The sequence below is a fragment of the Apus apus genome, chromosome 5 (assembly GCF_020740795.1).
Source record: "Apus apus isolate bApuApu2 chromosome 5, bApuApu2.pri.cur, whole genome shotgun sequence".
Lineage (NCBI taxonomy): Eukaryota > Metazoa > Chordata > Aves > Apodiformes > Apodidae > Apus > Apus apus.
In genome coordinates this window covers 55287047-55353152 of record NC_067286.1, presented here as the reverse complement: position 1 = coordinate 55353152, position 66106 = coordinate 55287047, and the positions used below count along the sequence as shown (strand labels likewise).

General features: G+C 45.7%; 1 protein-coding gene across 1 annotated transcript; it reads right to left on the bottom strand.

Moving 5' to 3' along the window:
* Positions 1–26115: 26115 nt before the first annotated feature.
* On the bottom strand, positions 26116–48756 carry LBHD2 (LBH domain containing 2). The gene is made up of 5 exons (XM_051621880.1): positions 48585–48756; positions 38973–39075; positions 34629–34719; positions 30671–30872; positions 26116–29369 (listed from the first exon to the last, which is right to left on the bottom strand). Exons 3-5 carry the CDS (start codon positions 34716–34718, stop codon positions 29293–29295), a joined length of 369 nt encoding a protein of 122 aa, XP_051477840.1. The 5' UTR covers position 34719; positions 38973–39075; positions 48585–48756; the 3' UTR covers positions 26116–29292.
* Between the last annotated feature and the right edge of the window lie 17350 nt (positions 48757–66106).

Genomic DNA, 66106 nt, shown 5'->3' with positions numbered 1-66106 from the left:
TGTGGTAAGACCAGCTGCAGCAGTGTGCTGTGCTGCTTTTCCAGCTCTCTTTGCTCATTTGAGTCATTTGGAATGTGATAAGCAGGCAAGCTCACCTCTCCTCCTTGCAGTTACTATGAACTCTTTGGCCCTACATCACACTCAGGCTGGACATTCCTTCTGCTTCCCTTTATATAGCAAATAGCCCACAGCCACAAAACAAAATAACAGGGCTCGTGATTGCACCAGAAAATGTAGAATAAAAAAAGGTTGGTGGTTCTGAGTAAGAAAGCAGTGACAAGGACACAAGGATCTACAACAACATGGGAGGACCACAGCGTCACACACAGGCCTTTTGTTTTCACAAGCCAGAGATGCTGATGCCAACAAGCTGTTTGAGGATGAGCACCTGACCCTGGGGCTGCTCATTGCACCACCCAGTGGGAATATGTTGTGGCATTTGAAAGATCTAGGTGAGAGCACACTGCAGGGGTAGAACCTGGGCTTGGAGCCACAGGTTGTGCAGCAGAGAGTGGGAAGGACAGGCTGCCAGGCCCTGGAGCAATATGTAGGGCTTACCTATGGCAAAAGGTGCATGGAGAGCTTCATTAACATATCCAATTAATATTTTACTGTGTTTGGTGGTGAGAAAAAAGCCCACCATGAACCAGCTGTAGAATCTGTCTATAGACAATGTCCCTAGGTTATTCGTCAGAAGGGCCAAGGTGTTAAAAAAAACTGGATAACCCATTTGTCTGAGCCTTGGCAAGGTAGGAGTTGCTAATTTACCTCCAGGATAGTGACTTCAGAAGTGCACTGGCTGCTTGCTAAGAGGGTGCAGAGCCTTTCTCCTCCAGAACTACAAAGTTTCTTCAGCCTAGTGACCATGGGCTGAATCTCCTTTCTGGCCAACACCTCACAAATGAGCTATTTTCTGAGCTCGCTGGCATGCTTGGAGCTTGTCTGCTTGGAGTAACTCAAGACTTTTTTTTCCATAGCAGCTATCTAGGTTTATGCATGATCCTTTTTATTCTAGGTTGAATGCCCTTTTCTGGTTTAGGGTTGAGATCTTTAAGAATGGGGGTTGCACTTACAATTAGCACACTACTTGAATCGGATTTGCCTTTCAAGTATAGGCATGGCCCAAAAGTCAGGGCAGGAGCTATGGAGCCAAAGGAGGTGGTTGCCCCAGAGGAAAGCCTTTGCTAGGGCAGTAATGAGTTGTGCTGACTGGGTTGATTCAGTGGTGTTTGGTGTCAGAAAGATAAATAAAGAGTTCAAATCATAGCAATGTTAAAGGAGAAGTGGTTTTGCCATTTTTTAGAAGCCAGGGGTTTTTTTGTAGGTGTGGCATGGCTTACCAAGGAGCAGATGACCTCACTGCAATGCTTCGCTGAAGCAGTTATGGGCAGAGCATGGCTCTTTGCTGCTGGTCCCAAAGCCCATCATCTGGTCCATCACCCACGTGTCCCTGGGCAGTGACAAGCAAGTGAGACAGCCACAGCTGGAGAGCTGTGCTGGTCCTGTGCCTATGAATTGGGAACAAAACTCCCCCAGCACAGACACACTCACATTTTTTGACACCTCTTGGTAAACGACTTTTCTATTTTTATCAGGAGGAGACCCTTTTTTCTTTTTCTTTTTTCCTTTAATTTTCTTTAATTTTCCTTTTTTTTTTTTTTTTTCCTTTTTTTCTTTTTTTTTTCCTGTTGGTGGTTAAACCTGTAAGTGAGAAGACTGCTGATTTTCCAGCTGTGAGAGGCAGCTCTCTCCATTCTGGTGAGCATGAGTGTGTGGCAGCAGCAGAAAACAGCAAGACACTGAGCTGTGTCATGAAGATGATGGCTGGGTAGGGGCTTAGACTGAACCTGGTCCCTTCACTTTCCCCTCCCAAACATTGGTGCCCATAGAGCAATCAGTCCTTTGTGGAGAATGATGGTCAGGAAGCATCAAAGATCAGCAGCCCTGAGAAGCCACAGGGCAAAGGAAAGGCCCATGATCAATATTAATGGAGCCCCAGGGGGTTGCTGGGTCCTAGTTAGAGAAAGCAGTGAGTGCTGATAATATTCTCATCCCTAAGTAATGTCTGATCTTTTGTTCCTCCATCAGCAACACCTCCCACCCCGTTGAGCTCCTGTCCTGGAGAAGAGTGGGCTTAAAGGTGAGGTCAAAGTAATTTCAAGAGGTGCTAAAAGAAAAACTGAGGGCAGATTGGCAGGCAGGAAAAGGAACATTGGTGCCATTGTTAGAGGAAGAAAAGAACATCAGAGGGCTTTTTAAAATGTCAAGAGTGGAGAATTGCTGTGTGCTCATTGCTTATTGAGTAGAGTTTGAGGGAGGTTTGCCTTAAATATACCTTCTGTACAAATATACAGAAACATGTTTTTTATTGAACTTTAAACATTAGCTATAATAGTCTTTGGATAAAAAGGCAGTCATTATTTCTTCGAGCACACTCTTTACTGCCGAGCAAATGTTCCAGTGTGGCAGGATGGTGCCTTTAAAAATAGCTGTTCACTCCAGAGCCTCTGAGTGTGGCTGGGAGGTAAATTAAATGTTTGACTGTGAGCAGTCACTGATGTGGTCCAAGAGCTGCAGCCGCAAGTCCTCGTTTCACTAAAATCAGTGGAAAGACAAGGCAGTGGGAACAGTCTGCAGAAAGAGAGAAGGTTTGGGAGTTTCAGGGAAGCTCCAAGCCTTTTGGGAGCTATTTTTAAGAATCATCGCTTACTGAACTGTTACAACACCCATCATAAACATCACAGGAAAGTGGGTGGAAGGGCACTGACAAGGTGTTATTTCAGGTGAAATATTTGTGCCATTTCTCAAGGAACTTGGCCAATGTCTTCTTAGATGTCCAGTGATGGAGACACATGCCTTGCATCCCAGCAGCTCCACTGTCTTGCTGCTCCCATCAACTCAAAGCTCTACTGAGTTTTGTCTGAATCTTCCCTGCTGTAACTTAGATTAATTTTGTCCTACTCACAGTAGAAATGTGGGAAAATGTATTTCTTCTTTTCTTTATGTCCCTTTAATTAATCCTCTCTTGTCCAGGCAGAACAGACCCACTTTTTCTGATCATCCTACACAAGTTGTGGTTTTGGGTCCTTGCTGACCCAGCTGTTGTCTCCTCTGAACTCCCTCCAGCCAGCTCATGACCTTCTTAAATTGCCTCCAAACTGAACGCAGTAACTCAAGCTAAAATCGTACCAGTGTTGGACAGACTGTAATTACTTCATGTGTCTTATCAGCTGCAATCCTGTTTGTATGTCACAGGACAGTGTTTGACTCTTTTGCAACAGCAATGTTGATTCGTGGTCAAGTTGTGACCCACTAAAACCTTCAGATCCTTTCCTACCCAGCTGATACAAAACTAGCTTCTTATCTCTCATAAAAATAACTGCCTGTTCCTTCCCACAGGTGGGACTTTGAATTTGTTCTCATTGGATTTCATCCTACCTTTTTTTCAGAATATGTATCTGAGTTTTTGAGGTTACTTTACCTTCACTTGTGATCCAGCACAGAGCACTCTGCTGCATGCTGAAGCTATTGGTGAATGGAATAAGCATTTTTTCTATCCCATTATTAATGTTAGGTATGAAGATACTGGAGGATGCAGGACCCTGCAGAGATGCCTTCAGGACTGTAAATACCTCCAGTCTCACCATGAGCGACTGATCACCGAGTACAGTCTTTGAGTACTGTTGTACCCCTTAATCACAGCTGCCTCGTTACTGCAGGTTGTTTCCCAGTGCGGGGGGTCTCTTGGACCTCAGCACCACTGACCTGGCAAGGGAACCTGTCAGCCCACCCAGCCCAGCTCCCTGCTGCACCCACCCCCTGCCCCGGGCACCGTGCCCCAGTGTCATTGTACTCTTCATGCTGGACAGATGTGTTTCCCAATGGGAATCTACTTTACTGTGACAAGAGGGAAGCAAGCAATGGGAAAGTTTTATTTTTGGCAAAACAGCAATTTCATGAGGAATTTCAGGAAATGTGAAAATATTGATTTTGTCTCCACTGGTCAATTTTCAAAATAAAAAAAAATATTTATTTTCTTTCCTTTCAGTTAGGTTTTTCTTTCCCACTCCCTACTCTCACCACCACCTCCCCTCAACTTTTCCTCCATCTGCTTGCCAGGGAAAGTACAATGTTCAGATAGTCTTTCCAAATCTTTCTTTTTCCACTGCCTAACCTTTTGAAACTTCCATTTGCAAAAGTTAGAAAATGGAAAAAAAAAAAAAAAAGAGCTGTGTAAACAAAAATGCTGATTTTTATAAGACTTGTGTGGAGCCCTTCTTGTGCAGGGAGACAAGGAGGAGAGTCCTAGTTAAGAAAAAGATAACGTGAATGTCACTCAGTGGCCAAGAGGAAGCAGCAGGGAGGAAGGGAAAGCAATGCAAAAGCAAAATGCATTAGAAGTGGGGAAGGGGAGGTCTGCTCCGACATGGCAGTGCATGAACACATTCACAATTTTAAAATAATTGGTATCCTCCCCTTTCTCCCCCTTTCCTTGCCCTGACCAGATTCCTCCAATGGGCTGTGTTCTGGTTCTGCTTCCCATGGATGTGCCCAGGATGGAGAGACAGGTCTCAGACATACTCTCCTTTTCTCTCTCATCTCTGTAGGACTAAATCCATCATTTTCATACCATAGCAGCACTAAATGTTTTCAGTGAGCATTCCACAATATAAAAACCAGTCTTAGGCTTTAATGTTTCACACAAAGCAGCAAGAAGTAACTGATTACAAAAGAACAAGGACTCTATTTATTTATTTATTTATTTATTTATTTTAAGCAACAGACAAACAACAGCACTATTACTTTTGGAGAGGGCACAAAACGAGACTCAGAGCAGGACTGCCAAGCACAGTTCATCCAGCCACATGTCAACCCTGAGAGCAGCAAGGCTCCTAATCTCATCCACTAGATAATCCCACACCCTGACAAAGGCAGTAGTTAGGGGCTGTGTTTTCAGCAGCCCTACAAAACTAGGCTTGTTTGACTGCAGGAACTGGACAAATTGCAGCATACATAGATAGCACCATGGCACAAATGCTGATTTTCCACATGCAGACACAGGTACCTGGAGACACTGGGGGTTTATTCTGGGAGACCTGCTGGAAATTTGGCAAGAGCTGCTCACATGCCCTGCACTGAAGGTTGCAAGTGTATGTACCACCCAGTGCCCCACAGTGGGCACTGACCATGCTGCCCAAGCTGCAGGGGTGACTGTGGGGCTGGTAGGATGTTAGAGCCCCCCTTGTCACCTTGAAACAGAGGTTAGGCTTTGCAAAGTCCCAGTTTGCACTGGTGCAGCACAGTGGGATAGGCTGTACTGTGGTAGGTCACAATTTCTGAAAACAGTGTCGGAGTATTTCTTTATGTCCCCGTGCTCTCTACCCTTCCACAGGCCCTAGTAGAGGCTATTTATGGGTTATTTTTCTTCCTTCTCCGTCCTAGCTTGCTGTTTAGAGGATATATTAACTAGAAAATGTTTCTAGTTAAAAATGTAAGATGGATGTGAAGTGAGAAGCTACATTCCTTGAAGTCTGCTCCAGTTTGGATTGAGGATTGTCTATGCTCTTATAAAAAGCAAACCAAGGAGTCCCATCCTCCTGATGCCTTCCCTATTTTCAAACCAGGAAACAACGAAGCAGCTCCTGGTGTGCAGGGGTGAGGACAGGAGAGGGAAGGAAATATCTCATGGATTTTATCCTCACTCACTTTCAACTTCTTTGAAGGCCTCATTTTCTCAGATGAGAGTGAGGAAATGCAGCAGCTTTTCTCTTTGTGCCCTACAAGTGCCACCAAGTGTGAATGGCGTTTTGCACCTGATTCAGCCCATGGCTCCAAATGTAGTCCATCATCCTTAATTTTGACCCAGTATTTCTGTGCTAGGTGCTCCCTAAGAAGATTTCAGTCATATTTCTCAACCACTGTTTCATAGAACTATAGAATAATTTTGGTTGGAAAAGACCATTAAGATCATTGAGTCCAACTGTAAACCCAGCCCTGCCAAGCCCCCGCTATACCATGTCCCTTAGCATCACATCTACTAGTCTTTTAAATATCTTTATTTAAAGATAAATTTAAAGGGCCTGACAACCCTTTCTGTGGAGAAATCTTTCCTATTATCCAATCTAAACTTCCCCTGGCACAACTTGAGGCCATTTCCTCTTGTTCTATTACTTGTAACTTAGGAGAAGACATCAACACCCACCTCACTACAACCTCCTCTCAGGTAGTTGTAGACAGCAATTGGGGCACCCCTCAGCCTCCTTTTCTCCAGATTGAATAGCCCCAGCTCCCTCAGCTCATCCTCACAAGACTTGTTCTCCAGACCCTTCACCAGCTTCGTTGCCCTTCTTTGTCCTAATGTTGGCTCATTGCACATTAACACCTTGTCTTAGACTTTAGGTCCTGTTGAACTCTTACATGGAGCTCTTCCGTGCAGTAGCAGCACAGGAGTAACTGGGTCAGAGTTACTGGCATTGCTCTGGTGGCTCTGTGCAGCAGGGGAAGGCACACCAGGTTTTATGATGTCTAAGCAAGCTGATTTTTGTAGACTGGCTACTGCATTTTCTGAGCCTATTTGTACTTTCATCTTCAGCCCCTGTTATATTTTCCATTTCTAGGTAAGAAAGAAAAAACAAGACTCCTCCTCTGTTTTCATATCTGGTATAATCAAGTTAATTACTGACATTCTTTTTGATATTCGGTAATTTCAGCCTAAAGACATGTTGAACTTGACAGCTCCAAATACACAGATATAATGGAAAGGCTGATCCATTCTCAGTTAGACTGAGGTGAAGGCATGGTGGCAAAATAAAATTTTAAATATAGTGCTTCATTTAACTATCTCAGCAACCATCTGTTTACCATGTGGAAAATAATTTGTAAAGTTTCTTGAAGGTTTGTTCATTGTTTTGGGCATGTTTCTCTTTCTTGTCTTGCTGAATGAAGATCTCATTCTCTCACCTTTCAGTCTGATGGAGCTGGAGACTCAGGATAGGTACTTGTGTAGTAATTGCACAAGACAACATTTACAGATGAACCTGAAGCACAGAGAAGTAACTGACTGCAGACATCTCTATTGCCTGCTATTAATTGGCACACCTGTTGCACAGACCTGTTGGTACAGTGGGATGTAACAGCAAAAAATGAAATCATGGTAATTGCAATCTTCCCACAAGGTATCATTTAATTTGCATTTTAATTACTTTTTATATGTCTTGTAGTTATGAAATATTGAAGCAATTAAAGGCATGAAGGAAGGAACATGACAGTGTCAATTAAGGACAATGAGTCAAAGAGGAGAGTTTGCTTCAAGACAAAGTTCGTATGAATAATAATGCTTTGTACTTTGTAGTTCTGTCTATGTGACGTTTTCTAAGATCTTTGGAAACTTGAAATGGCGAAACTGAAGCAGAGAGAGTTTGAACATCAGTTTCCTGAACTCAAGGAGAAGATCTACAGTGGAGCTGGGGATCACATCCTGAGCTGTGGAACAATCCAGGTGAGTATCTTCCTTACAAGAACACCCTTCCAGCTGGCACACAAAAAGGAATTATGAAAGACGTGTGTGCTTTTCTGAGGAGGGTGATGCCTTTGTTGCACACACCTCATAATCCAGCCTTTGGCTACCCAGCTATTTGATGTTCTTAGAAAATGGCTGTTACTAATGAGAGTGTTGCTACGTCTTGTCATTTTCATAATTTGTTGTTTTCTTAAAATCCCAGTTCCTAGATGCAGAAGCTTCACTTCTGTTTAAAAGAAAAAGAAGTTTCCAGCTGTCAGAGTTGTATGAAATACAAAGCACTGCTCCGATCACACAGAAACCAAAACATCACATTAAATGTATTTTTTAATCACACCCAGCATACCACATCTTAGTTTTTTGAAGCCATCTCCATGATTTTGAAGGACAGATTTGGGTCTTCTGGTGTTGCTGATGTTGCACATCCGAAAGGAATGAGCCTGGAGGTGCTGAGCTGCTCCCAGCAGTCGTGGTCATAACAAAAGTGCATCATCTAGAAGATGCCAAGAAGTGGCTGCCTAAGAGTAGAAGACAGCAATTATTATTTCACCTCTTTGGACTATATATTGATGTAGGTTTGAGTGACAAACCAGGAAAAGAAGGCAACTGGGTTTGCTATCATGCAAAATGCAAATGTCTGAGAATTAGGTGGTTTCCAAGCAGCAGCTAACACAGGTAGCTGAGTATGCTGGTGAGGGGCCTCAGCCACCAGCAGGTATCAGGCTAAATCTGTGCTGAAGTGCAGCAATGCTATGACAGATGATTTCTGGTGTTGCTACAGGCCGTTCTCCACTCCTGTGTTATATTCCTATAAAGCTTGTGAAGGATGACACAGAGCAGAAAGCTTTCTGTTTGCATGGTATGGGCAGGGGTGGCACACAGCCTCGCCTTGGAGGTCATGGAGAGAGAGAGCAAGCTGGTCCCCAGAAAGGGCTGGTCTCTGTGCAGGTAGACACAGCTACTGGGTTGTGAAAACCCGGGAAGGAAAACCATCTTTGCAGCTGCAGTCTGAATTACAAACACCATTTACTTTTATTATGACTAGTTTTGAGTCTTCTCTGTGCCAAAGGGTTCTTTGTTCTCTTCTGCTCACAAAACCTTTTTCTTGAATTCTGCTCTGGGAGAGAAAAAGGGCCAGGAGGGTCCTTTGATGTTTCTGCTGACTTGAGGCTGGGCTACCATGAGAGGCATTGGCACCAGTGAGGACTGGTCTGCTCCAAGTGGCCAGGAGCTCTGTGAGCACCCAAACTGCAAAGGCACTTCTGCCACTGGTGGGGATGTGATCAGGGCTTGCTTGGACACCCTGTGCACACTTGCTGGAGCACAGCATCAGTCCTTCAGGAAGGCAGGGTGTTCATGCTCTCATGGAAAGGCTTGCAGCACCATCGGTGAAGAAGCTAACCCACATTTTCTGGATTTTCTCACTGCAGTGTGCCTGCAGGGAGCATGTTTCCATCCTTCCTCACTGCTCCTCATCCAGGGCAGGCTGCAGGTTGCTTTCCCAGCATTTGCTGTCCACCTCCTCCCAGAGCCCTAGGGATGCTCTGCCTCTGCCTCTGCCTCTGCCTGACCACTGCCTGGATGGGGCTGCTCCTGCTGCTGTGGGCCTCTGGTTAGCCAGTATTTTCACACTATTAGGACCAGAGAGATGTGTGAGCCTGGATCAGTCCTGGGCTGGAGAGAGGCTGTGCTTTATCTTCACAGCACCTCAGTGCAGAAAGCTGCTAAAAACAGGCAACTCCTGGCTAGCAAGGGATGGGAAAGGGCGTGAGCTTCCTGATGGGTTTCAGGTTGCGTCCCATGGCTGCAAAACAGGGTCTGTGGTGGCTCCAGTGTCTCTGCTAGCAGCTGGAGATGCATGCGTGGCACCAGCTGCTGCAGGGGAGAGCAAGGGCAACTGCAAGGAGCAGCCAGAGAGACATTTATCTTTGTCCTGGAGGGAGGAGGCTGGGTGGAAAAAAATACATGAGAGATGGGATGAAAACCAACCAGGAGAGCAAGGTCTGCGGGCCAAATCTGCCGCAGCTGCCAATGTCATCAAGGGCCGGCCTGGCGGTGGGGCGGGAGCCACCCTTTCCAAACACGGCAGAGGACGTTGGATGGTCTCCCAGAAGCTGTGCTGCAAACCCACCCAGAACGCTCCTGACACAAGCAAAGAGAAATATTATTCTCCCGTTTTAAAAATAAAAAGTCTGATAAGGTATCTAAAAAACGGTGCTGGCTTAGCCCTGCTCCTGCTCCCAGAGCAGCCAGGGTGTCACCCTGCTCTGGGGACAGGGTCACGGATGTTGTGCTGGGTATGGCAGTGCAGGTGCCCAGGGAATGAAGAGATGTTCTCTGCCAGGCAGCTGCCAGGAGAGTGAAGGCAGAGCGGGATACACAGACCCTCTTGGATCCTCCATCTGCAGAAACAGGCCAGGGCTCAGCCTCACCCAGCTCACCATCAGCCTTGAGCTGCCTGCCTCACTGCTCCAATCAACATCTGCAAGCAACTCCCCTTGCTAATGAGGCACCCTTTTTGATATTGCTCATGTCCTTCCCACATAGGCAGCCCTGGACTGCTGCTGTGAGGGCAGAAGTGAACCTCCCAAGTCAAGCTGGACACAGGGACTGAGTGGTCCCATGACTCCCCTGTCCCCCCTGGATCTTAAGCTGTGCAAAGACACATGTAGCCAGGCCCTGAGCTGCAGGTGATGTTCCCAGCCTTTCCTCTTCTGCCTCTGCTCACATGTCATCCTGCCCACTATCTTGCTGTCTGTGGAGGGATCCCCACATCTTCCAAGCTCCAGAAGCTGGGAGGGCTGACACAGAAAAGGCTCTTAGAAATGGCTTCAAGGCCTTGTTTGAAGCTGCATGTGGTCTAGCATTAAAGTCCTGGATGGGGTGAGGGTGTTGCAGGTGTCCTCAAAGCATCTCCCAGCCACTGTAAGGCACGTGTAAAACTGAGCAGCAGGAGAGTCCTAAAAGGTGAGACCAAAGCATCAGTGAAGATCAGAGCTCAGATGCCAACCAAGACTCCCCATCTGGCACTCATGGAATTCAAAATATGCTCATCAATGCTGTTGATAAAGTGCTGCTTATGGGGGAAGAAGAGAAGATCATGAAAGATGTCACTGGAGGAGGAAAGACAAATATATGGGGAAATCTAATGCAAAAGGTTGATCCTTGTGCTGGCCACAAGGTTCTGGGCTGCATGTAACAGAGCAGAGGTGAAGACTGCTAGCTGCTTTATCCTGCAGGGACTGCAGCCTGCAAAAGGTGCCTGAATCCACATCCCCTTCAACTAGTTTGTGCAAGCTGAGGAGAATTTTGAAAAGAACTCCCTTTTTTTTTCTTTCAGATTTTTCAATTCCTGTTTACCATTCTTTACCCTGAATGCTTACTCTTGTGGTAGCTATTCCTTGTTTATTTACTCCTCCTACAATCCCAGGGTAATAAGAATTACAATAGAGTTCAGGTTATTTATCCACTGCTTTCTTTAGCAGACAATGCCTTATAAATACTTTTGTAGGTAAAATATAAGGCCGCACATTTTAAGTAAGTTGGCACGTGATGCAGAACGTTTTATTCTGAAATTTAGATATGTCAAATTAAAAATGGCATCTCTCTGTCATCTGAATGAATGTATTTCCATGTAATGCCAAAGGTGATTGTGCCAGAATGGGTAGAAAGAAAATATTTCTGTGTTCTTTTCAGTTTTCTTGGAAATCCCTTAAGAACCCCAATGTCACAAGCTTTGCATGTAGTTTTATTTCTATCTTATTTGTTGAGCCTCTTAGTTTCCCTTCATTTTAAACATCTACTCAAAGATGAGTTGGATCTTCCTCTTGAAATGTCTCCTTTTCTCCATTGACTACAAAGGGAATAGCTTAGTGTGTGCAAATTGTTGAAGTTAATGCAGAGCACCTTTCTGCCTGCCTGGACACCTGCTCTCTAGGGTCCTCTACCTGCTTTCCAAGAGCTTCCTCCCTATCTTAACCATCAATTTTACCAAAGGCACTAAAGGGAGCTTGACTCTACTTTGCTTTGTGTGTGTTTTGGGGCCATCTCTCTTAGGAAATCACAGTGCTTGAATGTGCTTGGAGATAATAAGGCCTCAGACCTTCAGTAGCTTATTTCTGTCCCTCCCCAGGAAGCTGCTGAAGGCAAAATTCACCCCAGTGTGTTATGTCCAGCTTTCCAGCTGCTCATGCCTGAGCAGCAAGTCCTGTAGCAGCCTCTCCTTCCCACCACTGGTGCAGTGCATGGCCACCTGTGCATGCTGCTGGCTCCAGCTGAGCTGGTGGCTGGGTACCATTGTTCTGCCAAGGCATGTCACCATGGGTCAGGGAGTGACCAAAGAAGATGTGGAAAGAGGAAGCCCTCCCTGACTCTTTATATTCTATCCTGCCATCAGCATGATTTCATGCAGCACCTCGAAGGTCCTGTGTTATTTATTCTGATAGATAAGCTGCTCTCTGCTCCTCCAGGCAAATCCACCCAGCCTCTCCATGGGCTGGGAGAAAGGCAAGAGCTCTTCAGAGCAGAATGGTAGAAATTAAGAAGATTGTCAAAGATGGCACTTGATTAGCAACCTCCTTCATGCCCTATCCTCTTCATTTGATGTGGGCAATCAGGAGAAGGTGTTGCCAAGGCTACAGGATCTTGTCAGTCTGCCTTCCAGGTCTTCTGTGGCTTCCCTCTTCCCCCCCCAACTGTGCCCAGACTTTCTGTTTAAATACCATCTGCTTCAGCTGCAATTTGCACAAGTGTCCCAAAGGGCTTTCCTCTTGATTCTCTGATAATCTGCCCTTTTTTATGCTAACCTTCTACAAGATGGTCTTGTTACAGAAAAAAATGCACATGTCTTTGAAGAGTAATAAAATAAGGATGTAAAGCAACAAAAGGCAAGCAGGTCAAATCTGAGATTGATGCTGCCTCAGCCAAATCCTGCTGTGGATAATTCCTGAAGACAACTTGGGATCAGAGCAGTAAAGCAAGAATTTGTCATAACCACTGAAAGGGTTAATGAAAGATCCAGTCGTTAATAAAGTCTCTATCTGCTGCACATTCCTGCTCATATTCTGCAAGCAAAACACCTGCTGGTGTCAGCAGGGGTGTCAGGCGGGGAGTAACGACTTTGCCATGGTGATCCACAGCACCAGTGTGAATCAAACCAGGTTGAAACCTGGCTGAGTTCCAAAGGTCAGATCCTGATCTCTTTCTGCTTTCTCTCTCTCTTCCTCCAAGTTTTGTCTGTTATACATAAAAAGCAATTTGAGGTAGGCTAGTAGGGTTGTTGCTGGCAAGGAACCTCCCTTAAACAAGCAGTCTGAACCCAACACCACTAGAAGCTAAAAAGTAGGACTAACCCCTAGTTCCCAGCAGGGTCACAGCAAGGTACTTTTCAGTGTCTGACCAGTACCTGTGCACTTCTTTCAGTATTACAGGAGGAGTAAGTATTACCCAAATCAGTTGAATTTATTAATATTTTTCAGGTTCCTCTTTTTGCTATTTCTCTCATACTCACAGCACACCTAGGAATATTTTTGCTGACAGCAGTGTCTCCACATTCTGCCATGGGCTGTCCTGCTAATATTATCTGTTATTCAAGCTGCTTGCCTTATGCATCTGATTGTAAGTCCCCTTTTCCCTTTTTGTTTGGTTTGCAGCCTTTTCCTTCTTGAGCTGAAATACAACATTAAGAGCGTTCTGACTGAGCCAAGTAGTTTGTTATTTACTGCATATGTAAAAATGTTAACATAAAGTAGTGGTTTCTGAGAATAAAGCCTCTGTCTGTGGAGCAGGAGACAGCTAAAAGACATTTAGAGTTGTGACTAGCTCTAGGTCACCTGAAATGGTCACAGAAACAGGGAGGGTAGTAGTGTGCTCTTACCCTAGAAGACCAGTCTTCCCAGGTGGGCCTGTCATCTCCATTTCAACATGCAACTTAAGGGGACTGAAAGCAAATAGGACTGAACCCATGTTTAGTAGGACTCAAATGGAAGAGATGAGTGGAAGCTGGTTTGCTCTGCACACCCAGAGCAAAGGAATTTCTATGCTGGCAGGTTTTGCTGGGTGTGCTGAAAGGTCAGCAATGTTTCAAGTCAACCAGCCAATAGCTATTTTTGGCTCCCATTTTGCAAACACCACGTCAGAAACAAAGAGTTATTTTGGTCCATCAGGATTGCTCTGATAACTTTGCTCAGTACAATGTTAAATAACCAAACCCCACAGGAATAACAACACTGTTTTATAATCCTATACTACCAGATATATAGAGGCACATGGGGCGGGTCTGTGGCAGGGAGAGCTTAAATTGCTGAACCAGTACAAAGGAATATTTATATTATTCTTATCATCTGAGTCCACATATTGCAGTGATTTGTAGTATTGTGTAGGTGTGCAGAGAAGTGTGGGTTTTTAAACAAGGGGGCACTTGTCCCAACAGGAGAAAATAGCAATAGCTATTGTCCTCCACTGCTTTTTAGCAATGCCACTGTGCAATGTGATTGGTGTGACAAGGAGCAGCTGAGGCACCTGCAGAGCCCCACTCCTACACACACTGTCACCATGGCTTCCTCCACATCTGTGTTGTGGAAACACCTCCTTTGCACATGAAAAGCCCGGTGGAAGTGGAGTGCATTGATTTGTGAGTCACTGGTAGCACTGCTACAGCTACAACCATAGATAGTCCCAACTTCTGACTTTCTACAGTCTATGTCACACAGGACCCAAAAAGAGTTTCCATTTGCTGAGCACTGTAGGGACTCAGGAAAGACAGCCCTTGCCCAAAAATCTTGGAAATGTCTCTGGAGAAGACAGATAAAGCTAAGAGAAAGGGAGTCTTACAATGTCTAGTTTATGGCTGAAGAGGTTAAACACAGAGACCTCACGGACCATCTGCTCTTCACCTATATACCAGTATATTTTTTTAAAATTGCTATTAAGGTGTCAGAGAAACACCTCCATTTTCAAGCATGATCTTCGTGGCAGGTGATCGTCACATGGAAAAAGTCTGGTCCAAAGCATCCAGATGGTAGCAGTGAGACACTGACCTCCTCTAGGAACACAGAGGAGCTGTTCATGTGAGAGCTGAACACTCTGGAGCTACGTTTCTCTGATCACCTGCTGATGGTATCATAGAGGCTGGTGTTGGAGTGAGTCACTAAGCCAAGATGTCCTGAACACCAGGCCTAGGTCAACAGTTCATCTTTTTATTAAGTCCACCTTTCCAGTCCTCAGAAGGCTAAAGGGAAATCTTCCTTCCATCTTGTCCTGTCACCAGTGGGAAGTTATGGAGAAGAGGCAAACTATTCTCAGATGTGCACAGGGAAAGGGCAGAAGGTGACAGTTGCATATTGTAGAAAGGGATAGGACATAAGGCAAAAAACTTCTCGAGAGGGTGGTCAAACAAAAGAGCAGAAGTCCAGAGGGGATGTGGTGATTCCATCCTTGAAGGTGTTCAAGATTCCATGGGACATAGCCATGAGCAGCTTGGTCTACCACCAAAGATAGCTGTGCTTGAGTAGGGTTTGGACCAAATAAAGCTTATAGATCTCTCTCAGTCTAAATTATTCTGCAATTTTTCTGAGTTGAAAAAGGTTCCTGGCATGCTCCCCATCCTAGCTGAGCGGCTTAGTGTTTTCCCCAGGAAGCAGCATCAGGATGAAGCCATCACTTTCAGACCGGAGGGCTCAGCTGTCTGGTGCACACAGTGGGATGTGAGGAAGCCTCAGGAGTTTTCACATCTGCCTGGGGGATTTGACCACATTTCCTGCCTCAGAGGTGGTTGCTCTGTAAAGCACTAGGGAGCTGTGAGGCTCCAGTTTATTTTCAACATCTTAAAAAGCAAAAAAAAATATGGCACTTTGCATGCAACATTGAATAGCTGCTTGTCTGAGAAGGGGCAGCCAACTGGAAGATAAGTGTGCTTTAAAAATATTTTGGAGTAAGGATTGACTAGAGCAAGAGTTGAAATCCTGGAGTCTCACTTCCCCTTGCCCCCAAATCTCCCTGGATGGCAGCCCCTGACCTGTGCTCTTTCCAGCTGACCTGGTGAAGAGAAGGCCCTGAAATGCCTTTCCATGCCAGTTTGGTTGCCCCTCTATCATGCTGGGAGGATAGGATGGCTGAGGTGGCCCCAAGAAGGCCCCTGGCTGCAGGGGTGAAAACCCCTCAACATCTGTGTGTGAGTCACGGGGACTTGAACCACCTCCTTCCAGCAGTGTAACTTGGGCTTCCCTATGCATTTGCAGCTGGCTGTAATGAGTCCCACTTCCCAGACACCACATATTCCCATGTGCATCCCGAGGAGTTTTCAGGTCTCTTTTGGTGAGTCTACTGGTTTGCGGGATGCACAGGAGTCTGGACTTGGGCTGGTGTCCTTGGGTGGGTTTAGTGCAGAGGAATAGAGTGGTTGGCCCAGCATCACCAAGTAGGCTTGAAATGGTGGGGGGATGTGGGCTTCCAGCATCACTGACTTAGGGTTAATTGCTCACTAGATCACTGTGTTCTCTCATTCTTTCTCTGAAAATCCAGCACCTGCAGTCATGAGACTATCAGAGAATTAGAGAATCTCAATTTGGGGATTTTCCAAAGGATATTCTCAGTCCTTTGTGCTGCACAGGAACAGTTGACAATGCAGTGTCTCTCCTCTTACCTTGCTGCAAAAAGCAATTAGGGAGCCCAGATCCTCTAGTTTTAAATCTTGCAACTTTAAGCCAATCATAGAACTTTCAAACACCTGGAGTTGAGAGTTCTACAGACCAGAGGTCCTCATGCCTAGACCTTTGCAGATAACTGCACAGATGCATGTGTCTTCAATTTGTAATGTATTTTGCAAAACCTGCTTCACTTTCTTGAAACAGGCACTTCATACCTTGAACATTCACATTCCTAAGCACTGGCCTCTTGTGGAGCATTAATGTGCCTTTTCTCTGTGTGATGGAGAGGTTACTGTCACTCAGTCAGAAGGAAGATGTATATGCAGTTGCATATTTGGGCTGCTCTTCTTCTGGAGTGTTGAACAGATTTCCTGAATGATGTCTCAGTCCTTTGTTCAACTTTCAAAATGAATATCCCAGAGAGGTCTGTATTTTCTGGCTCAGAAATACTTTCAAGCACAATGAATCAAAAAGGTGATGATTTTTGAAGCACTTGTGTAGGAAATTTATGGCTTTGCTTCTTCCAAGATGAAAAACCTGATGTAGGCTATAAATTTACTGAGAGCTTTACCTTTAAAAAGCAGCTTGTGACTTCTCATGGGAAGCAGAAGATGGGTAGGTATAAATCTACCTGCTCTAAATGGAATGGCTACGACTTCAGACAGAGAAAACTGGTCCAGAGGACATGTTCATTGTTGTGAAATTCAGTTGAGCTGAAACCCAGAGTTTTAATTTCACTCATCTGTGCACAGAAGACCCTCTGGCATGAGTTTGGTGGCACTTCCGTCCAGGTGAGCTGATGTGAGTAGGAATAGAGTCAGCTTGCAGAGAGAATTCAGGCTAAAAATACCTGCTTGGAGCATCCCTATGATTTTCCAGCTGTGCAAAAAAGATAGAGAGGTTTTCCCAGTATTGACAAGGGGAAAGAGCAGGAGAAGTTGGTTTGGGGCAGCACAAGAGGCTGGTTAGCCCAGGACTCACACCCAGCCTTGGCTACCCCCAGACAGTGATTGTCACCCAGCAAAGCTGGTGTGAAAGCAAATCCTGAACTGCTGGGACACAGAGAGAAAAAAAAAAAAAAAGTTAAACTGCTATGGAGGAACAATCCCATTTTTATTCTTGATTAGTTTGCATTGAGACATGGCTGCTGGCAGGTTATTTTGGTAAAAAGGCAAGAGCTCATTGTGTCCCTTATTCTGCTCCCTACTCCTCATGGGTGGAGTTTCACTGAAATTGGCTGGAGCTCTTCCACACACAGCAAAAGGCAGGATTAGCAGTGATGTTTTCCAAATACCCCTTTTACTCAAACAACCTATTAACTAAAATGCTCCACTGAACTGTGATCACTACTAGGGTTGTTTTAGTCTATAGTTTCTATGGTGAATAGTGTGTTTCTGGAAGCTGAGCTACACTGGGTTTTTTTTCCTCTGCTTGGAAAAGTTGTGTTGAAGGAGGTGGAGATTGTTGGATGTTTTAAAATGTGGTCTGAAAAAAAAAAAAATAATTAAAAAGTTCCCCTTTTGAACATTTGATAACAAACATCCATGTGCATGGTGCTGCAGGCTGTGGGCTAAATTGCATGGCAGGATAATTATTTGACAAGACACAGAGCTGCTGCAAAACTAGATGCAACTTTAGAAAACAGCCAGGCACTGCCTGGTCTCAGTTTCCAGTTCACCAGCTCTGGTGAATTGTCACAGAGCAGAGGGATGGAAAACTTGTGGCATCACACAAGGCTCTGGGCAGTGCTGGGGCTGAATGCCACACAAAGCAAATCTCAGCGTTAGAACATGGAGCTGAGAGGCAGGTCCCTTGATAGCTCTGACAAAACGTTTGCTGTCTGTCCCTCCACTCTGTTATCTGGAGCAATGGCTCAAGTCAGCCACAGGAGGGTCCCAGGGTGTCACAAGCATCTGCTGATGACTCTGGTGGTGGGTGACTACCCTTATGTCAGCCCCTTTAGCAGAAGAGGATGAAAAGAACGCAGAGCAGAAGGGTGTTAGGAACAGTGGGCTGCAAAAGGGCAATACTTGGGTGTGCAGGTGTTGGTTTGGTGGCACCTGGGGAAGGCTGAGCACTGGCACCTCTTTGGGGCGGGCAGCAAGGCTATGGCCAAGTGGAGGGCTTGGCCACCATCACTACAGTCACAGGTTTAGCTCCTCATCTCTCTCTTGGCTGTTGGAGTCCAACAGGGGCAGCTGTGTCCTGGAGAGGAGAAATGGGTGTGTAGCAACATCAGGCAACTGTTGATAGGAATGCAGAATATTTGAGCTATTTGGCTTTCTGTGTATAAAGCTCAGTATCTGCACCAGAAATGCAGCACAAAAACACATGCCAGAAAGAAGAGTTGAGAACAGAAGAGCAACAGCTTCTGGTAACTACATGCATGTTTCCAGCCATTAATTTGAAGATGTAATCCCTAAATCGTGCCAGCTTTACCAGTATGTTCTATGCAAACTGTCTCCAGGAGCTGCAAGTGAAAACACTGTTATTATACTCAAGCTCTTACATCGTGTATAATGATTCTTGTCCAATTTGCAAAGCAGCAGCATTCAGTGTCACATTGTGTGGGCATTAGAAGTATTATTTGGTAGTCTTTTTCATTTTAAGTATTTTTTAAATCCTAGGCATATAAATTGCTGCTTTTAAGTTTGGGGTGAAAAGGGAAAAAAAAATAAGAAGTGTGAGTGCTTTTAACCAGTGTATCATTTAGATGCCACGCTCGTTGCAGGCAACATTTAACAAGTGCTCAGCAACCTTCCTCCTGCCCTGAGAAGAGGCACCCAGTGTTCTGTGGGGACACTGTCTCCTGGGCCAGACCCCACTGAAGAGAAAGTTTGTGAATCCCACAGGTGTACACAACTGTGGGTGTCAGATGTAAAAGTGCAGAGCACTTAGTTGAGGAAAGGTAAGATAATCCCAGCACAGTAAAGATGAAGGAGTTGAAAAATTGGGAGCTGAGCCTATAAATCTCCTTGTGCGACTTCATCTCAGATAGATGAAGTGGCTACACTTAGGTTTGTGGTGAAACAAGAACCAGAACAGAGGTCTAGGTACTCCTACAACCCAGCAAGCAATGCTTCTTCCCCCTGGTTAATCCATCTTCTTCTGAAACATTTATGGATGTTTTGAGGCTTCTTACGAAGTTCAGAGGCATTAGGCTGGAGAAGAAAGTGTGGAGAGGCGTTGTGTGTGCCGTCAGCCCCCCGGCAGCGTGTCCATCTGCTTTCGTGCATTAACGGAGCCCTGCTGTGCTGTGCCTTTCAGGAAGCTCCAATCTTCAGGGCCTGTTGCATTAATCTTTAATATGCTCTTTCTGTGCTTGTAACGTAGGAATTCAAAGACAGAAAATAAGCTGCTTAGCAAAGATGAGGCATAGTTGCTAACTTCTAGTCCAGGCTGTGGGCCAAATCCACCAGACTCTGGTGCAGAAGAGACCAGCTTGGGTTAACATGCCCTTTTGCAAAATTTTGCCAAATAGGAGATGACAACACATCAGCACCGTGATGGATCCCATCCTGTGTTTTTAAATCCTTCCTTTGTTTGAGCTACATGATCTTTCCAAGAAGGCACATGAGGAAAATTCTCAGTGGCGGCCCAGCAAAACTGTCAAGAAATGCACATCAGATGAAAAAGGCCACAACCACTTCAAAGTAAGCTCCAAAACCAGTCCTAATGCTTAAATTCAGTGTATTGCCCCTCTAGAAGCTCCTCAGATTCCTCAATGTCAAAGGACTTACCTCTGGACACACCTGATCTCAGAGGAAAATTAAGTTGGATGTTTCTGAGCAGAACTTCATCAGACCTAGCCTAGCAGCATGGACACAATTGGAGTGGGTTTCTGCCTTTGTGATAAAGGTTGAGTATCTGCATCAGCTGGTTTCACATCAGACATCAGAGACTCCTGCTCTTTCATGTATTGTGTCCAGAGAGTTTTCTTTCGAGTTGGTAGCAAACTGTTACTCAGAGGGTAGTGGTGCTATTCTAGGTAAAAAAAATGTGTCTGCAAGGAGAAGTTCTTGTTTAGCTATGGGATAATTCAGTGTACAGAGTGTTAGGTGTTCCTGGCAGCCTGTGGAAACACTGGTATATGCAAGTTTTCTGAGTTAGTGCTGGCATATACAGTCCTGACAAAATTCAGCTTCCCAATTCCAGTCACGATCTTCAAGTTTATTAAAATGCACTGAAAAGAAAGGTGACACTAAAAGAATTAATAGCGGTACCTAGTAAAACCTGCAACATCAGTATGAGTGCAGTGCTAATCACAGTAACTTTGGAGTGGAAATGAGCTCTTCCAGTTTCTTCTGAAATCTTACTCTGGAGCAGAGCTGATGGTCATTCTAGGAATGCTTAATATTAGATGTTTGGCATCATATGCTGTGTGCTAATATGTCTCATTTGGTTTGTGTGTGTGTTTAACTTGTGCAAATTAACTACTCTGCAGTGCTACAGTGCTTATGAACCTACCTACTGCGATGCATCCCCTGTAGCACATGTTGCTACAGAAGCTCAGCTGTTCATGAACATCCCAGGTGTGATGGCCTCATGGTGACAGCTGGACTCTGCCCTGGTGTAAAGCATGAGCCTTATCCTGCCCTCTGCAGCCATGTTTCTGCTAAGAGCTCACATCCTCTGGTGTTGAAGGCACAAAAAAGTGTTGCCTGAGGAATTTTCCTTCCAAGTAAAAGTAGTTCCATGAGCGCGATGCAGCAGGATCTGGTTCTCATTTTGGAAATCAGTCATTTATCCAGTTTTCTAAGATTAAGACACAGGTGGTCAAATAACTTCAGTTCAGGCACTGAGTTGGTGGATCAGGTTAATTTACATTTCAAGATGCTCTTAGTTCTCTTCTTTTGCCAGCAGACATTATAAACTGATACAAACATAGTTTCCAGCATTAGTGTTATTGCCTCTCTCTTCTGCAACCAGTGCACACACATATATTAAGATTCAATAAGATGACATCACAATGTTTTGCCAGGTCTGTACATGTTTTCTGATTACATATGTGTGCTGGATCTCGGCAAATCCCCACTTAGTGCTGTACTCGATGGATCTAGGTCATTTGAACAATTTTTATTATAGTCTGGAATAACAAGCACAGCTCTTGCCAGAATTCTGCATGGCAGAAACACTTTATGTCTCCATACAAATACATGTGAGCTTTTCTGCATGGGGAAAAAAAATAATCGAAAAAGCTAATTTCCTACAGTTTTCCTGGGAACAGAAGAGTAACCAGGAAAGATAACAGGAGAGACTCAGAGCTGTTGCTTTTTCTCTACTTTTAGGCAAACGTGTTGGGCAGCTTTTGGACCATTTCACCTGCCTGCTTTGGTCTCAGCCCACTCTCAGTTTGGCCCCAGGTACCTGCAAGTGGGGAGCACAGCAAAAACCTGCTGGTGTTGTCCTGGCCAGAGCCAGCTCCCCACCTGGCAGGACTGTGCCCGCAGCCCCCTTCCTGGGTGGGCTGCAGAGGGAAGCAGGGCTGGGGGCAGTGGGGAGAGGGGTGATATGCCAAAATCTGCCTCAAAGCAGGGCAGACTCAGCTCGAGCCTCAAGCAGGGTGTGGACCAGGCAGCTCTGCCTGGGTACAGGCACCTCTGCCTGGGTACAGGCACCTCCTGCAGGCTTCTTCCCACCACAGGGTACCCTCCTGCTTGCAGACTGGAGCCCGCTGCCACAGGCTCTGTGCAGGCATTTCCAATACAAAGCAACCAAAAGGCTCCTGCTACCCTGAAGAGTTTAAAATTGAATCACTTGGAAGGAAAGCTTTGGCTTGGATACATGAGTGGTTATCACGACCGGAGCCAGATGCCAGGTTGTGACAAATTCGCCTATTGTGAAAACAAGGTAATGACACGTCTGGGTTATTTGTAAGCTGAGACAGTTCTTTCCTATTTGCTGAAATGAAATGTAAGCACTGAAGCCACATAGTTTGCTGCCTTGTCCAAACAGTGAAGCACCTCCAGCAGCACTGCTACCCAAACACCCTGTGACTCTGCATGGTGAGCAGGGTACACGTCACTGTTAGAAACCAGAAAAACTTTGAAGAATGCGATAAAATCTGTACTGACCTGAGAGAGCAGGTCTTGCCTGGAACAGGGGCTTAGCAAGATAAGCACCATTTGTTGCTCTGCTTGTGTCAGTGTCTTACTGAACATTTCTATAAAGCATGGGTTTAAAATAACCTCATTTTATTATTTTTTCTTTCCCTTGGTACCCTCAGCTGCAGTGGACCCAAAGCAATGCCAGAAAATTTAGAGGATTCCTATCAGTGCATCTGCAAGAAGGGTTTGTACTCACATGTCAAAACTTTGTATTATTTTAATAGCTTCTTCTTCTCAGAATGCATATGAAAATCATACAGATGATTTCTAGCAGTGCAGTGGTTCACGTTGAGCCAGCAAATGATTTTCTGGTCTTGTTTTGAATCACTCTTGGAACAAGTCTTAGCTCTGCATGTACAAGTTAGGCCAAAATTAAAAATAAGAGTAGGGTGGGGGAAAAGACACAAGGCCCTTTGTCCTCTCTGGAATTTGTTTAAAACCTCAGGGATGAATAAGGCACTTGATTTAACCCAGCCTGGCTATAAATAGGAAGTGGCACCTTAGCCTCTTTGTGAACTAGGGAATTGAGTTGTCTCCTCAGTTACCATCACACTCAAGAGGCACAGTTTCAGTCTGGATCGTGTCCTTAAGCTAAAGTGTCATTAAAGGTAACCGAGGGCACTGGATTTGGTCCAAAGAGGGACCTTGAGCTAAAAGGAAGGTGCTGGGGCCAGCAGGAGTCAAATGACTGCTTTGCCTTTGCTTGTGTTTTCTCACTGTGCTTTAAGTAGCTAGTCCTCCTGATGTTTGATGTCCCAAACCCCATCTGTTTTTTTTTTGTTTTTTTTTCGTGTTCCTTCTGGAGCAAAATTGATTTAATGATAGTGGGAGTGGCTGTTCATCCCTGTGGTACCTCCAGGGCTTCATGGTTGAAAAGGCATCAGAAGCTTCTCTTCCATCTCTGCAGAGACCCTTCACATGAGTGGGGTTAGCACCTGCTTCCCCAAGGGACATTATCCCAGCACCTCCAGGCTGCATCACCAGTTCCAGTTCAGATTGACCGAAACCAGGATGGACAGAACACTTGAGATTTAGAGAAACCTCTTCTGCAGCAAGTCCCAGCCCTCGGGCTCATGAGCAGGAGGAGGATGAGCCACCCCAGCCACCTGTGTGTCCTGCTGGAGAACAGATGGGCTGGGTATGGCCAGTCAGAATTAAGAAAACAACCATGCTGCTTCCAGAGCTAGTGCACTCCAGAGCTACAAGGAGACCATTTTTGGGTCCAATTCACTTTGTTCTGCCTCAGTTGTAAATTTTGGGGAAAACCACTAGTTGCTTCCCCCCTCAACATCCAAGCTAGGAGTCAAGGACCAGTAACAGTGAAATAGAACCTAAATTGTAGGTTTTCATCCCATGTTTAGTTTATTTTGTTCCACCCTGTGCTTTCAGCTGCAGTTCTGTACTTGCAAGACCTCACCAACCTGAAGACCTTATCCAGAAGGATCTACTAGGCTGCCAAGGGAAGACTGGGTTGATGAGATAGGTGTCTGTGCTAATCCTTCCTGCTTGAATCATCATCAGTGAATAACTGACAGCAGCAATGAATTATCCTTAGATTTACAGTGCTGTGGTATCTGGAGCTTTCCTCAGCTCTTGGGTCTGGCTGTATGTCCCAGCAGCATCCCAGTACCAGGATTTTCATGGCTTCACAACCTACTGAATAGTAAATGTGTGGGGGTAGTGTTGTCAGGGGTATGGAGGACACATGGGTATGTGACAATATCCAACTTATACTTCAGAAATTAAATGACTAATTCATAAAGAGAATTTGTCATGCTCCAGGAACCATGCTGAAGCTGAATGCTGGCTTGATTGCAAATATCCATTTAATGGATATTTCACTGCAATCACGGGCATTTTAAACAGAATTCCTTTGGTGTGTCAGCATGAATTATAAGGTGGGTTGAAAAGATCCTTGTCCTTCAAAGCATAAGGTCTGGGGTCTGAAACCTTAAGAGTGAGAGGAACAGCTCCTGCCCACTGTCCTAACTGGGCTCATGCAAGGTCTCCAAAAGGGTAGGTTGCTACAATTAGATGTGAAGGTTTTGGATTCTTCATGGCAGAAAGGCTGGAGAAAATGGAGGAAAACATGTTATCAGTGGTCTTAGAGGAAAATGGCAACTTTTTAGTGTCTCAAGTTGCGTTTTTTAAATTATTTTGTTTGTTTTTAACAGAGAAAACAAGAAACTTTAAAAAAAACCCCTAGTTTTTCAGAACTGAGTGAATTTAAAACTTGGAGAGTTACTGCCTCTGAAATGAAAGCCACAATGTGTTTTTAAAGACAAAGGGAAGAAGGGTGCCCTGCTCTAATTTGTGGTGGAAGCAATGCATATGAGTAACAGCTTTTATAATGTGAATGTGAGGGATGTGCTGCTTGTTATGGGACTCCTGGCTCCCTGTAGCTGCCAGGGATCACCTTTCTCCACAAAAGAATTCATGCAATTATTGGATTGGGGGGGGGGGGGGGGGGGATAAAGATAAAAACACAAATTAGGATTTATTTGATTTGGATTTGCCATTCTTCAGTTTAGCATTATAAAAGCCAGTTTCCATCTCTTACTAGTGGTTTAAATAAAGGCTAATACCTGAAAATTGTATCTCTTCATTTAAACAAGAGTGTCAAGCAGAACATGTCTAAAAGAACTACTAAGCAGATGTCTAATTAAAGATAAATTAAAATGTCTTATGTCAATGGAATAACATTAAACAAACGTGAGGATCCTGTGGATTTAAGTTTAAAATATAAATGTTAGGAGCAAGACAACAATGTTCCCATTCTCATCCTATATAATCAATTACATTAAAACTCCCCCTGCTTTCTGACTCAAGCAAGTAGAACAGCCAGGACTCAACACAGATCTCACAGTGACATAAAATTGGCAGTGGTTAAAATTATATCCCCTGGAGCCATCAGGTACCACCTGTTGCATCCTTATGTGGCCCACACAACATACCACACAGGAAAACCTCAAGGAGGTGACGAGGCAGTGTCAGTCCCTCTGTCATCCCATCCCTAGGGTAATATATGCCTGGAAAGGAGATTTTCCACACATGATGCATGGAAACTCCAGTACTGAGTGACATTAAGCACCAGGTTTGCAAGTGCTACAGGGCTCCTTGCCTCCAGCCTAAACATGCCACCACTGCCCAACAGAAGAAACTGGCTTTGACCCCAAGCAATGCTTTTTGCCATGCTGCTACACCCATCTCAGCAAGCAGCAGCTGCTTTTGCACCAGGAAGGTAAGAGGGAGTCTCACCCTCCACTTACCCAATTCTTTGCTTTTTGGTAATTTGACATTTTGGGAGAAAACTGATTGTTCTGTGGCAGACTATCTCTGCCTCTCATCTTCTCTGCCACATGACACTGCTCTCCTTGCATGGGGTATAGGTTTCCAGTAATGTGAGTTCCTGCTGGGTTCCACAATAGCCTTTCCAGAAAATGTTAAATATGTGCATTCCATTAGAAGGTGAATGAAGATGAGTCCGCTGGCTTGCTACTAGCACAGCAGGCAAGGCAGGCCACCACCCAGGGTGAGCGGGCTGTGCCCAGCAGGGCAGCAAGAAAATCCCAAGACAGAAGCAGTGAGCGTTGAGCTGCCTGGTCTAGGAAGGGCTCAAAGGAGAGACGGAGATAGCAACTGCCACTGATGAAAATCTGAATTTATCTGTGTAGAAACACGTAGGACAAAGGGCCAGAGCAAGTATTTGCATATCATGGGGCAAAAACAGGCTTAGAGCAGGCTTTGTTCCCATGTATTAGCTGTATCAGTGGTAGGAGAGGAGCTGTGCAGCACCACAAATAACCCTTTGCATTTTTAAACCAAGACACTCTGTGTACACCACTTCTTCCAATTGGTCCAGTATAGGCATTTAATAGGCTAAATGGTGTAATACATCTACAGGACATACATTAGTTGAGTATTATGTACAGGTGGCATTTTACAAAATTAGAAATAACTGAAATAGAGCAAAATCCAACAATGTTTTACTCCAGAAAACTTCCTTTATGCACTACATGAAATACTCTACAAGCAAGACTAGAAAAATATGACTTTTTTTTTTCCTTTTTAGTTTCTACAAAGCTTTTAATCCAGAAAAAAATACAAAACAACTATTGAGTTTATTAGAGACACAACACTTGCACAGAGACAGATTAAGTGGACATTCATAGACCTGCCAGTTGAATAAATAGAGCTTGCTCATATAAAACAATTTTCTCTCTATCTTGCTATCCTATTTTAGGGCCTCTGGCCCATGTTCAGAAAAATAAAAATGGGAGGAGGAGTTTGGCTTTGCATGGTTGTTAAAATGAGGCCACACAGCTTTAGGAGAAAGCTTTAGTTTGAAGCATCCATTTGCTTCAGGTAAAATACTTCAAGCGAGCAGTGAGAAAGAGGGGAAAGGAAAGACAAAAGTAATTTGGCTGGAAGCAGGAAATCTGGTATTTCTATATGGGCTGTAGCTTTACGTACTAGGACAAAGAAATTGTTGCTGTGTGGCGTTTTTTTCAGAGTGTATGTAGAATTTTGTTGTTTCTTTGGGAAACTTATTTAGGGAAGTGCCATTGACCTCAGGTGGAAATAGGATAAGGGCCATCCAGAGCAGGAAGGGAGGGAGCGTCTGAAAGCAGATAGAGAGCACATAAAATTGGGGGAAGTGTTTCAAACAACTGTTTTTCTTTTTATAAAGCAAAAAGCAAATTAAATGATATGTCTAACGTCATTCCTCATGGAGCTGGGCAGATGCAGATCGGAAGGAAAGCACACCGCTAAAAACATGTCGTCACCGTCGTTGTTTTTCCCCCAGAGCTTTGTAAAACATCTTGATGGTCGATGCAAAAGCAGCATTTAAAGAGCACGTCGTGTCTGCCTGGCCAGAGCTGCCTTCCTCCCACCATGACCAGCTGCAGATGCGTCTGAGCTGGGGACCTCTGCTCCCTGCTCGTGCTACCCAAAGACGTAGCTGGAGCTTGTTCCTGCTCCATTGGCTTTACCAAAAAACTGTCACCAGCAAAGGGGGTGACACAGACAGCAGCCAGATTTAGGAAGTGCTCTGAAACCTTCAGTTTCTCTGGAGAATTTTGTTGCTCTCACCAGAATCCCACTTATCCAACAAAATAATTCTGTGACAGCATAGGTAAGAGACTCTACATCAAGAAGGCAAAACAGATTATTATATAGGTTGAGAGAGCAAAATTTAACTGAAGTATCATATTATACTATACTACACTGCTTATAAAAAGGGTTCTAGATCCCAAACACCCCAAATAATGAGCTATAGTTTTGTACATAAATTAATGTTGCTTTGAAGTAAAATAGTCTCTTTCCTTTGTATTAAACATTCATTGCACAGAATTCTTTGTAAGTAAATATATTAAATTTGGTTGCTAAGAAGGTATAAACTTATCTGGCTAATACATCTGGCCAGTAAATTTTATACACCATCACACTGTTAAAAGTTGCCATTAGAGAAAATTATTACTGGAGAAAGGAAAGCGCTTGGAAGTCAACTTAGGAGTTAATGCTGGAAGAAATCCTGTTATTTCATTCCACCTACAATGAGCGGCTTCTTCCGGCTGCAACATTAATTCAAAGTACAGACCCCATCCAGGCCTGCAGAGGTGGAGAAAGCCAACTTCATAGCTTACAGGACACTAATCACTGACACAGTCAAACCCTTTTGAGTACATGCATTATCTGTCTCCACCAACACTGTCCAAAGGGCAGCAGATGGGTGCTTCTCCTCGGACAGTGGGAGGGAGTCTCTGGCACGTCTCTGTGCAGGAATGGGTTCATTCCTGTCAAAATGGCACCCACATCCCCAAGGAAAATTCAACGGGGGCCTGAGGTGTCCCAAGAAAGCTTGTTCCACCATGAGCTCTGGTCTCCAGGAGCTGGCTGTGAAACCAAAGCCTAGGGGGCTGTGCTGCTGGCAGCCCCATCTACCGTGCTCCCACTGGCAGAACCACTGTGGCAGGAGGGAGGGAGGGAGCTGTGCGACCCACACCTGAGCCCTCCTCCACCTCCTCCTGCTGCGGGTGGCTCGGGGAGGACCTGCCGCCAGGCAAAACGGCAGGCAGGCTGGGGCCGTGCTACGGACCTCCCATCACCTACCCCCAACCACCACCTGACTCGGGCCGAGGGAGGAACAGCTGGGCCTCTGCACCCATGTTATACACAAAACATACCAAAAGAAGAATTGCCACAACAAATTCTATTAACAAGGTGGGACAAATCCAGCCCTGGGGGAAGCAGGAGCCATCTTGTTGGCTTGAAGGTAGGGGAGCGTGTGCCTGAAGAGCGCACCAACAGCACGACCCACCCCACCAAGCCTACAACAGCCTCACCCCACAAACACCAGCGACTAGCTAATCCACTGCATCAGCGTACAGCAAGAGAGCGTTTCCAAAAGGTGTCAGTCAGCCTTCTTGAAAAGGCAGCTAAGAAAAGGCGGGTTCAACCGAACCTGCAGGGGTTAGCCAGAGGGAGAGAACTGCTCTGGGCTGCCCCGGGGCAGCAGCCTGGAGGCAAACCTTACACCTGCGTCTCTATACAAAAGTTACAAAATCAAATGGAGACATTATATTACATCTATTGTCCATAATATCACAGTGCTAGTTTTAAATGGCTAAAACCAAGAAATATTTTAGATTTAAGACATCCCTCCTGTAGAAATGTAACCCCTTTGCCCTGCTGTTGATACCTGAAAGCAGCTTTGCTTGGAAAAGGTAAATCCAATGAAATGTGCTAATTTACATTAGGAGCATTTTCCCTTGATAATCTCACACTTCCTAACACATCCCATTGTCTCCCAAGGGAAAATTAAACAAATAATATGAATCCCAGCCTGAAAATCAAAATGTTGAAAAGAACAGTTCTAAAGCCCAGACGCTTCTTACCAGGCACTAACTAACTAAAACTCTTGCAGATTTAAATACAGATTACTTTGACATGTCTTCAGAGTGTGTTAGCTTTCCAGCAATATTCACAATGAAGTTTCACTTCTGAGGCCATGGAGTCTCTACTCATCCTCTTCAGTTCTGCTTTCCAGAGTATCTGTACTGTCTTCCACTTCTTCAGGTGGATGCACTAAAGTATCTGCAAAGAAATAGTTTGTCAGCATTTGCTTCCCCATACAGGTCCAACAGCCTTAATCTGATGCCCTGCTCCACCAGACAGATTATCTGTCAAGGTGCTCAGACTTGGGCAATTCACTCGACTTGCAAATCGGTAGTTAAACCTAGAGTAAGGCTGCTCTGAGTGCATCACAGCCTGACTTTACAGGGGATGCCAGGCCTCAGGATGGGTAGTGAGACGAGATGATGATCCCTCTCATTAAAGCAGTACAGCCACTGTACTGGGAGGACTACCTGCTCTCTTAGTGAAATCTGCTCAAATTCTCAGGCCTGAATACATAATGAGTCCTAACATCACAGTACAAAAAACAACACAGAGGCCATAATGTGCAACCTGAAGGTGAGGCCATAGATTTGGCTCATATTTCTTCTTGAATGATCAAACCTCGTGGTTGACAGTACTCAGAAATGCCCACTGGAATAGCAGGTGATCTGACCCTTCAAGATCAGACCATTTGTCATTGTCCTTCTGAAGGGAAGGTGCATCTTGCACCCCATCCTGGCTGCTGTCTCTGGACACTTGGGTAGCAAATTGTGCACTTAAATGGAAACCATGTCACTCTTTAAGTAAAAAGGAGAGCACTGAAATCATGGAATCACAGAATTGTAAGAGTTGGCAGGGACCTCTATGGATCATCTAGTCCAACTCCCCCACTAAAGCAGGATTACTCAGGACTGCATCCAGGTTGGTCTTGAATATCTTCAGAGAAGGAGATTCCACAACCTCCCTGGGCAGCCTGTTCCAGTGCATTGTCACCCTCACCATGAGAAGATGAAAGAACCAGAAATAAACAGACCAGTTCCAAACCAGAGCATTCACTCAAAAAAAGCTCTTCAGCCTTATTTACCCCACAGTGACACTACTAGTGATATTTATGAATTTGTAAGCTCCTGCTACATTAATGCACTCCTGCTTTGAAAATGTGCAGCTGTTAAACACTGCTTCTAAGCTAGGAGACAGGGAGGTAGACATATGCTATTGAACCAGGTTCCTGCTTCCTAGGGGGAACTACAAATGTGCAGTAAACTGCCTGTTGGCCATGCGAGTGGCCAGCACTAAGCCTGACGCTGATGAAAACACGATTTGCTCAAAAGCTACAAGCAACTTTTCAGTCCACTGGACTCCCTTTCCAGTGCAGGTGTTTCTGGGCACCTTCAACCACCTACTACTGCTCTTTGGTACACTCTAAATGGCAGTGCACGGCATAGGCTAAAATTGCTATTTTGCTATGGGGAACAAGGATGAAAATTACTCATTCAGACCTTCCAGATCCATCTGCTGCTGCTGCTGCTGGACACAGACTCTTTGGTCACCATGAAGACCCTTGTCCTCTGCTGATTTCAGGTCATCAGGAGGCCAGCGCAGCTCCCCGCTCTCCACCTCCCCGGACTCGGTCGGCTCCACCACAATGGACGGCAGTCTTTTGGACAGCTTAGGGTACTTCTCACGTGAGTCTGGGAAGGCCTGGTAAGACATTTGGGGACATGTCCATCAAAGTCTTGCTCAGGGATGCATATTGGGAGCAAGCAGAGTACACGTTTCATCTTAGCATCCTTTCTAAATCTGACGTGCGCTCCCACGTCCACCAAAAAACCCTTCAAACTGGTGCAGGGCAATCAGTCCTGCACAGGGAGGACTGCAAAAGCAGCTGACTCCAGCTCCTTGACAGCCAAGCGTGGACACAGAGGTACTAACAGACCTCAACACACTCTCCCCTCCACATGCTATTCTTTGCTGAGTAAAGACCAGGATGAGGAACTCAACTTTGCTCACCAGAACATCAGGTAGGTGATTGCTGTGACTTGTGTGATCCAACATGTATAATAAAAGTGGAGATTTAGGTGACAAATTTCATTATGTTGCCAAACACCTGTGTTTCAGTTCTGGTGGGTTCTTCAGACACAAAGGTCACTGCTGTAATACTAAGCTAAATGGCTGCCACAGCTCTTTCTGCTGCTGTCCTTTTACTCTGCTCTGAAATCCATGTTCTCTTGCAGTGACAATTTATTAAGAAGCCACCCTTCAGCAGAGCTATTTTCTGTAATGTGAAACACTGTATTTTACAAGGCATTCATGCAAAACATGTAGCCCTAGAGATCATCTTTACACGGAGGATGGTGCCAGCTACTATTTTAATTTGTCACACTGAAGCTGCAGGTCAAACACTATGAAGCATTTAGAGCTTGAAGCTGAACTGTGTCTTTTTAGTGAAGGATATTGCAACACATGAAAGTGCTTTCTTGTTTTCAACATAGCTGGTTCATTTAAATATCTCAGGTTCCTTTGAATTGAGGGATTTTTTCTGGATGCTTTTTGAGTAAAAATCATTCCAGCTCCTCCAGAATGTTAACATAAGACAAAGTCTGTTGCTGTTTTGCTGAAACCTTATCTCTGGCTTCTCAAATGTCCATGTATCTGCATCAATGGGCTGTAAATTTCTCTGTGGTAGCTGAGTTTTATTTTATTTATTTTACTTGTAACAATAAAATCAAGGTGCAGACTAGGGGACTGAACTAGGGTTTGAGAGCAAGAACCACCCCAGTGTTTCTCTAGGTGCTGATACAGGTTTGCTGTGTGCTGGTGGGAACCTCCCCACACATTTGCAACACATTCCCCACTGGGTCAGGGCATCTGGTTAGAGCAAGCACTGCTGGTTATGAGGGCCAGTCTCTGCTCAGCTCCTGCTATGCACACAGGCAGAAACTCAGATATTCCCTAACCACCATAAAAGTGGGCACATCCTTCAGGACATTGCCAGGGATGTGGGGACTGTAGTTTCACAACCCACTGGAGGCATTTGCTTCATGGGTTTTGCAACCCTCTGAGCAACCTTAGAGCTGCTCTCTCTAAGACCTTAGGGCTTAGTTGTCCCATGTGGCATCAGAGCTAGCATGGGGAGGCAAGCTCTTAGGAAGGGTAATTCTCTTCCTCCATATCTGGAAGCAGCAAGCACATTTTTACCATTGCTATGATGCCTCTATCTGACTTCTGGAGATGGAGAAGGGCATAATTACCCTCATGCCCTTGTTCTCCATAGCGTTGTGGGGATTCGTTACTCTTTATAAGCCTACATGAAGGTAAAAAATGTTGTATATTAGTGTTGCAAAGTGAAACACAATTAATAAGGAATTTTCTCTCTGAGAAAGCCCCTTCAGTGCAACTAGACCCAGTGAATCACTAAAGGTAAACCTTCCTAACGTCTCCCTGAGCTGCTCTCACGTGGGCTTAACTTGTCCTGGTCAAGCAACGCTGCTCACGTTGCTATCGGAGAAGTTTCCCCCAACTTTCCATTACACAGCCTCCTCTGGAGCTGCTTACAGTTTAGAAAATGTTCATGGCAGGACATCGACTGGAAGGAATTTTTAAGAAGTTGCTAATAAGAGCCTGCTACTTCCAAATATGGCACAGGTCCAGAGACATCCTGAGCAGCAGTGCACTCATCTTCAGACCCATGTCAGAGCCCAGCTCCCTGAGCATCCCAGCTCAGCTGGCAGAAAATAGCCATAAAACTGTGGGGAAGATGCCTTATTTCCTCCCAGGGCTGCAGATGAAGGTGACAGTGACCTCTTCTCCCGCTGCTCCTCAGCCTACTAGGGTGGCAGAGGGCTGTGTGAGAGCCACCCCATCCTCAAGCCTGGTGACAACAGGTGACAACCCCTGGCAGGGGGATTCAATGCAACAAAACTACTTTTTCATCTGCTTTCTGAAGCCCTAGGAAATGACACACACGCTGATCTAAAAATGTGCTAAGTGTCGATTATTGCGGCTGCAACAAAATTTAGGAAGGGCACCTGTGCAGCCTCAGCTTGGCTATTTTTGTTTGTGTCATTCTCATACGGTCTTTTCTCACACCAATCACATAATATTTTTTTTTCCACTGGAGCCCAGCATTTACCACGTCCCTCCAGGAATGAGTCAGGACTGGCAGGAAGCAGAGCTCCCTGTCAGGTCTTGCTGTGTTTTTCTGCGGAAGCTGGAGTGTGTGATGAGTGGGCAGGAGACTGCAGGAAGAGAGGGACCAGTCTCCTGGCCAGAGTGCTTGGAAGTTGCTGGAAGAAACCTAGTTTTCCCACTGACTCATTGACTTTGTGATACCTCTCACTTCTTTTTTGCTTTTTTTTGCCTCACTTGGTCATCACTAATACATGGATGGTACCACCTTCTCCCAGAGGGGTAGGGTAAAGGAGCTGGGGAAAAAGCTCCAGAGCATATGACAGGGACACCATAGAAAAGCCATAAAGACATAGGTGGAGTTGGAGTTGGCACAGAGTTTGGACAGTGTACACTAAGCCTGGGGCTCAGAGAGAAAGAGGAGAGTATTGAAATCATGCTTTTAGAGTGAGCAGCATCTATCCTGTGCAGTCAAGGAGGCACAGTAAAGCCCAGGGTACACTCTTTAATTGCACACAACCTTTCATTACATGCACAAGTGATCTGAAAGGAATTTGCAAAAATTCAGTTCTGACTTCCCTGGCTTCCAAATGCTTGACAAGCTTCTCCTAGAGTAGCTTTCTGGGTCTGCTCGCAATACTATATCTTCTGTTGAGAAGCAACTCAGGTCCACAATGACACATTTAGGTGTTTTGCCCCAAGCAGTGACACAGAGTCACAAGCCCAACCACAGAGCACCAAATGGGGTGCAGGGGTGGTTGCAAGGGGGGCTCGAAACTTCGTGATGGCTCCTGCTGGGAACAGCACTGCAGACAGGTAGGTCAGTGGGTGTGTGAGTCTGCCTGAGGACAGAAAATGCTCTTGCACCTGCCAGGAAATGACCCTGACCAGTGCTGCTGCTAAAAAGCCTCAGCCACTTATGGGAATAACACCAAATGGTCTATTTTCAAAAAAGGGCTCTCCCTCTGAGCCTGAGGAAACACCTTATTTCAAGGGTGGCTGTATAAAAGCTGTGGTACAGTACTGCCTTCATCACACGACGGTGGCTCAGAATTGAACTCTTGGTGACAAACACCTTCTTTGCCTGCATCTCCACAGGGGCAAGGCATTGCTGCCACTGTGTCCTGGAGGCCTGGCACCCAACAAAACCCTCCTGCCAGAACTACCTTTTAAAAATATGACATAAGTAGGATGAAACATGCATTTCAGGGCTTGTTCTTCTGGCAGCTGTGCTCTGCAATTTAACGTCTACGTGTACGACAGTTACTGGTTGCATTATGTTGCTTTTGAAAAGTAGCTCAGGATCCTTTCCAGTTTTTCTGAAGTTACCTGGCTTGAAGGGCCTCCTTCTTCTTCAGGAGTCTGGCTGAGCGCAAATTCCTCCATCACCGGTTCCCGTGTGTTCATCACCTCTGTCATGCTGCAAGTATTAAAACAGAATTGGAAAACTCAGCTCTGAGCTTTTGTCTCACAATTAACTTAACAAAAGACTTTGGCTTTTCACATTTGTTAAAATAATCATGTTACAGAATGTCCTTTCTATACAGCCCCCTGAGAAGTGTTTCCTTGGCCCTCCAAGCCAACTGCTGCCACTGCACGCTGTGAAGCAGATCCAGGCACTGACCCCAACTGCCCCAACAGGACAGCAGAGAGGACCCCCATGGAGTCCTAGAGTCACCAGCAAGATAATATGAGCCCTGTTATGTTATCAGCAACCAATTCATTACTAATATATGAGCTTAGAAATTGTGTCTGTTGACCAAAAAATGTTACTCATGGAAATATCAGCCTTGAATTAAATTCTCATTCTGATTCTTCATAACATTTTCAATATTTGCTCTTCCCAGACATTTCTTCCAGTTAGTTATGAGCCAGCACTTGTTTTAAAACTGTTAATTCCAGACACAGCAGTTGCATTGCTGTCTAAGGGCCAGATTTTCCGTAGTCTTTACTTGCCTGAGTGTTCAGAGAGATGTTGAGTGGAATTTTCAAATGCATCAGGGAAGGTTTTGCACCTATTATTTAATTTAAATCAGGGACTTAGAAACCTAAGCTGCTTATGCACCCATTAAGTATCCCCCTGTGCTGTTTGGCACCCTTGCTCAAACTCCTTGTTCCACTGGGCTCTTTGGAGCAGAGGGACAAGAGCTGGCAGCAGTCCTGGATGCAGTGAGGGCAGCCCAGCCCATGGCTGGGTAGCTGCTTGTCTCTACAGTGTTAGGATTTTCCTCATATTTGAGATTTACAGATACAGCATTCTCTTGTGAGATTTGAGGATGCCTGCAAACTTCACATAGCACATTAAGTGTGTAGGAGCAAACAGAGCCTGAACCACTCTGCTCAACCTGCAGACAAGCAGCTACATTCATCTTGGATGGGAATACATCAGTCTGGATGGGTTTGGCTCTGGGCATTTTGCTCTCCCTAGCTGGCATTCCTCAGGTACAGCAGTGAGTGGCTGCTGGAGCCTCCTGCAGCATGCAGAACGTAGGCATCATCAATTACACCGCCCTGCCACCTGCCACACAAGCACCCCTTTAGGCACGACTAAACGCTGCCATTAATTCTGGTCCAGCTTCACACACAAAAGCCTTCTTTGTAAAGGCTGCTCCTACTGAGAAATGCAAACTAAAACATCTTATGGATAACTTGTTTCAGGCTTACATTACCAATTACCCCACAAAACTGAATTTTACAATATCTGCAATTACTACAAAACCCTTCACAATTACTTTAATTAGCTGTAGCACAGAGCAGCGTGATATCGCAGAGACTTTCACTCCCACTGTGGCATATTTAAAAAAGATCACAGCAGACCCAGGAGACACGAGCTCAGTTGTGGGTCAGGACCCAACCCTATGGCCACCCATCAGCTTAGAGAAAACCTTGAAGTGCCAGCCTTGGACCCACCCAACACTGAATTAAACAGAACCCCCCTTGGTGCACGTACACAGACAAGAGGTGAGTGGAACCAGCCTCCAAAACTCAGCAAGAGGCTGAACCAAGCCCCTGCTCTGGACATCCCCCCACTTACACAGCCCGAGTCCTCCCAGAGCCACAGTGCAATAGAAGAGGGACAGATTCTCCCTGCTAGGAATAGAGTTTTGAGCTCCCTGCCCTTGCCTGGACCTGTGCCCCTACCCAGGGATACCACATCAGGACACCACAGCCCACCTAATCAGTAAAATAAATTTATTTTCTGAACACATGCTTTTATTCCTGCAGCATTAAGTGGGCCATACCCTTGGGCAGCCATGGACAACACCACTGAGAGACTGGTGATCTGGAAATGAGAAACCCTTTCCTGGAGCAGCAACTGTGGGCCCAGCTGTGCCAGCTGTTCCTACACCCCAAAACAGGTGCTTACATGGACAAAGCTGAGGCCTTGGTCCCTTTCCTGCCCATAAGGAAAGCAGCATTCTCTCCACTGCCTAGTCCCTCTGTTTGGCCCTGGTGCTCATGCAGTTCTTGCCTTTTTTCCCCATCCTGGTCTCTGCCTTGGTCTCAGAGGGACCCTTTTGCATCATTCCTGCTGCCCCTCCAGCACTGCAGATGATCACACTGGACCACAGAAAGACCTCTCTCTCCCACACCAGCTCTTTGATGAGATCTGGTTTGGGGGACTCTCACACTGCCTGTTAGCCTGACCCAGCCCTGAGCCTGAAGGAGTCCAGGGCCCACGCTCTGGCCATGGCCACAATGAACGTCTGTCTTTTTAGATCCTTTTTGGGGTTCAGTGCTCCATCCCCACCTGTCCTGAATTGCAGGGAAATGGAAATGAGAAAGTGTGTGAAATAATCTTGGAGGCTTTGTGGGGGGCTAGGATTTATGAAGTCTTGGGCTTGGCTACCACAGAGAAGACATGTCCCACTCTTGTATGTCCTCGGGGTTGGTCCCCTCTAGCCAGCAGCACACCCCTGCAGTCACCCACAACTGGCTGGTTAATTTGAGTAGCCTTTCAATACACACTAAGTGTTTAAAACACTTCTCTGACCTTGTTCTATGGGACGTTAGAGATATACATCGACACATGCACTGCCAAATGTGTCATATGAGATCAAAGATGTTGTTAAGACCTCATAAAATTCTATTATTGAGCAATAATGGGCTCCCTGCTTCCCTAAGACCACATTACACCCTGCAGATTATTTCTAAATGACAAAGACAAATTATTCTGGCTAGGAAAATGGTGACAGTCCTGCCAGTGTTACAGCAGATGCCTCAGTGAATCAGCTCTCAAGCTGTTGAAGCCCAGGCCATTTCACAAAATCTGTGCAACTTAAGGCTTTGATTGAATAGGATGGCAGAAGTGATTGTACTTGATGTGTCTCAGAAAATAACATGGAGCCATGCAATTGGCAAAGGAATTAGGCTTTAACTGGAATAGCTTAATTGTTCTCAGTCTCCACTTTGAACCAGTAAAGAAAAGCAGAAGAAATCTATATGGGCTGCAAAAGCAGTGACACTTCTAACAAACTTAACTAGGTATTTAACACTAAAAATTACTAGAAGCAAAATAATTGAGAATGCCACTACAAATCAGTTCCACCTGAAACTTCAAAATCACCTGTAGGACATCACTGAATTGTTTATAAAGGCACAGAATCTGAAAAGGGAGCTTTGGTTGTTGCTTAGGGCTTTTTTACCTAGGATATGATTTATCAGAAGGAGAATATTTTACTTTTCAGCCAGTTTTGATGGAAAAATATTGAGCCAGCTTTATCACCACTTTTATGTCAGATGTACTAACATACAACAGAAAAGTGGCTGATACAAGCAAATTATTGTAAGAGCTACATCTCTTTTAAATTCAGTCTTGCATTCATTTTATGTGCAGTGGTGCTGGTACCACCAATGACATGCAGTAGCCATAGTGATGCAAAACAAGGCAATAAATAGCATTTACAAACAAAGAGTAAATTCTGTTCTGGTGGATGAGTCACCTACTCTGAACCTTAAAATTCTCATGGCAGTGAATTAAGAGATGCATTTACTTCCCCTAGGTTTAATTAAGCTCAAATATACCAATTATGGTAGAAAAAAAAAGCAAAATCTGTTCTTGCTTTTCTGTGAGAAAACTACATTTAGAGAAGATTATTTTAAATGCTACTGCTACAGTTGCAGGACCATGCTATGATGATCTTTTCCAGGGGCACAGAGCAAATGCACAGCCCACTTTCTGCTGTTTGTGATGGTGCTAAGAAGATCAGTAACGTACAGAGCAATATATAGGTTGACAAGTGCTGAACCACTTGCCATGAGAAAGTGCTTAGAAAAAAAGCACACATTTTTATTTTAGTTTTTGAACAGAGGGAAAAACTGACCTGTGAAATTCCTGGAGGAAAAACAGTATTTGATTGAGGACCAGCTTCAGGATTCAGAAAAGTGAAGCACTTATGAGGCTATGGAAAGCAGTCAGGTTGTGCGATGCAAGCAAAGATTTCCTTAAGAAGAGGGGTAAAAACACATTTTATGGGGCAAGCTGGGCCGTGGTTGGGAACAGCCGTTTCCTGACCCACCTGGAGGATGTTCAGAGATGCACCAAAGAGAGGTCTGATCCTGCTTTCACCTCACCAACCAGAGTGGGCAGCAAAGGGGACACCTGGCCAGAAGATGAGGCTCCATAGGGGATAAATGGCAAGTGCAGGGTAATGACAGAAGAGAGTGTATTACCTTCAATCACATCAACAGATGTTGCTTCCAAAAACTGTCCTTGCTGCTGTTGTTCACGTTGTTGATGAAGTGTTGGGCAATCTCTGTCAAACCCTAGAAGTGTCTGAAAGAGACAAAACAAGAGTCAAAGCGTGCAACCAAAGCAACAGCACTGGCAGCCACCAGTGGAGAAGAGTACTACTGAAAGTCTGCTGTAGAAACTCCTGCTGTGAAGGTCTGTATAATTTTCTAATCCAGATGGGAATTGATCTCACTAAGGATGCAGCTCATAGCAAACCTAGTGAATTACCGAGACAATTCATGTTCTAAATCCACCCAAAGCTCTTAGCTGAAATACCTTGCAATATGACTCTTATCATGATGATAAACCTTTTTCCTCAGTGTAACATATAAAAAACCTGCTTAAACTGGGACACTCCGAAATTCTACCATACAGGAACTCTGGTGATAGTTGGAAAATTCGAAAATAAAAATGTATGCCCTTACTGGATGAGTATGCTTAGTGAGACAATGGTTCAAAACATCAAAGAGCAAGATTCCCCCTCAAGAAGCTACTGGTCAAGACACAAAGAAGACAAAATAGGCTGAAAGGAGGGTAAGTTAGGATTACATTACTGCATGTTTGTTACAGATGCCACAAGAGAAGGGACTTTTGCAAAGGTCTGCTCCAAACTGCAGGTAGTACTCTGACTGGTCTCAGCATAGGGAGACTGATGAGCAGAGGTGAGGATCCTATCATTGCAAAGTGTGAATCACTGATTTCTTATGACTCATCTGTCAGAAAGTCACAGCTGAAGAGCTTGAGAAGTTACAGAGCTGGAATACAGTCAGTATCTTGGCCAAACATCATTTTCTGAGAAATTTGTTTAGCCCTACAGCTTGCCAAATATATATTCATGCCAGCCACGGATATTTCCCTGGATGGGAAAAAGGTGTTTTCAGTGAAGTGAATGGCACTAGTGTATATATTTTATACCCTCCAGTGGTTTGGATTGCAGCCCAAGTGATTAAACAAATCTACCTGCTCTGGAGACCTTCCTACCAAGATTTATAACACTGGATTAACTCCACACTGATTTTATTCAAAAACAGTGACAGAGGAAAAATTGTGTGTCACATTCTGGAGTTTCTTCTCATGCCACAGAGGCCATGCTTATTGCAAATTAGCGAAGCAGGAAATCACATCTCCATCCCCAGGATTCAATTCAGAAGGTTTAATTCTTGTCTGGCAATTCTCCTTCCTAACCAATGATCAAACTAACTTCAGAGAGGCTAATGTTTTGTCCCTTAAAAATTCATGACTACACTCAGTGCTTGTCTCCTGTATAGAAATGAGAGAGCACCTGATACCAAGTTATCCAATACTCTTGAAAGAAGATTTTTATCCCACTACCCATTACAAAACTGCTGCTATTTAACACATGAAAATTCAGCATGAATTCATCTACCTTCAATCGCTCCTTTAGAAAACACTGGATATAAGAACAGTTATTACACTGAGTCATCTCTCAGCAAGAGATAAAATGGTATAAGAGATAATGAACTGGGCACCACATGGCCACTGATTGGAATCCAAGCCAGGGCACTTGCTATTTAGAGGCACCTTCAGATGCCTGGTTAGAGGTTTACAAGGATCCACACAGTACTGAACCAATGAAACCCAGACCTGTGGCTTTTCCAGTCTCAGCAAAGAACTTCTGGATTGAACTGACCCAAGACCAATCTCCTCTCCAAAGTTTTAGAGAACTCTGTACTACAGGGCACAAAATGTTTGAGTGAGGACATCAGCCACTGGGGCTCAGCTACTTGAACGTTGTAATCAAAGAAAATCACTCGAAGACTGCAGTGTGGAAGATGTCCCTTCTCCCAGCCTCACAGAGTCATACTTAAAAACAGAAAAACTACTTTCCAATCAAGATTGTTAAGGAGTTCAGTGTCTCCAGTGTATAAAACTACCAGAGAGCATTTATTATCTGAAGAAGAGATACTTTATCTACTTGATAGATGGGATTATCTCCTACGGCTGACACCAGAGGAAACATAAACTAATAACCTTCCTTCTACAATGCTGCTTAATCTTTTAAAAAAACAGGCATGGGTATCGGGAGCATGCAACAAACCTTTACAGCAGAGCAAACAGTCTGGACATTGAGTAAAGCCTTTCTCTGCTTATCTCTTCTTGTCCCTTCCTAATTTTACCTACCTTTGTTGCTTTGCTAATGAGTCTAGCCTGGAGCCCACTTGCTTCAAGCACTCCCGACCTATCCCTCTTCCACTCCCCACATTAACTGGCCTCCTTTGCCTCAGCTTGGTAATCAGCTGCTTCTCTGGCTCCAGGAGTACCAACATGGCTGTGCAGCCTGTCTTGCTTTATTTCTCTGAGAGAAACCCAAAGCCCCTTGAATCATCTGAAACAGGTCAGCTGAGCAGCAGCTGGGCACCATACCATCACCATATCCTCCTCCTCCTTCCCTCTCCATTTGTCACATGCCCTCATCCTGGGCTGCTGTGGGACCTCCCTGAGGAAAGCACACTGTGATGTGTTAGGTGTTGCACGTTGGGGCTGGAATATAGGAGTGTTTGTGCCTGACCACAACAGAAACAATAACCATTTTCATGTAGTCCATGAGGCATTGCCAAGCAGAGCCACACAACAGTGTGAGCGTGTGCTGCTGTTAACAGTGACCAAGAATTCTCAAGTCTCATAGACTGGTGACAGTGCTTGGCCATCCCTCCTTTGGGCCTGGTGAACCCTGCTACACTTTCCAGTAAAGATCGGTTGATTTAGGGACTACTTCAATGAGGTGGTCATGCCCTTGCCTCTTTAGGAGCAGCACCACCAAGGAAAGTATGAGATACAACCAAGGATACAATGATAGGAAAGCTGGCTCCACCAGTGAGACCAAGCAATGCCTCTGTGGTGGCCCTTTTGCTCAGACCAAGAGCCCTCCACCTCCCACCCCACACAAAGGGATGCATTTCCACTGGTGCTGCTTGGCCCAAGCCAAAAGCCCAGGTACCAAAAGGTGATTTCCAGGCTCCTCTCCCACACTGGAAAGCATCTGGAGCACATTGTGTGTTTGGAGTGTCTACAGCACAAGGACACAAGCTACCCTGGTGGAGTGGTCTCACCTTCCACAAGAGAACAACCAGCACCAAGGAGTAGTAGCAGGATGTTGTACAGCAATTCAGGTCAGCTGAGTGTGTGGGAAGCCCAATCTGGCTGCGTCTCCTGGGTTATGCTTGGCCATGCCATGCCATGCCATCTGGGGAGAGGACTTCACCATGCAGTGACAGAGCCCTTTCCTTGGGATAAATCAACTGGGAATTGCAAAGCAGATGTTTTTAAGGGGAGCGTGCTTCATCAGCAAAACAGAAATAGGAACCAGCCACAGGTTGCAATCCTAGCAGCCTGCAGATCAGCCACTTGATAAAGGAGCCCCGTGTTTTGGAGACACTCACGCTTCCCTGGGAGGCAGTAGCACCTCCAACAACAGGTCACTTTTTTGTTTCATCCCACTCTGAAAGCATCACACCCCCTCTCCCAGCTGCCCCAACATTGGAGACAACTGGATGGCAGAGGGAGAGCTGACCTCAGGTGCCAGGGGCTGCAGCAGGGGCTGCAGGACAGCCCTCTCCCCCAACCTTCTCCTGGATTTCCCGAGTTAATCATTCCCCCACAGAGCACTCATGAAAATATTATGATAACAGCCTAACAATATCACATTGAATGTGCACCTTGTAAATAATAAGCGTAGATAGGCAGCAGAAACTGGCCTTGAACCACTGCTCCACCTGCAAATCTATCATTTTCCTGCACAAACAGGATCCCTCCTTTCTTATTTCAATGGAACAATCCCAGGGGCTTTACCAGCCCCGAGTTTAAATTTTGCTGGAGAGGTGTCCCCCACAGGGCTCTGTGGGCTCAGCCTCACACATGGGAGGACCAGAAACACGGAGCTCTGGAAGCTGGCCCATGCAATCACAGCACACACACCATTCCCACTGATTCCAGATAGCACCTCAAACAAACCAGGAGTTCAGCCTCGGACACCCAGTCCCCCCCGCTTCACCCTGCAAAAGCCTCCAGATAAATGAAGACTTTTCTTCATTCAAGGAGCCCAGCCTTTGTGTGTGCTACAAAAAGAAACCCCTGCTACTGATTACAAGGAAAATGGGGACAGGGCAGGCATAAGAATGGTGTAAGGCAGGAGATGCAATGGTCTACTGCTTGATTTTTGCAAAGTGGAAAATTTCTACAAGGCACAGTGAACCCTGCTCAGCAAATCCCAATAAAGAGACAGGTCCAAGGAGGTTTTTCCACCCAGAAGAAGAAAGGGTGCCTTATTTTGGCCACTTCGCTGCAGCACATCAGGCTGCCAGTTCAGCCGGGGTGGTTACATGGATGATCTAGGACAGAGCTATGGTTGTTGTGGCAGATGAAGTTATGAAGGGGCTCTTCAGATGGTACCAGAAGGTGCATGTCCTTGCAAGGAAACGTGGCAGTTTGCTATGGCCAGGTGCTTCTGTGGATCCAGCTCTTCTATACCTCGGTCTCATGTCAGAGTCCTAGGAGGACAGACCTATGCCTTAAGTCCTGCAGTGTTTCAGTCTACATGGGTGGCCTGGGCCATCCAGAAGTAGGACCATGCCCGGTACCTCTGTGGGAGGTGGGACACTAGCTTCAGCATCTTGGCATAACCTAAAACATGCACTTACCTCAGTGACACTCGGCAGCCTTCAGTTTCCATGTGTGCCTACTGAGCTCAGCTTTTGGACACTGTGGATAGGAGCTTGGACAGCTTCTTTGTTTCCCCTGGTTGTACATTTGTAATGGATGCTTTTTATGAAGTGTTGTGGGTTCCATGGGACTAGCAAAACGTAAATTACTGCACAGACCACAGAAGATAAATGCATGTGTGTATGAACTCCTATTTAAACCTCCCACTTCTTTTTGGATGCAAATCTCTTTCCTAAGCAACTGAGAAAAGTGCGATATGTGTCAGAGTTTGGAGATTAGAGATCTGTTCTGTTCCCTCATTTCAGAAGCTCTTGTCTTCGGCCACCCACACAGCACTTGAGTTCTGCTCTCCGCAGGCCAAAGCTGCCTTCCTCTCCTCAGCGTGCGCGCTGCAGAAGATGTCGATCCCTCTCAGGAAGCAGTGAGATGAAATGACTCTTGATGTGGAGGAGCAGGCATTTCAGCATGAGACACAGCACGTAGTTTGGGAGAGCAAAAAGGGGTAGGAGGCTGCTATTTCCAGACCATCCTGCCACGCACCACTAACTTCACAGCAAGCTGCAGTTTTTACTGTTCCTGCTCCAAAGAAGCTGCTGGGGTAAATATACCCCTGGGGAATTTCTCCAGTACTCATCTGTGGACTATCAACACTAGAAAACACAGGCTTGCAAAGGGCAAGATCACTCTAGCTCAGCTTCCTTGACTCCTGGTGTTGCACAGTGAGGCATCAAGGAGACACTGATCCTTCTTACATCCCCAGCTCCTGGAGCATTCAAACCTCAGCTTTCAGTTTGCTATAGCTGTCCAAGTTCCTACTGGTCCAGTGTGAAGAGAAGAGAAAAAAAAAAAAAAAAAAAAAGGAGCTAAAGCTTGACTCATAAATGGTCAAAAAAGGAAAAAGAACTAAAATGTGTCTGTGTTTAACTATAACAATTTTCTAAGCACTCTCATGATTTGGGGGTGATTTTTTGCAAATGATGTTTTCAGTTCTGCTTGCTGTGGGTGCTTCCTTGGTGGGTTTCTCTTTTTAATTTTTATTAGCTGCTTTAGAGAAGCTCATTTATTTCTGCTTTTTGATCTCAGCACTGAACTACCTGAGCTTCCTCACAGAAGATGCCACAAGGAAAAGGTACAACAAGGGAGGAGAACAAGGCAGCCAGCCAGGATGCTCGGGGATAGGGATGAGGAGCAGACAGCCCGGAAGCATGTGCAGTGCAGTGGAGGGAGGAAGAAGCAGAGCAGATGGAAAGAATGACTAAGCCAGCTCCTCCGAATGCTGGTAGACCTTGGTATCATGGAAATCTCCACAGAGTCCTCGTGGAACCATGTGCCAAGAGAAAGTTTGGATTTATTTTTTTAACACTGGATTCAGCAGCTAATTGATGTGAAAGGACCTCATTAAGAAAACAGCCCCATCAAAATTACAGATAAGCCTCAACAAGCTGTAAAGTGTTTTGAGAGATACGTCTTCTGGTACTCGCTTTGCAAATACTGTCTCATCTGAGAACCTGCTTTTGGGATCAGAAATGCCTGTACTGAGCAGGAGTGCCTCTGAGCTTTGCTCACACACTAAACCTTGCATTGGCTTCAATTTCTCAAAACAACCTTCTGAAGCCAGCACCTTACAAATAAGTATATAATTGCTTCTAATTCAGAGCAACCTTTACTAAAGGGTGTCAGAAAGAACAGGGTTTGTTTCTGGGATCTTCCCTTGAAGACCACAGTCCTCTCATCCCTTGTATCTCATGCCATGATTGTCCCTCATCTTACAGCACCCATGTGAATTAGTGACAGATGAAAATTGGCTTCCTGTGCTTCTTTCTACTATTCCCTAGGTATTTCTGGGTGCTCCTGAATTCAGGTGACTATCCCACTAAGCAGGAGTGAGGAAAAAAGTATCTTAGAGCATCAATACTAAGCAGGTGATTCTTAGATGGAATGTCATGGGAAATGGATTACGAAATGTCTGATGTCTTTCTGGCACCATGAAAGAATACTCTGGGTAGACTGTGACCAGGCTTATTTCTAGGTATCAGAATAGGATAAGAGGTTAGGTTCTGTCAGTTAGAATAGTATTTACTTAAAAGATAAACTAGTCTTTCCTTGTAACTTTGGGGAAATTAGAATATGGTGTTGTCACTGTTGTAATATGATGCAATATTGAGCATTTACTAGAGAATTCAGCAAGGCCAACGCAGCAGAAGTGTTAGATTTAAAAAACAAGCAAAGAAAAACCCACCAGGCATTCCTAAGAGAACAAAGACGATGTAGAGACTTTTAATGTTCCCTGTTGGTAATTAACAGCACAACTGCAGGTGTCATGACATCACAACCTAACACCAGAGATGCAGCTGCTTTTCTCTGGGAATTAAAACTCTGTCACCTTAATTGAATTTCCAAGTATGGGAAGTTGCCCCAGACTGAGATGGAGGATTTGAGAACACCGTGTGCTATCGCAGTAGGGATGGGCATGATCGAGCGTGAGGACAACACACAGCTAAAAATAAAGGAATTATCAAAAAAATTAAAATGCATTATGGTTTTTTTGGAATGAGTCATTAACGCTGAAAGCAGATATGCATTAATAGGGCTGTGAGTCTTCCTGCCAACCAGTTAACAAGCACTTTTCGGATCCAGAGGTCTCCTAAATATTTGCACACAGGCAGTTTATGCATGTCAGAGACAGAACTCTGCTGAAAATTCTGGTTACATCTTACAGAAGTTGCAGTGGTCTCAACAGAGGAGCTGGACTTGGAATATTCTCTCCTAGTCCTATGGGGACAGGGACACTATGGGGCAAACCACTGCAGAATCAGTCAGTGCACCCTTATGAGAGCAAGGGCTTGTCCTGCTGGACCACAGCTTCTTCCAGCACTGGTGTGTACTCTGCAGAGGACAGTACTGGTCCCATTCTCTCCAAACCATAAAGGAGAGGTGATCCCAAGCCCAAGGATTCGCAATCTAAGAGAGATAAAGGCTGAAAGAGGGAGCTGACATAAGTTTTTAAGGATTTATTGGTATCAATCAGTCTTTTTAATTCTACCTCGTTGTTATTTGTTGGCAGTTTTCCTGGGGTTTGCAATAAAGTCGCCCTTTGAAGACAGAAAAAAAGCAGGAGATTGGTCAAGTTACAGATTTTTCTGGACAAGGTACACGTTTGAGAAGCAACGGGAGGGACTATGGCTGAGGCAGATGCTGGTCTCCTTGAAGTCACAGCAAGGGTTCTCCTGCCTTACATGACATAGGATCTGCCCCAAAACAAGGCTTTTCTGACTGACCCCTCAAAAATAGACAGATGTGGTTAAACAGGCTCAAAGGCAGGGGCATAATTTCAGAAATGAGAGAGAAGGAACCATTTTAGCCTGTGACACTGTAGGGTTGATACCCGATCTATGCAAAAGCCTGTTGCTTAATACAAAGAGATCATTGTGAGAAGGGAGGGAAAGTAGTGTCTATATTTGCACATTCATTTCTTCTGCTAAAGTAATGTATCAGAGACATTAAAGGAAATTCCACTTGATTGACAAATAGGCTAGATCAGGAAAGCGAGGAAACGCAGTCAAGTCGTTCCCTGTTTGCTTGTTTTCTCTCTGTAATCATAATGTTGACTCTGAAAACATGTTTTTAAAATGGTATATTAATTATCGAAACCCTGAGCTGTGAGCTGGATTTTCTTCTGGGCACAAAATTTGTTGCTCGTTACATCCAAGAGATGGAAAACACTGGCTTGAGCTTGGCTGTGTGTAGGCAGATTTCCCCGCTTCACCTTTGTGCTCAGGCTACTCATAAGGAGGCACTGTGCAAAGAGCCAGGCTACAGGACAGACGTGCCCACCAACTTCTGAGACCTTCCATACCATCTGTACCTATAGCCAGGAGGGCTTCCTTCACTGTACCACTGGCTACACAACTGCAGTAAAGATCTGCCAGGAAAAGACTAATGGAAACAAATTTCTCCCTGTGCCTTGCTCATTGTGGCTTGAGGGGTTAACGCTACATCCAGCCTAACCCCACTCCCCTCCGCGACTGTAGCCATATTCAGAGATCTACAAACACGGTTCTGTCCCAGATGAAAAGAAATTTTTTGTGGTATGTTCATTTGGCAGCAGGAAAATATTCACACCCCTCGCTCAGAGTGAGACATAGACCTCATTTACACAGCAAAGTAGGTTCTTTCTTTCACTACAAGTAACCGTATGTGTGCTACTTGCTACCTGATGGGAAAAGCAGGATTCCAGTGTTCTTTTAGCCAGTTCAGTTAGGCTGCAAGTAAAAGCATCATTGTCTTAAACTTGCATTTTCTTACCCGCCTCCTCGCCTTAAAAGTTGCCTTGAAAAAAAAGACATGAAATAAACGAACAGCTGAGGCGATCGCAGACCACAAACCAGCAACTCCCTCAGTGCTACGCTCATTCATCAGGATTCCTTCACGCAGCCCTTTCAGCTGCTGAACAAGTTGGGTGGTTGTTTTTTGTTCGTTTGTTTTATTACTATTATTTTTAAAGGAGAACCCGTTCTTCAGCGGCTTCTCCTTAACATCCCTTCCTCAGAAACATCAAACCAAGCATCTGGAGAAACAAGCCAAGGCAGAGACGCACTTTCTACCTCTCCTTCCCCGCCTAACTCCCCGCATCCAGGCGTGGAAGCGAAGCACTTTTTACCGGCCGGCTCCGCGCCCCGCTGCCTCCCGCACCGCCCCGGCTGCCGGCCCCACCGCGGGCAGCAGCTCCCCGTGCGGGGCTGCCACCGGGGGACTGACAGGTGGCCGTGCTCCCGCAGGACCGCGCCGGCGACTCCGGGGCAGCCAACCCCCCGCAACCCCCGCAGCCCCCCAAGCCCGGCCGAGACCCCCCGCCCCCCGGCCCGGCTCACCGGCGGGGCAGGCGAGGCGAGGCGGCAGCCGCCCGCCGCCCATGCACGGCGGCAGAGGGGACCCGCAGCTCCGTCAGCGCGTCCGCATCCTCCCGGGCCGGGCGCTGGCACCGCACCCGCCGCGGCACCTCCCCGCCCGCCGACCGGCCCCGCCGCTGCCGGCGCGGGGAAACCACTCCCCCGGCAGCGCTGGCGGGGCGGCGCGCAGCCCCCCCCGCGCAGGCACCGCACCGCACGGCACGGCCCCCGCCGCGCCCCGGGCCGCCCCGCCGAGGAGGGTGGGGACGGGACGGGACGAGAGGCAGCCCACGCCGTCCCGGCGCTTTGTGCGGACACGAGTGGAAGCGCGGCCCCCGGCCCCCCCCCCCCCCCGGCCCGCACAGCGCCCCACGCGCGGAACAGAGGGGCTCGGAGGTGACGCTCCCGGGAGCTGGTCTCCTTGCCCTCCTCTCCGCTGTGGGGCTGACAGGAGGCTCCCGACCCCTGTCCGCAACAGTCCCTGGGAAGAAAACACTGAGTTCAGGAAGCGCGAGCGGGGTCTTTTGGTTATTTTTTGGAAGGGCTCTTTCTGAGGGGAGTGGGTATTCCGCTCCAGGGGCATTTTTCCAGCTGCATCCCAGGCTCACGCAAGGGACACACTCTGGTGTGGGCAACATCTCATCACCACCTCGTCCAGAGGGGCCACAGAACCGGTGGGCAGACTGTGGCAGGGCTGCGATTAGGGGCTCCCCCCTGCCCTGGGACTGGCAGGAGCCCACCTCACACCCCCCGGAGAGGAACTGTCAGGGGAGCACTGGCGGATTTGCTTGTGTCTGTGATGCAGGAAGCACTGGCAGTGGCGTGAGGCACTCTCGTGGCAGGAGCCCGGGGAGCAGTGCTGGAGGGCTGTGGCCCTGGAGGGCTGTGCAAAGTAGGACAGTCCTCCCCGCTGCTGTGCATCCCCCTGGGTGTTTTGCGTCCCTCTGGGAAGCAGCTCCAGTGCAGGCGCTGAGGGGAGCCTAGTCCTGCCTTTCTCTGCACATCCAATGACTGGAGCTGTGGGTTCAGCCTGCAGGGATGCAGCCCCTGGGGTCCCTTCTTCAAATGGCATGGAAGGCCATGGGAAGGGACATGCACCACAGCTGCCAGAACAGGCCTCTCCTTTGATGCCTTTCCTGAGAGCTATGCCTCCAGCACAAGCACACGAGAGCACAATGGAGCAATGTGAGCACTGAAGGGGAGATGGGTGTCAACCAGGGGAGGCCCTTCGTACATTTGATTCATGTGAGGGCCTGAAAAAACAATGCCAGCACATACGGACAGCACAGGGCATGTGGAACGTCCTGGGGAGGCACAGCTGCAGGCACTGGAGCCTCTGCCCAGCCAGCTGCCAGCAGGGGAAAAGGAGGTGATGTGTAACCTCCTCTTCAACCACCTCTGCTCAGGCTAAGATTGAGTTGTCAGGAAACAAGGAGATTGGCCTCCATTTCAGGGTGATTCATGCTTGGCTGGTGGGGAGAAAAAACGTCAGCTGCCGTGGATTCAAGGGAAGACACCCACCTGTTTCTGTGGGCAGTGCTGAAAGGTAATGGAATTAGGGCAGTGGGACAGTGCTGGCACAGCTGCGTCCACCTCTTCCTGCACCCAGGGTGGCAGACAGGAGGAATCTGTACCCATGCCCAGTGAACCCATTTGGGAGTGAAGGCAGCTCCTTCCCAAAGTATATATATAGATATGAGTACACCCTCTATACAGAGAATGTATCTACCAGGATATTTTCCAGTGTCAGGGCTATGGGCATGGACCCCACCCACCTCAACAGCCACCCAGGATGGTGCTGTCATCTCTCCTTCGGGAGCTGCTCCTGAACTGTGAGCTTTTACACACCGTGTGCTTTTTACACGCTGCTTTTGCAAGTGTGTATAAAAGTAACTGTTGGTTCAAACCTATATATGCAATATAGAGCTTCAGTGTGTAAAGACACGGTGTTCTGAGAATGAACTCTGCCATGGCAATGGGCTGGCCATGTGCTTCTGGCAGTTTTACTGCCTTTATCTGAGGAAACGTGACCCATCTTTTCTCACACAAACTCTTGTGATATGGTCCGTGCCTCTGTTGGCTCAAGATGTGTCTGTGGCAGCTAGAGAAAACATTCATATGAAGCAAACAGCCTCTGCCTGGTGCTTTCTTTCTGAGTTGTGTTTGCACCCTTGGAGGCCCTCAGTGGGGAATTCACTTCCCTCCATGGCCACGTTGATTAGATGCCAGTTAGGAAAGCAGAGGAAGTGGATGCGATATCCTCTGTGTAGGCTCCTGGAAGCCCCATATTTGTGGGTTCTGAAGCCCACTGCAGTTTTTAAATTAGACTGGATGACAAAGACTCTCTGGATGATGAACAGGGTAATGTGCCATTCAGCCGGTGTTATTCCTGTGGAGTTGATTTGAACACTGCAAACACTGCATTTAATTTTGTGAATAATTATGCCAGGAGACCCCAAGTATAGGATAGATGCCTTTATTAAATAAATATCATGGAAATAATGCTTTGCTTGAAGAGAAGGGGTTTACATTTTCAGATGTGGAATAAGACTGCAGTGTGAGGGCACTCATCCTGCACACTAAATCAGGATGAAAACTCATGGTCAGGAGGCTCAGTGAGACATGCCAGTGCTGAGGTGGCACCACCTGGATGTGCTACTGCTGGTTTTTCAGGAGGGGACCATGTGCAAGCCCCTGGTGCCAGCACTGCTGCATCAGAGAAGCCCCTGCCTTGAGCCTCTGCCAAAATCTGACTTGTTATTATGGCCAAGGGCACCCAGGTTAGATGTGCAATTTTGACAGGGTGGACATCTACAGCATTGCTTGCACATGTATGTGTCCATCTTCTGTATCTGCCCTTAGAGCTGTGTGCAGGAGATGCAACTATGACCTTGCTTCTTCATGGTGTTTATGCTGCTTTTTTCACATACCTTAATAAGTCAGTGTTATGGGCAGGTGGCAACTGCCCATCCATACAGCTTGTATAGAACTGTGCGTCTTATCATAATCCTTTTTTCCTGTAGATTAAAAGAAACCAATTTCCTTTGCCTCTGTAGCAGAGGAGTAACATCAGAAGCAGGGACAACCATGCTGCCTCAGCCAAAGTGACGGAATCAGACAAACATACTAAGGTATTATTAACCTTGTGAATTCAACATTGTAGAATTGACCTTTCTTCTTCCATCTCTCTCCCCTCCGTGGATTGCTGCTGTCCCTCCTGGACACACCTCTCATTGTGAATCGTGAGATGTCATACCTTGTTTGCTGTGCAGGTCACCTTGTGAGTGCTCCAAGACAATTAATCACCCCAGTCCTGATTGAAAATTCTCAGTCCTTCAATTTCCTGGTTGCATTCAGCCGGGTATGTCCTCGCAGAGACAGGGGAGAGAAGAGTTTCCAATTAATTTGCAGATATTTGCTTGTTTTGAAAGGTGTTTTTTGTGAAGAATCTTGAAATATGTGAAGTCCCATGGCTACATATCCTGGAGGAAAACCTGGGCAATGCAGCTCCTTGGTCCAAGCAGGCATGGGTGAGCTGGCCAAAAGCAGGCTCAGCTCTCACACAAATCAGACAGCAGCAAAAGGGATCAGTTCCCACCTGGTACAAGAGCTTTTGGGTCAGGAAATCTGATCATGCTGTGGTGCTGCTCGAACTGGAGAACGTGAGGTCTATCAACATGCACAGAACATGAGAATCACAAAGCAAAGGCTTCAGATGCCAGGGCTGTGAGCTGAGAAAATAATAAAGATTCACAGAATTTTCCAATGTTAAATATAAAAAACTTACTGGAAGAAGGAGAATAACTTTTTATTGAAGCACCTGCCTTTCTTTGCTGCAGAGCTCATACATACACCAGTTGCCCGTCTCTTCAGGCTTCACTCCCTGATAAACTTTTGAGACCACACAGCTTCACCCCTTGCTGCTCTGCAGAGACCATGGCCTTGCCTACCCCACACATGGGGGTGCAACACTGCAGGTGTTGTTGTTCATGGGATAAGACCTGTAGGGACTGCCACAATGGGGGGGCCTCTCTGTATAAGACCAAAGATTCATTTAAATTATTATGCTTACTGTTGGCTAAGGTAATTAGTTGTTATGTGTTAAGCAACCTGGTCTAGTGCAAGGTCTCCCTTCCCTTGGCAGGGGGATTGGAACTAGACGATTGTTAAGGCCCCTTCCAACCCAAAACACTCAATGATTATGTGATTATAGTTCTGGGTCTGTTTTCTTCTCTAAATTTGGTCCTTCTGGTGTTGGAGCAAGGTTTTATTCGTCTGAATCACTGCATCATCATCAGGTGTGGCCTATAGGCACAGGACTGTCCTCCAACAGCCTGTCTGTCCTCCCAGAGGCTGTGGTTGGAAGTATGGTTGCCATGGTGGTAGTGAGACAATTAAAATTGCTTTATAACCAGCTGAAGGTACCGACTGTTTCCAGGATACCATATATCCTAATCAATCTCTGCTCTGACAGACCTTGGAGTGAAGCCAGGTCCAATGACTGCAGTTTGTGGTGTTTAATTTTTTTCTTCTCTCTTCAGCCCTTTAGGGTTAGCTTTTATTGCACGGGTTTGAGGCTGCAGTTTAAGGTTAAAAAAAACAAACCTCCATCCTTTCTGGGTGTGGTATCTTTCATCCTGCATCCTTTAATTGGAGCCACACAGCACAAAAAAAAGGTATGAAGTTATCAGCACTCTTCCGATCTCTTGACCTGCAAGAAGCTGAACTGGCTTCCTTGCGTTGACTGATGTGGGTGCTGCCCTTTAGCTGAGTGCAGGGAATAAGGGATCTCTTTGTTAGAGGCTCCTCCTAACAGGCTGTGCTTCTTGCCCTGCCAGGCCATTCCCTGTGGGTGGTGGGGGCTGGAAGCAATATGTTGGAAGTCACACTGTATCCCAACAGCTTGGGATTCAGAGCTGTCAAGCAGTGGCTCATTGTTAGTACAACTTCTTCCAGAGTGCCAGAAAAAGAAAAGAAGACTTGAAACTTTTTATGACCTGCTGACACGAGTCTGGTAGGAATCTGACTGACTCAAAATCCAGAGGAATAGCAGGGGGGGGGCTTGCAGATCTGCTGCTGTTAGTTATAGAGCTGTTTTTCCCTAAAGGTAGTGATGAGCCAGAGAGCTCCTCGAGTTTGCACCTGGCTCTTCCAGCTGGTTTTACATGGATCTGCTTTGTGGTGTAGGTGCTGCCCTGTGCTGCATCAGCACTTCAAATAGATGTATAGTATTTTTCTGATGGCTTCTTGTATCTTTGGCATGATTTGAGAACAGCTGAATTCCCATTTTAGAGAGTTTCTGACTTACACAAGCGCTGAGGTGACTATGTAGTCCCAGGTAGGCAGCTGGGCCAGCCATGTCTTATAAGTCTGGATGAGTTTGCAGTGTGAGGCTACAGGATGGCACAAAATGGCACTCCTGGTTGCTACTACTTTTTCTCACATTTCTAGAGAACTTCACTTAGGGCTGCTCTGTGGCACTGAGCACTTCACCAGTGTACGTGCCACAGTGGGTGTCCATTTCAGGGCTCTTCTGTGTTTCATGGTGACACTGTCTGGCTCATTGTTCTTAACTTTTCTTTTTCTTGAATCTTCACTTACAGACAGAATGTTTAAAACAACCAGAATTATCACTATTAAAATAAAATTAACCTGAATCCAATTTAGGTTTATTTCACTGTTATACCCTTCTAAGATTGTGAAACTTGTTTTGGAAGCTGCTGGTCTATGTCTTTATGATCAATCAATAGTGTGCTGCCCATCACTGTATATCACTTGCTATAGACTATCAGATGTTGCACAAGTCTTCTGAACCTCTAGCACACCCACAGATTTGCTAGCTCTTCACTCTCTGTTTGGATTTACCTGATCCCTCCACCTGGAAGAGTCTGCAAACAGCCTCCACTTCACAGAATGGACACTCCACCCAGGCAAAGGGCTCATGCCAAAACAACAGATTGGGAAGCATTAGCCTGCTCCATGAGTCTCCAGAGTAGAAGGTCATTTAAAGTCCTCAGGTAAACCAAAACCCTGGTTTGGAGGCTTTTTCTCCCTCAGGAACCAGCTACCTTCAATACTTCTTCTGTGACCAAAGAGAAGAGCTTGAAATAGCCCTAATTTTCCAAAGATAAGCAATTTAGCTAAGTAAATATATAGCTATGGGTTTCTTTAAAGGCTCTGCTTGAAGATTTGATTTTATTTTTTTTTTCATTATTTCCCCTTGACACCACTAGCTCTTCCTGGCTGCTCATTTTTGATGATTTTGTTTCAAAATCTGTTGAGAAGCTTACATTCTAATGAAGGACAATAATTACCCAACTAACAATTAACTTAACCAACCACCCGAGGAGTCAGAATGATTTACAGCTTTCAAAGGAGCTGATGCTAGCTTGCCTTTTGTCTTTCTGCTTAATGCCTCCCTAATATTCTTCTCTGGACACAATGATTTTCTGAACAGTTTTTTTCTCCTTTCTTCTTTTTCTTTATTTTTTTTTTTTCTTAAATAGAATGCTAAGCCTTCCCCCCCCACCACCTAATTCTCTGCATACAAAAGATTTAATATCCTCTAAATTACTATAAAGAACAAACCTAGCAGATGGCAGAATTCATTGCTCAAGGGGGATGCAGGCTGGTTTTCTTGGAGAAGCATTTCAATGTGGTTTTGAAAGAGAGAGTCACTAGATGGATTCATCTTTTCCTTAGTGGGGTGCTGTGCTATAACTCAGGAGAGGTGCAAGAAGAGGGAAATCTAGTTCATGATCCAACAGAGGAAACAAACAGAGCTCTGTGAGGAATCTTTTTTTTGCTTATTTCTTGAGTCTCTTTGGGAACAATATTAACTGTGACCCTGAGCATCTTTGCAGAAATTTTGGGATGTAGCATCTGGGTCCTAGGAATAACTTCAAAAACTTGAAGAAAGATTTAAGAAAGTTACTTGCATTCAAAGACTACTTCTCCAGTTTTAAAAACAAGGCTGTTGCTGACATAAAATCAATGCTCTTCAGGAAGAAACTGTTCTGCTTCATTCTCTTTCTGTTTTTCGTATGTCAGAGGCCAACTTGCTAACAAGATTAATTGATTAAAAGGAGGACTTCTTTCAGAACAAATGTTTTGCATCTCACTTATTTTCCAAGTATTTGGCTGACTAATTCATCTGACACAAAACAAAATATTTTCTCTTCATACATTATCTGGGAAGAGATCACAATGTTTATATGTGGACCTATTGTTAACACTTATTTGCTAAATAATTTATTTGAATAATCTGTGTCACATTTGGGGCCAGTTCCTTGGGATATGTTGATATTCTGATGATGTGTACTCTGATGGTGATGTGTTTCTGTTCCCAAGTGAGTGAGTGTAACTTTCTGGAATTATTTTGTGATCTAAGTGGTTGTTATTATGAGTTTGAAATGTGTTTTCATGCTAAATTTACACTTGGTGAGTATTCATACTAGAAAATGTGTTCTCTAGGATAACTGTGGAAAGCAAATATGAAAAAGAAAGGAACACAGTCAAAGCAAATCCATAAAAAGATTCAGAAGAACAGAAATGTGCTTGCAGGACACACTTACTTTGTTGTGAAGCAACAGGATAAAGGAGGAGACCTCAGATTTACAAGGTAGGAATCACTGTATGGCAACCAGCTTCATGTCCTGCATGGATAACTTGGAAAACCATCAGCTACCAGCCCTGCTACTGAAAAAATATGACCTGCAGTCATTTGTGTTCTTCTTGGGATATAGGTTACAGCCAAATGTCAAATACAGCAGTGTATAGTTGCATATAAAATGAAGAAAAGCAAGAAGAGATAAGGATATTAATGGGATGGCAACAATCTCAGTATTAGGGATGAAGAAAATAGGGTATTTCATATGTCTCCAAACTAACACAATAGCCTGTAGTAAAAGCCACTACCTGATACTTGAAAGCAAGAGAATAATTTCCATCGTGTTGCACTGATCAGCTTTCACCCTCCATTTGGAGATCTGATCCCCTTATCTTTGCAAGTGCTTCTGGGAGACCTACTTGGTAACAAGAAAAAATTCAGCCTAACAACAGCCCATTCATCCTGGTGCTGCATCAGACAAAAAACAAGTGTTTATCTGGGACACTTATTCTCTGCAAACCTTTGCTTCCAATCACGTTTGCTGCATGCCAGTATGCATCTGAAAACAGTCAGAGCCAGAGCCCTTACTCTCATGGAAAAGGAATTGAACTGTGTTGCTCCCCACCGTGGAAGAGCAGATTCAAAGGGTAAACCTGTCATAATGTGGTCACATAGCTGAATGGTGGTGGAAAACAACTATTCTGGATTGTATCCCAGCCATGGATTGGGAAGACAGGTTACAGTTTCCTCCTTCTCTAGTATTCACATCAAAGGATGTCTTCAGACCAACTAGAATAGACACTGACTTTTATAGCTTTGGCCACTATTCTTTTGTGTGTGTGTGTGTATATCTGTGTACATTGGTTACACTATCTCTAACTCTCTTGTCCACCCTCTGTATCCCCACCCACTAAAATGCTTCTCTTGACAATCCTTGGGCATACACTGTTTGCTCAGTACTTGGGAGATGTCCTGAGGTCCAGTGGTCTCTCCCTGGGTGCTGTGCTCTGCGGATTCACCAGCAGTACATTGTGGGATGACTTTCTGAGACTGGAGGAATACTGGTCTGGACAGGTAAGTCAGACTCCCATGACTCACATCCTTCCCTGCCATCCGTTAAGGCTTCTGGCACCATTTTCAAATTACCACTGGGCAGCAGATGGAAGACATGCTGCTAAGTGCTATGATTATGAGATTCATTAATATGGATGGGATTATGCACATGCATTTGTAGTTGGGCAAGCAGAAGAATTTGCATCTGGGGTTTCCTAAGATGTTTGATACTGAGGTGATACAGCTGTAGGAATTGATGCTGTAAGGAGAGGAGATCAGATTTTGTGGAAAGCTTATGTGAAGGAGTTTTACTTGATTAAACTTTTATTTCAGGGCTCACATGGGCAGCAATGACTCGTGGGATGCAGGTAGTGGTGCAGAACTGGATGGCCACTGCCAGTGGCAAAGCTTTTGGATGGCAAAGAGCAATTAGAGATGTGAGCAGAGCCCAGGGTTACAAGAGAAGAACACAGCCATGAGTGTGCCCATCCAAGTGGGCATGCCACCATTACCTCTGGCATTTTACTGCTGATCAGGAGCTGGGAGATCAGCTACAGCAAACATTGTCCCAGGGATCTGAAATGGGGAGGTTTCTGCTCTATTATCTCATCAACCTGAAAATGTGTAAGAGTTGGTGCTGGCTTTAGAGAGTTGTAAATGATAGACATACATGCCTAGTCTTTGCCAGCAGGAAGAAGTATTTTCCATGGATTTGCAGAGGCTGACTGATCACTGTAAAATATTCATTGAATACTCACTGAAGGTAATGTGAAGTGGAAAGGTCTGTCATGCAAAAATTTGGTCTGGGTGCTGGAATGGAGAGGGACTATTTGCTTCTAGAGACAATATGAACATTATGGTTCCTCTTCTTCTTCTGGACATCTGGATTCAGTGTATGCTGTTTCCCTAGCCAAGGAAGCTCTTTGTTGATGGTTTCAGCATGGAGGAAGAATTATTTAGCTTTGTGTGGAGTGTTTGCAGATGATCACTGGCATGTACTTCAGGAAGACAGATAGGAAGGAGGTGATACCTCATGAGATGGGTAGGTGTTTCTCATCATGATGTGCCTCATGTGATAAGTGCCTGCAGTTTTTTTGCCCATCCACAAGAAGAGAGACATCCTGAAGGGAATACTGGAGCAGGAGTACGAGTGGGAGCAGGAGGCAGAAATTTAATACTTTAGGCAGATTGGGAAAGCATCTTCTGTTAAATGACCAAAACAGTCATGACCACAACATAATGGATGTTTGGTGTGCTGAGGACAGAGAGTGAATTTTGGCCTGTAAATGCATTGTAACCAAGGAAATGCCTTCCTGTTTGATGTATTGGTGGTATGTGGGCATGATCTGTTATTTAGAGGTTCAGCTGGACCTACATGATCTTTTCCATTCAAATGCACCAAAATGAATTTGACTGAGGGAAGTAATGCATGATGTGTTCAATAAAAGCCCAAAGACTGCAGTGAGGAAACACAAAAACATAAGTGTGAAAGAGATGCCTGGTTGGACTAAGGATGTATAAGACCACAGAAAGGTGCTGAAGTGGGGCTGGCTGTAACAAGAGTCCCAGGAAGGTATGTTTGTTTCCTGGGTTGCATGGGATTCTCTGTGATAAACCCAAGCTCCCCAGATCCTTGCCTCCACATTGGCCATACAATCCCTCCTTCCAGTGTGCACTGTTCTTTGGAAGCACCTGAGGAAATGCCATCTCCCTGCTGTCTCTGCAGCCTCTCTGCTGGTAAGTGTTCTGTTGGCCCTGGCACAGGTTCTCTCACACATTTTTTTCCCATTCAGGTATCTGTCAGCCACCCTGTGTGTGACAATGCTCCTCTTCACACAGGCTGTGTGGTACGATGCTAAGGGAAATGATAAAAACCTCTATGTGCTTATTGTCCATTTTCAGTTTCCACGGCAACCATGATAAAATGTTTCTTTTCCCACATTTCAGGAATGCCATTCACCTCCTTTCTTCCCAATCTTCAGTTCACTTTAGGAGGAAGCCACGCTTTTACAGCTGCTTCCCTAGGGACAGACCCCTGCAGCAAAGGCTTGGCAGTGCCCATGCCCCCAGGGCAGATGTTGGAGTGAACAGGGCAGAGCTGAGGAGCTGGAGGACATCACCTTGCTACAAACTCCTCAGATCCCAAACAGGTCTCTTCTGAAAAGGCAATAGTCACGCTCAGGATCTCACTGGGAGGTGGAGTCTGCCACGCTGGCTCTTCTGACTGCTCTAGGCATGGAAGGGGGGGGGCGGACAGCTCATTCCTGGGAGAGCAGCTTTGCCTGGCAGGGCTGGGCTGCGCTATATGGGCTTAGATTTCCCTTACACAGGCCCTGTAGATCAGCACAAACACACTGCAAATTAACTCAGCTTCCCTGGGCTTCACAGCACCCTCAAATCTGCTTGCCTGGTCAGCCTCAGTAGCTCCATCACAGGAGCTTACAGCTGATAGCTCACCTTCTTCATCAGCTGAACGAAATAATGAGCTAGAGAACCTTTTCTAGAGTTTTTCTGCCTAGGATATATTAGTTATACACGTAATGGGTTTTCAGTGTGCTGAATTATTTAACCAAGGTGTTGCTAGCAGGTTGAGCACTGTGTTGTGTGAGCTGCTGTGGGTGTACAGGGCTGAGCAAACTGGCAGGAACACAGGATGGGATGTGAGGGCAGCAGGTCTGACTAGTGGTGGCAGGGTGGACGTGGTAGGCAGCAAACCTGTAAGTCTCAGTTGGCTTAATTTTGAGTTGGGTGGTGTATGTACAGAGGGAAGGAGGGTTGAATGCTAAGCAAATAGAGAGTATCTGGAGAACAGAGGTTTTATGTATTATCTAAATATGTATTATATAGTTTATATGTATTTATACACACCTACTACTGGTAGGTAGTTTTGCTACTCACTGGCAAGAAGGTGGTTCTGGGAAAATGGGCTATGCCACCACTGTCCTATCTGGCAGCATTATCTGTATAGCACATCCATAATACCAGGGATGTTACCTGCAGGTATATGGTCCAGCTCCTCAGAGGCTGAACAAAGAGGGGGATCACCCTCTGCCTGGAAACACTTCCACCAGAATGGTCTTGCCTTCTGGCAGCACCAGGCAAGCCCCAGGAGGGTTGCTCCTTCTGTTTGTCTTTCCTTGTCCTGGTGGTGCTTCTCCAGCTGGAGACTGAACATGCAGCTGTGGAGAGGCAGCCTGGCCAGGCCCCTGCAGGGTCTGGAGAGAACGTGTGCAGCAGGGCTAAATGAACACACTCCTCTCAGGCACTGGGAAATGACCGCACTGGAGAGCGGGCACCTAGTCCAGACATTGCTGGAGCTGTGGTGGGCACACAGAAAATTGGGACTGAAGACCCAGGACCCCAAGGCTTCCTAGCCCAGGAATTGGCTTTCCAAATACCAAATCGACTTTCTGCCCTTGCACTTTGCAGTACTCCAAGCCTGGAGGTGTTAGGGATCCAGAAGAAGGCACCCCTGGCCTCAGATTCGGTCAGCTGAACCTAATGCATTCTACATGAAACACAGAAGATTTGAAGAAAGCAGCTGTAGGACTGAAAGTTTAGTGGGAAGTTTCCAGCCAACCACAGTTTGAAATGAGACTTCATAAACTCTAGAAACCAACGATCTCAGAATTCAACCAGCATCCACTCATGGAGGTTCCTTATAGGTTCCCCAGCATGAGCAAATGAAAGGCCCCAGGTGTGGGCCACCATCCACACTGTTGAACCATGGGTGGGCCAGTGCTCAGCCAGCTGGTGCCCTGGAACAGCATGGAGGGCAGCACTCTCTGAGGACTCTTCCCAAATGGGCAGCAGAGGAGACTCTTCATCATCCTCCTCCCACAGACCTCCATCAGTGCCACACTTTTTCCATACCCTCATTTTCATGGTAATAAAATACCACCCCTGTCTTGAAGTGAAAAAAAAGGGGGAGTGGGGGAGGTAACACTAATAATTTTGTATTAGGGCCACAGGAGCTGCACACGGTGACCAGATGAGACCCAGAATCACATGTGTTATGGACTGGAAGTAGCTAATCTATGCCAGTTGGCTTGAGGGCCAGAGAATGATCCCTGGCTTGATTTTATTTATTATTTCAGGTTTAGACTGGCCATCAAATTTGGTATAGAAGTGACAGCATGAGGACATCAGGCACTTTTTATGCAAACTAATTTAGTTACTCTGGGGTAACATCTCCTTAATGAAGGTTTTATGAAAGCACCTGGAGGCACAGATGTGTTGTTTTGCCTGCATAATAGGTTCATAAGGGTACTCAGGATGAAGTATGCTACACTAGAGATTCTTCAGATTTCCAAGGTGACCAGAATCCTCAGATCTACACAGTCTTCTGAGTCTTATCAATTATGATTTCAGTGGTGGTGTTTATAGACTGCTCATAGGTTGCCACATTCCTCACAGACTCATTACAGGACACTTTGTTCATGGACTTACCCCCTAGATGGTCAATGTACAGAACAGGGAGTGGGGGTCGTCCAATGGTGGAGGATATTAACTAATATTATTTCAGTTATCCACCTCTCTAGTTCACAAATAGTTCTTTGGAAATTAGTCTGGGGTTCCTGGGTCTCTTGAAAGACAGGTATTTGTAGAAAGACTTGAAGAAGCAGGTTAAAGATGGGATTAGCTGCATGGCTAATTCCACATCACAGCCATGAGCATCTCACCTCTCTCCCAGCCATTCCCATTCCATCTAAATAGGCCTGTTGTAATGAAGCATTGAGAGGTGAATGAGGGGGTTAATGTACTAGTCTCTTACTTCTTGAGATACCATTTCCAATTTGATGGAGGTCACACATGAAAATAAGTGTGGCTGTCTCAGCTGATTCTTCGAAGGATACCTGGTGGCTAATTTTCCTGAAATCTTCTGGTTTTGCATTAGTTGAGAATCTGCATAAGTGACTTACAGAGAGGAGACTGTGTTTATATCCTCTTGGTTTTATTTAACATTGTACTCCTATTACCTGGGGCTTACTCTTCTGCTGTGGTGCATTTTCCCTCTCTCAGATAAAGCAAAGTAATAGGTACCCAGAGACCTCTAAAGTATACAAATGGGGCTGAGATGGAAAGGTCAGCCCTACAGATCTGTTGGACCATGCCAAAGAGCAAGGTGAACACATTAAGCTCTATAAATATTTGAAGAGCTGTAATTAGGACAAACACGGCCTCCCTCCCAAGGTTCATTCTTAGACATGCACGTGGCAGAAAAGTAACTAATCATAACCTTTTTCCTCTTGCTTTTCCATATGTTTTTGACAGGATGTTTTAATTCCCTAAGATATTTTTGGCTGGCACTGCTGCCCTGGGAGGGGATAGGAGAATCCCAGAGAGGTTTCAAAAGCAAGTAAGGGGGAGACACTGCCTTTTGCCCATTGGCTTTTGTGCTGCTGGAGTCTGGGGCAAGGAGGCAGATGCTTCCCAGTCTTGTCCAAAGCCCAGCAGGACTTGAGGAGCCCTTGCTAAGGACACCAAATGTCCCAATGGCACAGACACACAAACATCCTCCTCCTGGTGGAATGACTCCAGATCATCCTCATCCTCAAGACCATGTATTTGCAACTCCTAGACTCAGCTGTTACAACTCTCCTCAAGGCATGTGATCTTACAAGCTATAAAAATGCTCTGCTTGGTACAAAGCACAATATCCTCTTTGCTTAGCAACGCATGTTTCCATGAACACCTCAGACCATGAGGCTTGCTGTCTCCTCATCACTCATCAACTGAGTCTAATGCGATCCAATCTTCCCCCCTCTGTCCCACTGCAGCATCCTGCAGCAGCAGCCACCTTCCCATTACCCAAGGATCAGTAGGACAGCCCAGGGGCTGGGCCGCCATGGGAGGCATCCTGGGTTTTATGTAGCTCACCACCTTGGTGCCACCACCTCCAGAGAGAGAGAGCACAGGGGGCTGGTTACTGAAGGAGAGTTGCTTTCTCCTTCAGAAGAGGTCTGAGCTGTCTTGCTCAGAAGAAGGTGAGTGAACATTAAAGGCTTTTTCCAGATTGCTCAAGGACAGACCCTGGTGCTGGGTTGGGAACAGATCTGTAAATGCTCTCTGTAGCATTCCACAGGGGATGGTCTCAGTGGAGACCAGCCCGGGGAGGGCTGCTGGTGTGGGTCAGGGCTCAAGACATACACCCACACCACATTTTTAGATTTTCTGCTTTTCCAAACATAGTATTTTAAGTCTGTGCCTACATCCCTTCCCACCATGCTCACAGTTGAGGAGGAAAAACCAGAATTACCAGCCCTACAGCACAACAGGCACACCTGTTTCAGACCAAACAGGGTAGCATTGGACAACATCAGCTGGATCAAAGGAAACCTTTTGATGGCTGTGAACCAGTTTTGATGACAATTCCATTAAGAAAGACTTACTGGTCATCTGACCAAAATGAAGGAAATAAAGAGGCCAAGTAAGGTAGGATGTGTCCCCAAAGAGCCTGGAAGTTTGCAAGCACACCTGTACTGCACCAGCATGCAGCCTGCACCCCGACACACATCTCTGAAAGTGTCATGGAACAAAAAAATGTACATACATGTTTGGGAAAGAAAGGAAAGGGAAGGAAAGGGAAGGGAAGGGAACGGGAAAGGGAAAGGGAAAGGGAAAGGGAAAGAGAGGGAAGGGAGAAGATCAAAGAAAAAAGAAAGAAAAGAGCTTGTTTGCTGCCCTGCTCCTCCGTGCAGCTAAATTAATTGGGCCTTATTCCTGCTGTCTGTACACTGGCTGTACTCCCACAGCTCTGATTTTGATAGGAGTGCAGATTGCAGGATCAGGCCCCTGGTGTCTTGGAAAAGATGAATAATAATCACTATGTGGAGAAATACTGCAGCTTGCAACTCGAAGAACACTTTAAATCTGCTTAGCAATTTGCAACGCCCACAGTAGCACACTGTGTAAAGCTGCAGTTATGAGACAAATCACTTCTCCATTAACCGCGGCTCCAGGATGTGCCTTACGGCAGCACTCATGGATGCAGGGAGGGATGGAGGGGAGGGGGACACCACACGTGGGGTGGTACAAAGAGAAGAGAGTTGGATTTTTATGGTGGCAGCTGTGTTATCCCTCCATGGTCATTTTCTGGGCTTGCAGAAATTAATCCCCATACACCTGATTCCAATGTCTGTCCAGCTGTGGATGGTTGTGCCACCTCTTAGATCTAACCGTCTCTCAGTACTGATCACTTTCTCTCAATAGCATGACTGGGGAAAGTGAATTATGTGAATTTTTCCAAATTATATTTTTCCCAAGTGCAAAACTCTATGTTGTTTGATTAAGTTTTTACCATTAGTTCCCAGGCAGATCAACACTCCCACCTAACTTGGTGTTGTCTGCAAACTTACAGAGTGCTCTTAATCTCCTCATCCAGGTCATTGATAAAGAAATTAAACTGGAGTGGCCCTAGCACGTAGCCCTGGGGAACACCACTTGTGACTGGGCATCAATTGGATTTAACTCCATTCACCACCATTCTCTAGGCCTGGCCATCCAGCCAGTGTTTGATCCAGCAGAGTGTACACCTGTCCTGGCCTAGGGCAGCCACTTTTTCTGTGAGAATGCTGTGGGGGAAAAGTACCGAAGGCTTTATTGAAATCCAAGTAGACAACATCCACAACCTTTCCCTCATCCACCAAGCAGGTCCCCTTCTCATGGAAGGAGATGGTTCGTTAAGCAGGACCTGCCCTTCATGAATCTATGCTGGCTGGGTCTGATTACCTGATTGTCCTGTAATTGGTGTGTTATGGCACTCAAGATTATTTGCTGTACCACCTTCTCTGGCACTGAGGTCAGACTGACAGGTCTGTAGGTCCTCGCATCCTCCCTCTGGCCCTTCTTGTAGATGGGCTTCACATCTGCTAACCTGCAGTCTATTGGGACCTCCCTGGTTAGCCAGGACTGATGATTAATCATGAAGAGTGGCTTGGTGAGCACATCAGCCAACTCTTTCAGCACTTTCAGGTGTAACCCACGCAGCCCCATAGGCTTGTGCATGTCTAGATGGTGGGGCAGGTAACTAACCGTTTCCTCTTGGATTATGGAGGCCTCCTTCTGATCCCCATCCCTGTCTTCCAGCTTGAGGGGCTGACTACCAAGCAAACAAGTAGTTCTGCTATTAAAACCTGAGGCAAAGAAGGCATTAAGTACCTCAGCCTCTTCCTCATCCTTTGTCACTATGTTTCCCCTTGCATGCGATAAAGGATGAGGATTCTCCATAGTCCCCCTCCTGTTCTTAATGTATTTATAGAAGTATTTTTAATTGCCTTTTACTGCAACAGCCACATTGAGTTCTACTTGGGCTTTTGCCCTTCTAATTTTCTCCGTGCATAACTTCAGTGCGTCTTTATAGTCATCCTGAGTGGCCTGGCCCAGGGGTCCTCTCAGATTTGAAGGGGAGCAGCAGGGGAGATTTTCCCTTCTAGTCTCCAGGGAAGCAGAAAAGCAGCTAATTCTGGAGCCAGTAAACCCTGCACCTGAACACCCATCACTGCCACGGTGCTGATGGGGGGTGGATTTAACCCACTCTTGCCATCTCTGACCCTCTTGTCCCCAAACTCCCCCTGTTTGCCTGGTGCAATGAGCCTCCACCAGCCTCTGGTTATAATATGATGGGTGCCAGATGATGACAAAAAGCACCAGCAGAGACACCCCCTGGACCACAGCCATCAATAGCAGGTGGCCATTTTCAACCAACTCTTCAGCAAAGGCTTGGCCAGGGTGACCTGGCTCTGACGTGCCACCAGAGCAGAGTGGTCTTGCTGAACACAGCTCTCTACTGAAAAAAGGAAATACCTTGGGCATGCTGGAAATAAAAAAATTTAGTTTGAAA

Coding starts and splice junctions, on each gene's coding strand:
- LBHD2 (XM_051621880.1), bottom strand. CDS start 34,718: ATGACAGAGGTGATGAACACACGGGAACCGGTGATGGAGGAATTTGCG. Junction 30,873..34,628: donor AAGGAGGCCCTTCAAGCCAG/GTAACTTCAGAA, acceptor ATGTCTTACCAG/GCCTTCCCAGACTCACGTGA. Junction 29,370..30,670: donor GCAGCAGATGGATCTGGAAG/GTCTGAATGAGT, acceptor ATTTCTTTGCAG/ATACTTTAGTGCATCCACCT.